At 35.8% G+C, this 72,089-nt stretch overlaps 2 protein-coding genes across 2 annotated transcripts; both read left to right on the forward strand.

Moving 5' to 3' along the window:
• The first annotated feature begins 13,567 nt into the window (after nucleotides 1-13,567).
• Nucleotides 13,568-18,700, forward strand: Lsm8 (LSM8 homolog, U6 small nuclear RNA associated). Its single transcript, XM_042696019.1, has 4 exons — nucleotides 13,568-13,750; nucleotides 14,823-14,863; nucleotides 17,138-17,265; nucleotides 18,383-18,700. Exons 1-4 carry the CDS (start codon nucleotides 13,720-13,722, stop codon nucleotides 18,471-18,473), a joined length of 291 nt encoding a protein of 96 aa, XP_042551953.1. The 5' UTR covers nucleotides 13,568-13,719; the 3' UTR covers nucleotides 18,474-18,700.
• A 7,235-nt stretch (nucleotides 18,701-25,935) lies between these two features.
• On the forward strand, nucleotides 25,936-31,565 carry Ankrd7 (ankyrin repeat domain 7). The gene is made up of 6 exons (XM_042695896.1): nucleotides 25,936-26,171; nucleotides 27,060-27,174; nucleotides 27,326-27,499; nucleotides 29,113-29,219; nucleotides 30,137-30,274; nucleotides 31,478-31,565. The coding sequence occupies exons 1-6, from the start codon at nucleotides 25,936-25,938 to the stop codon at nucleotides 31,563-31,565; spliced, it is 858 nt and encodes a 285-aa protein (XP_042551830.1).
• The last annotated feature ends 40,524 nt before the right edge of the window (nucleotides 31,566-72,089 follow it).

Here is a 72,089-nt window from a genome sequence, read left to right on the forward strand (position 1 = left end):
TTTTGGTGTATGCTATTTGTTCAAAGAGGTTTCCCCATGGTAGGTAGTTCACCCATGAATATACAGTATTTTAGTCATATCAACCCCAACCTCACTGACCCATGTTAGTCAACAGCATTTAGTTTTATTTTGATATCTTCATTCTCAGATGCAATGTATTTCAGTATTGTTCATCCTCTAACATTCTTTTCCTCTCATCTTCTCAAACAGTCCCACAGTTAACAAATATATGCATACACACATATGTGTAATTTATCCATCACAATTTACTACAATATTAATTTTAAAATTCTTATTTCTGCTTTCACAACCAGTATCCATTCTACTGACCAAGGTCATGCAATACTCTTTACTATACCTCCAGAACTTACAAAAATCCTAGCACACAGTGCTCATGTTGTACTTCTACATTGTCAGAAGGAATTGCATGTTGTCTTCTTAATTATCTCTGCCCTCAGAATACTTACTTGTGTCTGTGCTTTTTTCATATCAAAGCTCTGCCATCTAGTGGCAGACCACAGACCAATTACTCAAACCATATCTACTATCTATATTGTATATATAAGCAGTATAAAATTACATTTGTTATCACTATATTTGTGCACACAAATACATTTTTTTTTGGGGGGGGGGTCCGGTTGTGAGGCCTGAACTCGGCCTGGGCGCTGTCCCTCAGCTCTTCAGCTCAAGGCTAGCGCTCTACCACTTGAGCCACAGAGCCACTTCCGGCTTTTTTCTTTTTGCTTATGTGATGCTGAGGAATCGATCCCAGCGCCTCATGCATGCAAGGCAATTGCTCTACCACGGAGCCAACTTCCCAGCCCGAAAATACAGGGTTTTTTGGGGGGGGAGGGGAGGATCTGGTCGTGAGGCCTGAACTCTGGGCCTGGGCGCTGTTCCTCAGCTCTTCAGCTCAAGGCTAGCGCTCTACCACTTGAGCCACAGTGCCACTTCCGGCTTTTTTCTTTTTTCTTATGTGGTGCTGAGGAATCGAACCCAGGGCCTCAGGCATGCAAGGCAAGTGCTCTACCACTGAGCCACCTTCCCAGCCCCCACAAATACATTTTTGAACTACAGAAATAACCAAAATTCTAACTTTCTGCCTAGGTAGTGAAATTAGTTAATTATGTACAGGGTTTTAGTTCTTTTTTAAGATTTTATTGTTAATATGATATACAGAGGGGTTACAGTTACATAAATAAGGTAGTAAGTAGATTCTTGTTGAACTTGTTACCTCCTCCCTCATTTTTCTCCCACTTTCCCTCCCCCCAGAACCCCTCTAAGTTGTACAGTGCATTTCCAACATATTGTCTTGTGAGTATCACTGTTGCATTGGTTCCCCCTTTTTCCTTTGTCTCACCATTTTGTTTTTCTCCATCCCTTCCCTAATTCAGATAAATGTATATAGAGTATCCAGAGTATCAAAATCAAATGCAATGACAACAGGGGATAACCATAGGGGAAAAATACCAAAGAAAAAAAAGACATCACAAACAACAAAGAAAAATCTATTGTGTCTATGTCTTGGAGTTCATTTCACTTAGCATCATCTTATATAGTCATATATACATAGCTATTGAGCTACTGTGATCCACTGTTAGGACTATCCTAGACATATAGTAATTATTACAAATGAGGGAAAACACGTGACCTATATTTCTTTGGGTCTGGCTTACTTCACTTAACCACTTTTTTCCATTTCCTTGCAAAGGCCTCAAGGTAAAAGCAGACACCCTGAAAACATTACAGGAATAGGAGAAACTCTGGGGCTTCTTGGCACAGGCTGAAATGTTCTTAATAAAGACCCAGAAACACAACAAATCCAAGAGAGGTTGGACAAATGGGATTGAGTGAAACTGCAGAGCTTCTGTGTAGCAAAGGACATAGCTAGCAAGATCAATAGAAAGCCCACGGATTGGGAGAAGATCTTCACTAGCTATACAACAGACAAGGGACTCATATCTAAAATATACTTAGAACTAAAAAGTTAAATCCCCTCCAAAACAAATCCTCAAAGAAACAACCACCCACATTAATAAGTGGGCTAACGACCTAAAGAGACTTCTCTAAAGTGGAAATAAGAATGGCCAATAGACACATGAAGAAATGCTCAACTTCTCTAGCCATAAAAGAAATGCAAATCCAAACAACATTGAGATTCCACCTCACCCCAGTTAGAATGGCTATAATCAAGAAACCTAATTACAACAGATGATGGAGAAGATGTGGCCAAAAGGGAACCCTACTGCACTGTTGTTGGGAGTGTAAACTTGCTCAACTCCTGGAAAGCAGTATGGAAGTTCCTCAAAAGACTCCACATAGAGCTCTCCTATGACCCAACAATCCCACTTTTGGGCATTTACCCAAATGACCACAAACAAAGCCATACTAAAGCTACCAGCACAACTATGTTTATCACAGCATTATTCACCATAGCTAAGATTTGGAACCAACTCAGATATTCCTCAGTAGATGAATGGATCAAGAAAATATGGTACACACACACACACACACACACAGGAATTCTATGCTCATCAGAAAGAATGATACTACCCCATTTGTTAGTTCCTATTTTATACAGCATTTTTATTTGAAAACAAGTGAATATGTACTGAATATGTAATATCCACATTACTCCTATCCCTTGATATTACATAATAGGTTAGTTTGTTGTATTCTCCTCAGAGAACTCTAAGCCATCAACAAAGCATCTGCCAGGATACTGAACACAGAGAAATATGAAGATAGCAAACAAGATCAGTTAGAAGGTCTCACTATCCTATTAGATCAGTTATTTCACTATTTGGAATAAGCAGTTTTAAGAGGCGAAGATTATAGCTCACAGGTTCCATGTTTGCCTATGCTGGTATGAGACGATCTAGGTTCAAATCTCAAGCACCACCCCAAAACAAACAAAATTCCAAACTGAAATAAACAGTTTTTATTAGTAGGCTATTAATGTGCCTGTAGCACTGGATGAATTAATCCATCAACAAATGGTAAATTATCAATTGAATGAACCTCACTAAATGCCTCACCAATTAAAATTATGTAATTTCAAGTAAGTCATTTATTAATAATTCTACTCCATAATAACAACGTAATTAATAATACAGAGTATGTAAAGGGCAAAAGAATGTCAGGAGGGTGAGAAATAAAGTTGTAATTCAATTTCATCCTTATTATTTGGCATTTGAGACTATAAATCTATAACTAATACATAGTTATTGGCTACAAAATGTGTTTTTTTTTATCAGGAATGCATAACCAAATGTCTCTAAAATGTGCTGAATTGTTCTGTGATATTTCAGTTTTGTGCAGATCATTAACATTCTTTGAAGCCAAATGTAGCAGATGTATAAATTCTCAGATATTTCACATTTTTCCTTATATTTCCAATATTTTTTGTTCTCAGATATTAAAAATACATGAAGGCATTAAGATATTATTTAGACCAATTCCTCATTGTGCAGTCAGAGAGAGTGAGGTTTAAAGATACTTAACAGTTTATCCAAGGAAGAGATGCTCATTGTTGAAAGTGATTCCATAACTCTCAGGTGCTGAAAGAGTAGCTATCAGCCTAGCCACACTATAATTTACTGTCACCAAGAAGGTGGTATTGACCATAAGAGTCTCAGATCCAGGTCTGAGACTTGGTGCTTTTTATTGCTGAATTATCTCCCTTATCTTCAGGATTCCAATCTAAGGTCTTAACTCTTAACCTTAACCTTCAAGCTATTGTCCTGACCACTTCCCTCCCTTCTCAATCAAACTCTTTTTTGGTTGTCCTGTAACTCCAGGCAGTGATCAACACTCTTCTTTCCTTCAAATTCTTCTCAGACATTCTTGCCTTAAGGAAACTTATCTGGATCCTGAGCAATAAGCAAGTCCAGGAATTAAGGTGGGTCTGTCCTGTTTCTTCCTATTGTTATTGCCAAATTATCCCCCTTTCTCTCCTGCAAGTCACTAGTGTGTGTGTGTGTGTGTGTGTGTGTGTGTGTGTGTGAGAGAGAGAGAGAGAGAGAGAGAGAGAGAGAGACAGACAGACAGACAGACAGACAGACAGAGAGGAGAGAGGAGAGAGGAAAGGGGAAAGAGGAGAGAGGAGGGGGGGCGAAGGGAGACAGAGAGATTTGATTCTTGGCTTATTTTCCTATTTCAGCTGTCTACTCTATGCTATCTCCTAGACAATTTCAACTCTTAAAAAAGTTGAAACCCTTTCAATATGTCCAAACAAACTGGTGCCAGAATTTTCATATAAGTGAACAGCACTTCATTGGTATAAGAATATCCCAGAGTCCTTTCATTTCCCCATTTTTCTTCTTTATCTATCTGCCTCCTCTTGCCCCTACTTTCCAAGTTGGTCAGTACAGATTCCACCACCATCAATCTAGTCTTCCTTTCAATTACCACTTCCTTCCAACTACCACTTCCTTCCTGTCTCAGTTAAATTCATTGTACAGAATCCCAATGTATGGATGAACTCAAACAAGAAATTGTAAGAAAAATCAAGTGACTAATGTTTTCTTAAAACCATAATGTTTACAAAAAGTTTGAATCTTGGTATGACCCCTAAGTCTTGCTACATTTTTTTCAAGTGAAATGTGTTTTATTCTTAAATCAGAACATCTAAAGAAGTGCTGCTTAATATACAAGAGAGATATTTTAATATCCATGTTTATAGCATCACTGCTTGTCATAGATAAGACTAGAATCAACCTCGATGCTTAACAGCTAATGAGTAGAGAAAATGCAACAATATACACAATGGAATAAGTAATTCATAAATAAAAATGAAATTATGTTGTACTCAGGAAAATGGATGGAATTGTATCATCATATTAAAGGATATAAGGCAAGTAAAGAACTACAAATAGCACATGCTTTCACTTACATGAAGATTCTAGACCTAAAAAAACAAAAATAATATGACACGATGTAAAAGGAGGATTATGCTTGGTAGGGGAACCAGTATAGGCGAGGGGGGGGTGACGATGCTGAGGGGGTAGACAGTATAGAACTATATTAAATATATGTATGAACATAGCATAATGAAACCCAGCAAAATTTATTAAAATGGATTAACGAAGAGGAAGATGAATTAGTATAGAGAAATACATAGATGGGATGAATTTTATTATAATCACACACATACACATGCACACACACATATACAACGTGCTTTCTCCTCAATATCAGAGTACAATATTCTTAAAGCTAGAATGACCTCTTCCTATTATCTGACTACCCTATTTTCTCCAATGAGTGTCTTGCATATAGAATAAGGTACGTTATATGCAGATTGTAGATATCACAAAGTACCCCTTTACTTAATGTATTTACACTAATAAATTTTTTTCTAAAAAAGAAGCGTTGCTTAAATCAGACTATGCCCCTTCCATTTCTTATTGTTCTTCAGTGGCATTACTTAGAAAAATGGCTCTCTCCCTTTGGGTCCTTTTCTTTATTTAATTTCCCAATCAATTATAATTCTCCTTTAAATCTTTACTGAGATTTGAATTCCACCTTTCCTTTGTCTTCCTACATTTCTCTAAGTGCTTTCCTGCTCACTAGCATAACACACTGATCATAGGTTCCTTTCTCTGTCTTCTACTCCTACCTATCTTTCAGCCTGTGTCTTTGTTGCATACAGTATGGAGAGTATGAGCTTATCGAATGGAAACTCTCCCCTCCTCCCATGAAAAAGTCACCAAGTCTACCTCCTGCTTTGATGGGTTAAAGCCTTCCTCCAGGAAAGGCAACTCCTCCATACTTGTCTCGAACCTCTTATCTTGACAGCTTCTCAAGGAGATTTGGTCCTTCTATCTTTTCTCATTCTTTAGCAAATTACCCCTAATATTTACATAATAAAAATAACTATTGCCTTGGTCTTGTATCTTCTCTTTAGTAGCAAAACTAATTTTTTTATTTGCTTATTGACTCTCTCTCCTGTTATTATTCTACAGTCTTACAGTAAACTTATTTCTAAGGCATGCATAAAGATAGCTATTTCAATATCTGGTACATTCTTGGTAGTGTTCAAACTTTTCTAATAAAAGGAATAAAAATGTTTGTATGGGGCTGGGAAGTTGGCTCAGTGGTAGAGCGCTTGCCTCACATGCATGAGGCCCTGGGTTTGATTCCTCAGCACCACATAAACAGAAAAAAGCCAAAATGGCACTGAGGCTCAAATGTGGCTCAAGACTAGCCTTGAGCTGAAGAGCTGAGGGATAGAGGCCAGGCCCAGAGTTCAGCTCCCACGACTGACAAAAAAAGTCTGTATGATATTATAGCATTAAATAGATATCAGGTCTATTTGCCTTTTAATGATTCATTAACAAATGAAACGTCCTCAAAGCCTAAAATATTTACTATTTATCCCTTTACAGATATTTGCCAACATATGTTTTAGGAAGAGAACTTGGGTAGAAAACATGAAGGATAAATATATGGACATATTAGACACACAGAAATATTTGAAAGGAGACTGTTAGGATTGGGTAAGAATGATAAAGACCAAGTCGAGGTAATGGTAGTATGTTTGGAAAAGAGAAAAATTTAAGAACCATTGTATATATAGAAACAAAAAATTCAGTAATTAAATATGATAAAAATTGGTTTTTAAATGACTAAATTTTTATTTTTAGTGGTTTTACAAATCATAATTTCTCAAATTTAAGCTATGGAAAGAGAAGGAAAAATGTTTCCAGGAGCAATGAACTCCATATTGGGTAAATTCAATATCTCCAAGGCATATGTGTGAAAGTTGTCTAGTTTATCCCTTAATTGGCCTGGAAAGTCTATTGGTGTCACTGGATTTCTTGGTGAATAAAAATCAATATGGAAATATCAGTAGCTGGTAAATGAGAAATACAAAGAACTCCTCTAAACCTATATGCTGTCATTACTTCATGAAACATCTGGTTAGAGATGTTAAAATAAATTAACTCAGGCTACATAGTCTAAATAAAGATGCTAAAATGTTTTTAACTACATCTACATAGTCTAAATAGATGAAAATAGATAACTTTTTTTTGTTGTTTTTGGTCATGGGGCTTGAACTCTGGGCTTGGGCGCTGTCCCTGCACTCTTCAGCTCAAGGTGAGCGCTCTACCGCTAGAGCCACAGCGCCACTTCTGGTTTTCAAATGGTTTATTGGAGATAAGAGTCTCACGGACTTTCCTGGCCAGGCTGGCTTTGAACCGCGATCCTCAGATCTCAGCCTCCTGAGTAGTTAGGATTACAGGCATGAGCCATGGGCGTCCGGCTCAAAATAGATAACTTTTGAATTCATAATGACAAGTTCTTAAAATTCAAACTGCTACAATGTGATACTTCATATATTAAAAAGAAATGACATGTAGAAACATGTTACTAAAAAAAAAAAAAAAAACTAATGTAGAAATGAGAGTGCAACCTCAGAGGAGTAGGAAGAGAAATTAGCTTGATTTATCATATTGCATTTCTTTTTGTAAAAACTTCAAGTAAATGACACCAAAGGAAAGAGAGGCATAAATTGTCAGGAAGAAAACTAAGACATGGGATTGAATGTTATATAAGAGAAAATAGTTTCAAATGCAGAGCATCACATACACCACTCAACTTTGCCGACAAGTCAGAATTATGATTAAGAAGCTGTGCTTATTATCTGTCAGAAAAAAAAAAATGTTTCAGCAGGATAATGAGGGTGGGAGCCAGATGGTGGAGGGTGGAGAAAAGAGGGTTGGCACTAAAGAAGTGGAGGCAATGACAGCACACATATCATCCCAAAAGGTTGACAGGGAAGAAGGAAAGTGAAGAGGAAGCCCTATGGCTAAGATCTTAAATGTTCTCTAAGAACCATGTATTGACGGGTGTGTCCACCACCTATGGAAAGATTGGGAAATAGAACCATTTTGTGAAAAAAAGTTTTTATATTAACAGAACTAAATAGTAGACAAATGTCCACCGTCTTTAAGCAATATCTCCAATAGGTGAATATGATATTTAGAGCTTGGTTTAAATCACAAATAAAACGGTCATTGCATAAGTGTGACCCATCAGATATAAAGGTTTTCCAGGGGTGCTCTTTAGATCCCCACAAAGTGGTTTGCATTTTCAGGCAGTCACCCAATCCAGTGTCTGTCAACCAGTCAGACTCAGAAACTTAATGCCATCAGTGAGAACATAATTAAAAGCACTCAGAAAGCCAATTAATTATCTTAACAAAATTCATCAGGCTAATGTTTAAGCCATTTTACCCATTTAAAATAGCTTGATTGCTGTGCTGTCTAAACTCATCAGCCTGACCAGTGAGTCAAATTGTCTTTAGGGTATTTGAGACTCCTATAAACAGAACCAAGAGTTATATTATTGAAATTTTTAATGACATATGGCTTGGAAATTGTCACAAATCTCTGAAATAGTGATACTCTTGTTTAGTAGCTTCTTGAATCAGCTCAGTAGTGCATTACTTCTACAGGTGAAGATATACTATTAGAAATTTCCTTTCTGATATTTTTTCCTGCCCTGGGGCTTGAACTCAAGCCCTGGTGGTAGTCTCTGAGCATTTTTTGCTCAAGGCTAGCACACTTGATTCTCACCTCCACTTAGAGATAGGAATCTCAAGACTTTTTGACTTTTGTGCTCAGCTAGCTTTGAACTTCCATCCTCAGATCTTACGCCTCCTGACTATGTAGGATTATAAGCATAAGATACTAGTGCACAGCAGCATCTTTCTTTTTATACATCCTTTTGAAATTCATTTTCATTTCTTACAAATGTTAATGCCTTTCTACCAAGCAGCAGACTTTTTTCTCTGCACTGAATGCTTTATGCAGGCTACTGTGTAACTTTCAAAATTTCAGTGAAATGCTCCTTTATGAACTTGCTTTTGCTACAGCTGGCATGACTGTTAAAGTAGGTTGTCTATAGGTCCAGTTGTTTTACAATACCCATATTACAAGTCAAAGCCTGAGGTCTTAATCTACGACTCACTGCAAGAAGCTTGGGGAAAAATGTGACTGATATATTGAGCTGCCACTATCAACAAAATTAGAATTCTCAAGATATAAAAGGAGTGTTCAATGATTAATGCTCTCTACAAACAGCTGTCTTTAATTGAAATTATCTTTTTGTTTAAGAAACAAAAAACTCTTCTGAACATTTGCTTCAATCCAAATGTGAATTATGACACATTTGTGACTTTTAATTTGGTTTTCTGGTACATAAGTTAAAATGCAGACCACTCTTTTCTATCATGCTCATGTATGAAAACTTCCATTATATTATTCTATGAATTATCACATGAGGCAATGATTAAGACCCTGCATGGTCTTAATCCCCAACAATAGGAAGATAATAAATTGAACCATTACTTTTCTATTTCTCTTAGAATAAATATAACTTTGTATCTTATAGGGCTAAAGGTCACAAGTCTAGTGTACATCTGAGTGTACTAAGCTCAATCTTGTAGAATGTATACCTTTTGAGAGACTGTAGGGGAGAAAACATTTTTGCCTCTCTTATACTGTCTGTAGAATTCAATTCCTTTCCTTTGTTAGACTACTGCTTGTAAAGTAAAATCATCAATCAGCTTCTAAATCTGTCTACAGGACTCATAGCTCCTTCCTCAAACTTTAAAATCACTAACAGGGAAATCACTTTCTATGTGTCAAACCCATACTCCTTCCTTCTCCAATTTTAGGACTCTTATGGTTTTCCTGGGTCCACTCTTATAATCTAGGAGCTTCCTTTCCCTAATGGTCCTTAACTTTAATTACACCTAAAATTTCCATTTTGTGTGTAAGCTAACATGATCACAGGTGACAAGGATTGAAAGATAGATGCTTTTGGGGAAGGCATTATTTGTTTTTTTCTTTTCTTTTCTTTTCTTTTTTGGTGCCAGTCCTGCGGCTTGAACTCAGGACCTGGGCACTGTCCCTAAGCTCTGGCTCAAAGCTAGCACTCTACCACTTGAACCAGAGCGCGTCTCCCAGCCTTTTTTGAGTAATTTATTGGAGATAAGAGTCTCACAGTCTTTCTTGCCTGGGCTGGCTTCAAACAATCCTTAGGACTCAGCCTCCTGAGTAGCTAGGATTACAGGTGTGAGCCAGCAGCGCCTAGCTTTCTATTCTTATTATTACTGATAGCTGAAAAGTGCCAATGTGTCTTGCAGTAATTAGATAACAATTCCTTCTCATGTGTGAAAAATCTACCCACAAAAGCAGAAAACGAGATAATAATGAATGCTGATTATCTATAAGACGCAAAAATTAGTATCTTGCGAAATAATGTTGTGGCGGGGGCGAGGGGAGGGAATACTGGGGTTTGTACTCTGCACCTGTGCTGATATTTTTTTTTTTGGTTGAAGGCTGGTGCTCTACCACTTGAGCTACACCCTCACTTCTGGCTTTTTATTATCAATCATTGTTAAAAAAAAAAAAAAAAACCCGCTAAAAACAAAAACTAGAAACCCATAGGTCATTACAGATTCATACCATGAATGAATGTCACCAGCGAATGTCTTCAACAAGCCCAACTCAATCTACACTCGATTTCATGTTGCTATAAGAAAGTATCTGATACTTCACTATGAAAAAAGATTACTTAGTTCACAGTTTTTGGAGTTCAAATCCAAATAAGGTGGCTTCCAATGAAGGGGTTGGATAGCAACTACAGGAGCACAGAGTTGGCAGGAAGAGTGGCACTGAGAGACAGGAAGTAGAGAGAGGAGACTGCAGTACTAGTCTCCTTTCAGGGCATGGCCTTAGTGTGGGGTGGGGAATATACAGACTCTGGGTCATATAAAACCTATAAAATCATTTGATACATGATGGGACAGACATATGCTTCTTGTCATGTGTCTACAGCAGTCTGTCTGTATTGAGAATTTTGTATGGCTTGAGAATGTTATAATTACCCAAATGGTGCTTGGCAGAAAGAAAATTCTCCATCCCTGTTAGGTTCTACCACCTTCCAATAACACCATGCTAGGAAGCAAGCGTTTAATACATAGACTTCTGGCGGCACATTACCCATATTCAAACTATAGCACTATCTATTTCTCGAAAATTGGTTGAAGACTCGAGATCTAAGTTAATTTCTACCATCAATATTCTTTTGGATGAGATATTGTGGTAAACATATTCAATCCAAGATTGAAGATGCTGACGCAGAAGAATAATGAGTTCTAGGCCAGTCTAGGCTATATAATGAGTTCAAGACCAGACCAGTACAGGTAAAGAGTGAGGTGTGTAGGTGTGTGTGTGTGTGTGTGTGTGCCATATATGTGCACTAAATTCTCATATATATTATTTTGGCATGTATGCCAAAATCACAGTGGAAAAAGTAATGTAATTTCCCTGTGTTGTTGTAAAGGAAAACAAAAAAACACAAGTAAATATACAAGTACATGCCTTCAACTGAAAATAATGTTCCTTAATCTGCTTTGTTATCATGGTAACACACACTTGGTAAGATTTCAAAAGACTAAAAATGTTCAGCTCTGGTACTTCATTTGGATGAATCATACTCTTTATGTGCTATTTTAAAAAACCTGCCCCAAGTCATGAAACCAAGTTTCTTCTAAGGAAAAGTCAGATATGTATGAAATGCCCACCCCCAAAATTACCTTGTGCTGAGAGGATGAATTAAAGATAAATACAGTAGGGCAAGTTACATGTATTTAAAGCTCAGATTTTCAGTAGAGTATTAATAGTCTGTTGTGCCGGAGCAGATTTTATAATATATATTAACTCACAAGTTAGTATTAACTAGGGGAATAACAGTAGATGGGGGGGGGGTTCATACTTAAGTTTTTTTGTAGCATTTTAATGTTTTGTGCTAGGAAGACATAAAAGCTGAAAGGGAGAGGAATTTAGTTGGTTGTATGATTTTACTAGGCCTCAAATAATGTCATTTCACTGTATGGTCTTCACTCTTCCAATAGTTTTGAAGTTTTCTTAGATCTTTGTTTTAAAAGCAACATAATGAATCAAAGCATACAACTCTAGTAACTTAGTATTTTCTGCAAAGTCTGTAATTGCTCCTCTACTTGTATCTTCTGATGTTCTCTTGCCCCTGTTTTCATCATCTTCAAGTCTACTCTTGAATGCTGCTATTCTTTGTGTGTTTGTGCCAGTCCAGGGGCTTGAACTTGGGGCCTGGGAGCTGTCCCTGAGCTATCCTGGCTCAAGGCTAGCACTCTACCACTTGAACTTGATTTTGCTGATTAGTTTATTCGAGAAGAAAGTTTCACAGACTTTTTTTAAACTCTGATGCTCAGATCTCAGCCTCTTGAGTAGCTAGAATTATAGGCATGAGCCATCAGCACCCAGTTATACTATCATTCTTTAAGTTCTTTGTGAGGAATTTTACATACATGTTCTTTAAATAGAGCTTATATATTTTTTATTTGGATCAGTTTCTATCAATGCTATAGTTCACTGACTACTGAATGTTGCTATAGTCATTTAGAGAGGTTTTAGAGGCTAGTCTCTCACCACATACTCTGTAACTAAGAGTATTTGTGTATAAAAGCCAACCACTAGCAGTTTTTAACCATTTCTAGGTGAGCAGGAGTAGGAGGGGTGTGTTAAGAGAACAGAAAGAAGCATATAGTAGAAAGGGTAACTTGTTCAAAGTGCACTGCCTGCATCTATGTAATTATTCCAATTAATCCCCCCATCGTACTCTTAATATATGCAAAACAAGATGCCAGGTGATACCAAAGTTTGGCAATCTTCACTCAGTTTACTTTTTAAACCATCATTCCCATAACACTTAAGCTCTGTTATTCAATTAAGACCTACTTTTCTGCATGTAATGATTTTCAGGAATGTAATATACATTTTAAATGAAATACTTAATGTGTTTGATTTGTTGTAGTCCGAAGGCGGTGTGTTCCTAAAACTCCTTATTTTACACTCTTCCTGAATCAGTCCTTTCACAGTGACACAGTGGCTTTCATTAACTAATTTTACCTCGAGGAAAGGTAGACTCAGTGGGATAGTAACGGCTGTAAATCTACTTCCTATGGGAGTTTTACACATTTTACCTGCCTGGGCCTGTGGTTTCTTAAAGAAAAGCCCAAGGCCTCCATTTTGGAGCAGTTTTAGGATCAAGTGTGGAATATACAAACGTAATATTCCCGGGTGGGTTCTCCAGAGATGTGTGTGCATTGAATGGTTATAACATGTACAACACTATCCTGAGCCATTTGGCTTTATTAAGATTTCATCCTGTGCTGAGGAAAACTAGGGATTCCTTTCCCTCCGTCTGTGTATCCTTCAGAAAGAACATCTCCCGTCGCCTTCCTCCTCCTCCCTCCTCCTCGCCTTCCTCGTCTTTTTTTTTTTTAATATGTGGTCCCGATAGCTACCAGCTCCTACTTGCCGCTGCTGGAAAACTTACTCTGCCATCTCCGCCCTCCTTCCGCACCTTTAAAAAGCCACAACCTCGCTTCCGCCACCTCCCGGGCAAGCCTTTGTCCGTCTCGGCTTCCGTAGCACCATCCGGAAGTGGATGATGCGCACGCGCACCAAAGGTCTTCCGGGTGCTCGGGCTTGGTGAGCGAGCCCGTTTCAACTTCTGACTCCAGGCTGGGACGCTGAGCTCTGTCAAGTCTCGCGGTACTTGCTGCCGTCAGCGGGCGCGAATCCCGTTGGTTTCTGGCGGGCGCTTTTAGGTCTCCTAGTCGCCGGTACCGCTCGGGGGCCCGGAGGGTCCGGGCGGAGCACCATGACGTCCGCGCTGGAGAACTACATCAACAGTATCCTCGAAATGGTGTCCTGAGGGCCGGGGCCGGGTGCCCTCACCGGCTCGCGGAGCTGCGGGCGCCCGGGGGCGGGTGTGGGGGAGGGAGCGGGGGACCGCGGGGCCGAGGCCGAGCCGCGCGCCCCGGGCCGGGGCCCTGCCGCCCCCCGAGGCCTCCGGGGCACCCGAGGCATCCCTTCGTGTTAATCCTAAAAAGAACAAATGCGAGGGCAGCTAGTGAGAACCAGGACGTCGCCTCGGGTAAGGATCCTCTCCGCCCCTTGACTGTGTTTCCTCGCTCTTAAATGTACAAGTTTGGGATGGACAGCTTCCCCCCCCCCCCCCCCCCCCCCCCCCCGGCGATGATGGTTTTGTGAATTCTGTTTGGTTCATTCACGTACTGTTACGTGCTTGATTTGGTGATTGTTTCAGGATTGTAAAAAAAAAAAAAAGTGTACAGGTGGTCTACAAATTGAATTTTTGCTCTCTGGTCACTTGAAGTGTATCAGTTGGTTGGTAGAGTAAAGATGATTGGTTGCGATTGTAATGGGTCATAGTGATGATGGCCAAGTTATGCTCCTCGGGTTTTAGTAGCCCATACAAAGCGTGCTGTTTAAAATTTCGGGGCCAAAACGTCACTCATACAACTAAGGACACGTTAACGTAGTGAACACTTAAGATGCAAGCTTTATTGGTGTCTTCTGGCAGTAATGACCTGCTTTTCTTTTGAATTTCAAAAGCAAAGACCTGTAAGCCCATTTGTCTGAACATCCCTAAAGTCGTTCAACGGTGATTTATTTAGCACTTATCCAACTTTACTTTGGAAATGAAGAAACAGGCTTAAGAAAGGTAGGAAGTGCCTTGCCCAAAGTCATGGATTGGCCACCATCTTAGGATGTACTGATCCCCAAAGCAGAATGTAAAGAAGTTAAAATTTTTGCAAGTTTCTCCAAAGTGTACATAAAAGCTGTATTGAATAGTTGAGGTCTGAAATCTTATTTTTTAAATTGAAGTAGTTAAAACCATTATCAGAATCTTGTTGTCACTTTGTATTCTCCAAGAAATGCTTTCCTTAATGCAAATATCAGGAACTGTTGCTGTTATTACTTCTGATGGGAGAATGATTGTGGTAAGTCCTTGGCCTTTTTATTCTTTCTTGTAGGTATACTGGTAGAGATTTAGATGTCTAATACCTACATGCCACTATACACTTTTAGTTTTATTCCACTCATTTGATTCCACTCATTTCTACTGGTCCTTCATTCAAAAACCTTGAGTGTATGATACATACAAGGCTTCTGGATGATAGAATAATAGATTGCCTTGTTGGAGAGCTCCTGGTCTAGTCTGAAAAAATCTGTATGTTTGTTTTCCTCTTCCATTTTTATTCTTGCCCCCTAAAATGCTCTGACATTTGCCACATGAGTCACAAGTTTTGAAACTTTTTGTATGTATATACAGTCATATATTGGTGAAGAAATTCAGTTTGAGCAGGAAGTCATCATGTGATTTCACTTGTGCAAGCATGGATGTGTATAGAGAAACTTAGGAAAGCTGTGACATCTCTCCAGAATTGAATCCTGTGGGGACTATTGTATTCATGGTCTATCCTGACCAAGACATTTGTTACATGACTAATTAAATCTCATATTTTTTTCATTCTGAAGTTTGGCTTTTGTTTCTTTGTTTTCCTTTTAGTCCTCAGTGAGTACTGACTAATATAAGTGCTGTACTCTGTTATTTACTAAATGTGTATCATAAGCCAGACATGTTGTATTATTTAGGCTTGTGTTACATTATTTAATCTTCAGTAAAACTTTGTGAAAGTTTATGTCTGTATTCTAGGTTAGTGAATATTAGTGCAGAACAAAATCATGATTTAAACTAGGTTTTATTCCAAAACCAAAGTTGTCTTCTTCTGTAACTAAGTAAGTTAAGTATGTCTTTTAGGTACCTTCTATTCATCTTAGCAGCTATAGGCAGTTAGAAATATTTTTAATATGTATTTTTTATTGTAAAGTTACTGTACAGAGGGGTTGCAGTTACATGAGCAAGGTAATGAGTCCATTTCCTATTGAGCATTGTTACCCTTCCTTTGCTTTGGTTTTCCCCTACTGTCCTTTTCCTCCATCTCAAATTTTGAAGATGTCCATCGCTGTTGGCATTTATTTGCAAACATTTTTATTTTGAAAAGATACGTAAAAAGTATGTCAGTACTAGAATTCAATAGTTCTGTATTTATTTGACTTAATAGAATAGCTGTATGTAAAATGAGACAGATTATATATGAGTATTGCAACCATTTGCTAATTTGTATAGTAAATACTGTATATTTTGTCTCATTTCCCAAATCTGGGTAGCAGTTTCTTTTTATGTTATTCTGATTCTGTGTATTTTGATTTTCAGAATATGAAACAGTTTAAAAATGAGCTGGCTAGATTAACCAACCAAATCCAATATACTATACTTGGATATTTCTCCCGCAACTTGAATATCATTTAAGCTGCTGTGTTTTATTAGATACATGTTTTCTTTATTACAACTAAATTACTTTCATACAAGTTTCTTTGATTATTTTCCTCAAGTTCTAGTTTTAATTAGTGATTACATCTACATTATGGGATTAAAGGAATAAATTAATAATAATGAGAGACAGCATACTGGCAATAAGAAATTTTGCATTGCTGACACTACCTTTTGAAGCTTATATTTAGTTATGCTTATGGGATAAATTTGTGTCTCTGAAAAAGGTCACCTATTTTTTTCCTTTTTGTAGTTTTTTTAAAATTTTATTTTCAAGGTGATGTACAGAGGGGTTACAGTTACATAGGTAAGGTAGTGAGTTTAAGTCTTGTTGAACGTTGTTACCCGCCTCTATTTTCCAATAGTATAATGTAGTTATTTAGTGATATGGCTCTAAGAGATAGTTTTCTTTTGAGATATTAGGATCCAGGATCTGATGCCTACTATTTATTTATTTATTAATAAATATTCAGTTCTCTGGGCCACAAAATGGAAATAATTACAGTTTTACCTCAGTGAGTAGAGATTAATAATTTTTGAGAATCTCTTATTTTAGTTTGTGTTCTTAGAATGATAGGTCCTGGGTGACATGAGCTTTATATTACTTGGAAATATTGTGGTATGTAGGTGTCCTTTGCAACTCCTCAACAGTTCTGCATACTAGTGAGGTGTATAGTACAGAAATTTTTTTCCTATCTTAAGCAACCAAGATATAAATTTTGTCCTGAAATATGACTGGTTATTTTAAAAAGTCATTTTATTTGACAGTGAAGTTACATTTAAGGTAGGTAGTTAACTAATAGCTAAAATGGTTATGAGTGAATTTACATCTATAAGTAAATAAGAATATTTGCCTTTCTCCTGAATACTTTCTTTTCAGGGAACATTAAAGGGCTTTGACCAGACCATTAATCTGATTTTGGATGAAAGCCATGAACGCGTATTCAGCTCTTCACAGGGAGTAGAACAGGTGGTTTTAGGATTATACATCGTCAGAGGTGACAATGTGTAAGTGAAAGTGAGGTTACAGTGTACTTTCTTGCTTTATGGAAATGAAGAGATTTTTCTCACAAATATCATACCATATTATCCATACATAGATAATAGAATGAATACATTCCTTTGTTTTATAATCTAACTATTGGCTCGAAGTAATGCAAATCAGTATATTTGTGTGTGTGTATATATATGTATGTGTATGATGTTCATGTTCACTTGTGTGCTGATGCTGGGGCTTGAACTCTGGGCCTCTAGTTCATATAGCTTATTCAGTCAAGGCTGAGGCTCTGCAACTTGAGCCATACCTCCACTTCCAGGATTTTGCTGGTTAATTGAAGACAAGATTTACCATCCTGGGCTGCCTGTGAACCTCAGTCCACAAATCTTACTCTCTTGAGTAGCTAGGATTATAAGTGTGACCACTGGTTCTCAGCTATAAATACATACATTTTACAATGAGATTTTTCAGGAGTTAACCTAAGGGATTGCTATAGATGAAACTTTTGCCTAATAAGATTTGTTCCTATTTGTGGTAGAAACAGCCTGGATAAAGTCTTAAGTAGAACACTGGTGAGCACCATGTACTTCATTAGAGTGATTATGACAATATTCTTTGAGACTGCCTCCATTTCAGTGGAACATCTAAGGTTCAGTGCTAGAGTTTGCAATATCTCTTTGGAATTTCCTGCTTGAGCAATTTTAAATAGCTCATTCACAATTTGTTAATAAATAACGCTTAAGATAATGTGTGATTGATGTACTTAAGATTAGGCTCAGATCCCCTGAATAATGTAAACCATCCAGTTTATATTGGGATTGTGTGAGAGTTTCTCTATTTAAACAATTTAAAACTTTGCCCTTGACCTAATGGTATGCTAGAGCTCCTGATTATTGTATTTCTGAGAATTTTCATTGAAGTCTTGTTAGCCTAAGGATGATATTAGTAAATGTAAAACAAAATTAGTGTAAATATAAATTGTTTTATTCTATATTTCTTTTCTGTGCTCTCTCAGTTCTACATGTTTAAGAAGTATGAATAATTTCTATAATTTAATAAGATTTGAAGTATGCATGTACATTTATTTAAAATTTTTGTTTTAATTGGACTTTTTTTCATAAATTACAGGGCAGTCATTGGAGAAATTGATGAAGAGACAGATTCTGCACTTGACTTGGGGAATATTCGAGCAGAACCTCTAAACTCTGTAGCACACTGAGGAAAAACTACATGTTAGACATCTGTAAATCTTGTACAGAAACTAGTTACTCTAAAGATGATTTTCAGAATTTTTATGTATGTGTAATTGTGGACTCTGACTTCATATTGATTCACTATCAGGTGTAAATTAAAATATTTCTACATTTTTATTGGAAAATCTTTGTTGGCCTAAATTAAGTGTAGTGGCTTGGTTTTATTTTTCTATTAAATAATGTGAAAATCTAATTGTCATTGTGCAAACTTAAAACTAACATTTTGTGATACTATATCCTAAAGAGGACTTTCTGTGTAAGTGATACCAGTACTGCAAAATATTCTCAAATATCTCTGATATTTGAGAAAGTCACCAGAAAACACCCTGCCTTCTGCAAGTATCTGAGTCACAGGTATTTGTTCCACTACACTAATGGTAGCTTGTCAGCATTTAAAAGTAGTTCCTGGCACCTAGAAGTGTAGACAAAAGTGTGTTGGTGGAATAAAGGGAAAAGATACTAAACTAAGTTTTAATAAATTGGGCCTAAAGTTTGTACTTGAATATTAAGCATATAGAAAAGATAGGTTTGGTCAAATCTTTATACCTAGTAAGCTAGATAGAAAAATATAATGAATACATTAATACTGAATTCTGTAAAATTCAGTGTATGAAATGCTTCCGTGTAATCTTAAAACCTTTGTGGCTTTCACTTTTAAAAATTGGGAATGTGCTCGGTGCCTGTGGCTCACGCCTGTAATCCTAGCTACTCGAGGCTGAGATCTTAGCATAGCAGTTCAAAGCCAGCCCGGGCAGGAAAGTCCGTGAAACTCATCTCCAATAAACCACCAGAAAACTGGAAGTGGCGGTTGTAGCTCAAGTGGTAGAGTTCTAGCAAGTGTGGGTAAGTAAACCTTTACTTTGGAGCAGTGCTTGCTGTTGCAAATAAACACCTGTGACTCACTGGTTCTGTAAATCTGATTTCGAAACATACTCTGTTTTTTAGAAATATATGGAAATAATATTGTAAATAGTATTTTTTGTAATTAGTCCCTAAAAGTTCTTAATTCATTTTATATGTAGTCAGAAATGTGTATCTTTGTGATAAAGGAATAGAAAAACATTTACATCCCTTTAGTTACTTTTTTTTAATTGCATGCTTAAAAAAAAGAGGGATTGACAAACTTTCGATGAAGCTTTCTACAGTAAAAATTTGAGGCTTTCAGGGCCATATAGCCTCCATCATGGTTAACTGTGCTGTAGTAACACAGTAGCAGCCATAGATAATATGAATTGTGGATGTCTTCAAATAAAACTCATGTACAAAAGCAGACAGCCTGGATTTGGTCTGAAGGTCACAGTTCTTTACTCTTGCCTAAGCAATAAAAGTTCAAAAAGAAGAGATGATGACCAGTTTCTATTCTAAAGAGCTTCTGGAGTGCATTTCTTTCAGAATATTTACAAGTGAGATTTTTTTTCACAGTTTTTTAAAATAAAATTCTTAGTTGTTATAGTTGAGGCTAAAAATAAAATGGAAGCAAGCCTAGTATAGAGAGATGTTGGTGATTTTCTTTATTGACCACTAAGCACCATTATCCTAGAGTAACTTGATTTATCAGTCTCTGGGAGGATTAGAGAGAGATTAATATTGCTATTAGTATTTCATATGGACTTCACTTTTCTAATGCAAAGTTTTAGAATGAATAACAACATCAAAATGACTAGGTAAAGCACTCAAGTTTAAAGAGTTAAATACTCAAACTAATAAGAATAGTAAAACATTTTCTTGTTAAGAATTTTTTTTTGTTGGTCGTGGGGCTTGAACTCTGGGCCTAAGCGCTGTCCCTCAGCTCTTCAGCTCAAGGCTAGCACTCTACCACTTGAGCTACAGTGCCATTTCCTTGTTAAGAAAATCTTAATTGTACAAGTAGTAAAGTCCAGATTAGATCTTTTCTCAAATTTCTTGACATGCAAACACAAATTACACCTAGGTAAACAAAACATACTCTTCGCGTGTCCTCTTTAAAAATCCTTTAGAAAATGTTTTGTGATACATGATGGGAAAAAAAAACCCCCTCAATCCATGTGTTTTTATGATTTATGGGAGAAGTAAATGAAAATATACCAGAAAGTATAGCTAAGTTTTTATTCCTGGCAAGTGTTTTATGCTCACAATTCAAGTTGAATTTCCTTTTGAATGAGAATTGTAAGGAAACCATGCCATCAGTGGAAATGCAATTACAATATCAATTTTTAAAAATATTCTTAAGTTAAACTAATTAAAGAGGCTCAAATCAGTCTTATTACTATTGTTGTTTGTGACTCAGATACAAAGTACATCCTAAAACCAGCTTCATAAATAAATTGAAAATAGTTTTTGGTAAGATACTTTCATTAAACTTAATTAAAAAGGACATTAACTTTAAAAAAGAGTTAGCTTTTTAACTGAAAAGATTCTATTTAAAATAATGGGTTAAAATTATATTGTTTTTAGGTTAAAGTATTTGATAATTTAAATGGCCTCATGCTTGATGTCAACAATAAAATGTTTAATATTTACTTAAACATCCTGTATAATATAAAATCATCTTGAACTTTTAAGCTAATTAAGATAGTGTAAATATAGAATAATGCCCAAAAAGATTCACCATAATCGGTCAGAAAGTAAGCAGTTCCATGTAATAGTGTGGCAAATCTGCTAGTAACCTATTCGAAAGCAAATGTTAACTGGCACTATCATAAATACTCAACTTCAAAATAATTAGCATCTTGTATTTATTGGGTACATATCATTTGCCAGTCATGATGGCGAGAATCATATAACATTGGTCATTTTGTATGGTGGGGAAATTGAAATCTAGCAGAGTGACTTATAAGGAGTCATCAGTAGGGTATTTATTCAATCACATTATACTTGTCACTAGAAAGTACATTTTAGGTATAACTCATATTAATCATTTTTTTCTGTTATCTAAAGTTACTAAGTTGTAGGTTTTATACGGTTAAGGATGAATGTCAAATATAGCTAGTGGAATTTTACATCATTAGTGGTGTTCCATTTGTTGCCCATGTGTATCATTTGTGAGATGGAGAAACAACTGGATTTAAGATACATGTCAAAGATTAGAAGATTTAGCATGAAAGACATTTGTAAGTTTTGTCTTTTTTCCATTTTTCTTGTTTTTTATGTATTAATTATTTTACAGAGTATTACTTGCCAAAAGTAATACTGAACAAGTATTGCTGTAACTAGCTCCAAAGTCCCATTCTATTACTTCTATGTTATGTCAGCTTTATAACATGGCTTCCCTGTTCTCATTAGGGCAGTACTCAGTTATACTGTAAACAGTTTGATTTTAGTTATCTCTGCACTGGCTTTATAAATGCTATGTAATGAAAAGTTACCAATTGTTGCTTTGTTTAAAATATATTAAAAGACTAATCCAGGAGTGGGATTTGGAATGTGGGAGATATGGTTTCATGTGTCAGTTAAAAACTTGTGTGGGTGTGAGTGTGTAGGAACAGGCAAGGAAATAACGTTTCTGTTTTATATCTGGAAATATGCACAGGATACATGTTTAACTTAATTGCCTCATATCAGGGAAATGTAAATTTTCATTCGTTTTAAAAGTTACTTTATATCAAAAAAATAGATCTCTCAACCTGATGAGCATACTTAATATTATTATGTAGGACAGGACCAGAGTCTTGAATTCAAACATAGGAACAATTTTTTTTTTAAGTTGTTAATTTTAGGCAACTGGAAGGTACAGGCTTTGTAATGTGATGTGGCTTCTAGTGCTAGCATGTTACTTGCCATGTCTTGATTGCTCCTTTGAAGTAGCTTGCTTAATGTGTTGTGAAGTTTAAGGAGCACTTAGACTATAGGAGCATACTAATTTGTTAAACATTGATCTTATGCTCCAATGTATTTAATGTGATCTATAAAATACTTAAAAGAGCATTCCCAGGTTAATTTCCTTGATTGGGGGGAAGAGGGTGGGAGCTAACAGAATTCTGAAAGATTTGCAAGTTTATTGGAAATGAAAATGTCCTTCCTTTGTGGCAAAGTAATGTGACAGCTTGATCATATTTCAGATAAACCTGTCAGCAATTTTTTGTACTTTCACACTTTCAGTATAAATATGGTTTCTACCTGAACTGTTAGTGTTCCATCTTTGTAGTCAAGAAACTCTGCCTTAGGATAAGGCTACTTCCCAAAAATGAACACTGATAAAATATCCATTAGATGATCGATGCCCTTAAGGGAGACACCCAGAAGACAAGATCAACACTGCTGGACTAACTGGTAAATAGGTTTGTGTAGCAATTTTAATTATAATAATACCCACATTACTGTCAGTGTAGACATATCTGTGGTACAGGGAAAATGATGAGATTAATGCTTAACAAAAGATGTTATTTCAGTTTGACATCAGCCTCCAAATTATAGATTGGAGAACTAATGATCTGCCATATACAAAGCAATGATCTGTAAATGCCAACAGATAGGTAATGAGAGCTTAATCAATAGCTTATATGAGCCTATCCATATTAATGCTTTCAAGGTACACATCTTTCTGGCTGCTAAAATAATCTAAACATGTTGAGTCATTGTAAACAAAGAAGTACAATAGCCACAGAGGTGGTTCTGAGTACTCAGGAGCACTATATTCACTTTATGTAGTTATTGGGTAATAACTGAATCAGTAGTGTAGAGTAAATCGGGCTTCTCACTAGCTCTCAAGAGGCAGAATTTCCTCAAGTGAAGAACCAATCAAGCCTCCATTGCATCTTTGAAGTGGCTTTGATTTTGAATATATTCGTATTGAAACCAGTGTTTTAGACCCTCAAGCCCAAAGTCCAGGAGTTTCATTTTTCAACATTTGCCCTTACATACTGGGTGGAAAATGGAAAGATGCTTGTTACATGGCATGCAAGGGAATACAGCACTTAAATATATCTTAGCTATCTTTGGCTTCAGGTTAAAAAAGAATTGGAGACAGGCCTTAGTAATAAAAATAGCAACATAGAATAATTCCACCTTATTTGCCATGCATCTATTCCAAAGATTCCAGTGTATTCCTAAAGTTAGATGTTACTAAACTCTATACGTACTATGTTTTACTCATCTTTGAGATTCATCTTAAATTTTATTTTTATTGTAACAATGCTGTACAGAGAGGTTACATGAGTATTGAGTACACTTCCTATCCAACATTGTTACCCCCCCTCCTTTGTTTTTCTCCTACCATCCCTTCCTTCCCCAATCCTCCAACTCCCCCCCCCCACCGAAGTTTTAAAGTTCTATATCATTACTGCAATATGGGTCATCCTGTATCTGTGTTTCAACATTTTGTTATTCTTCCCATCCCCAAATTAGATAAATGTATAAACTAGATGCAGGGTACCAAAATCAAATACAGTGAAAACGAGATATACCATAGGAGGAAGAACATACAAAAGAGAAAAAAAAATCACATAGTACATTAAAAACAAAAAAGAAAAACCTCCTGTGGGATTCATTTCACTTAGCATCATCTTTTTTTAAAATAAGTTTTTGTGAAAATACTGTACAGAGGGATTATAGTTACATGAACAAGATTATCCTAATCTGATAAGATTATCCTAGATATATACTAATTACTGCAAATAAGGGAAATCATGGGACCTATATTTCTTTGAGTCTGGCTTACTTAATTTTATTAAAAAAATTATTAAATAGTTGTTCAAAGGCATTTCAATACAACATGTCAGTTTAGGTTTATAATGCATCTTGATCAGTGTCATTCTTCCATTATTTTCCCCTTCTCCCATCTATTTCAACCTGTGTGTCCCCTTCTAGTTTCTTAGTATGTATGTATATTGAGTTTTATGACCATATTCACCCCCATTCATCGCGTCTATGTTAAATGCTACTTTATTAGTCAGAAAAACTAAAAAAACTCAATCATGTGAAGCAAGATATGTATAGTCTTGCTTGAAAGTTGAACTAAATGAGAGGGTAGCAAACTCATTATAGGAATTATTTGAGAGCAGAAAAGTTTGTATAAAAGGGGAAATTGAGTTAAGGTTGCAGGGTGATATTTGTTCCATTTTGTTTTTCTTTGTGTGTGAAATGAGAGGTATTCTAGCATGTATTTATGCAGATAAAAATTATTCAGCAGGGTAGGTGCCAAAGAGAAGGGAGGAAGGCTGGTGGGGAAGGTGAAAGTGGAACATGCAACTTGTTCCGGTGGTTTTGAGAGCCAAGAGTGGGATAGGGAAGAGCGATGGAGGGGTTGAGGTTGGCTGTGATGCATTATATTCATGTAGGGAAAGATCACAGTGAAACCCTTCTTGTACAATGAACAGTTAAAAAATCAAGTCATAGAGAGGGAAACTTTTAAGATAAAACAGAGAAAAGGAGAACATTGTGCTGAAGCAATATTTTGGGGCTGGCTATAAAGAATAGGGAATACACAGTGTATAAGTCCATATGTACATACATGTATGTACATACATGTGCACATGTGTACATATATATGAAAATAGGGTTTCCCACACATGTACATATGTAATATATACATATAGTTTATATACATGTGTATATGTGTATATATTCATGTACATACCAGTATGTGTGTAAATGTTTCTGAGGTCCAGAATTTCTCACTTATTTTTAAAGAATCAGCAAGTTCATTAGTCTTAGGGAGCAGAAATGAAATAGGAAATGGAAATGGATCAAGGAAATACTTAAATTGCCAAATTCCGTTGATATAATTACAAAAATTGTGGCTATATCTTTTCCTGTTTGATCAGCATTTCAGGGAAGATAAAATATTTTAGATATTACTAACACTGTGGAATAGACAAAAGAGATGGGAGCATGCTTACTATGACAGATGGACAGAGGTGATTTAAAAAAATTGGGATTTAAGGAAGTGATAGAATTAATGGATCATCAAACATTGGGTTTGATTTTTTTAAGGCCTTTTGGAATTTTGTGATTAGATAGACCTGGAATTTGAGCGTTAGTGTTCAACAGGTATGTTTGAAATTGATATAACCCAGGGATTGTAGTTTTGGTTAAGGACCAAGGGTAGCTTGTGACCAAAGAAGTGAGAGGCTGGGAGTAGGTGGGCAACAAGATCATTGGGAGATCCATCTTTACCTGGAAGAAGATAAATCTGTTTTATTCAAGACTTGCATTTTACCTTTGAAGCAGAACCTGCTGTTTGTAGGGTAGCAGATTTCTCTTCAATGGCTTCTGAAATAATAGGCTGATGATGCAGTAAGGCCAACCGGATCCAGGTCTCTGAGCTCGTTGGGCCGGTCACAACCACAACAATGGAGGTTCTGGGAGTTACTAGGCAACAAGCCGAGCAGCCCTGGCTGGGGCCTCCAAAGCTTGGTGTCTTCCAGCTTCTCCACTTTTGGTGGGGGCTGGAGGAGGCTGTGAGCCAGGTGAAGCAGGGCAGAAGCCCCTGGGAAATCCTGCTTGACCATAATGAAGAAGCTTCTTAGCCTATGGAGAATGAAGGATGAATCCCTGAGCCGCTCCTCAGACCTGTCCTTATCCTTGGGCAGCACCTACTCAGATCTGTCCACTGATGAGAGTTACAACTTCCAACATAAGCATTCAAAGAAACTTCACAAGGCTGCTTCAGTCGGGGACTTGGAGAAGTTGAAGGAATACCTCAAGTACAAGAAACATGATGTGGACAAGCGGGACAAAGGACATAGGTGAGCAAACCTAAGACACCAGTCGGGGAAAGGAATTGTAGAGCTGGGACGACTGGCACACTAAACAGAAGCAAGACATGCCTGGGCTGTTTAACACTAGTGCCACTCTGAGTATCTTCACAAGAGACATGTCATTTAGCAGAGGGTCCCATTGCCGACCTTTATCTTAGATTTTTGTGAATGCCTCCCTGTGTGTGTGAAGGTGTTTTTGTCCTCCCCATTTCCACCCCAAATACCAACTGCTTTAATCTCCATTGGGCAATCAGCCCTTTCACCATTTTACTGTTCCGCTTCTTGGTATACATTGTCTCCAGACACCTAACATTTACTATTTTACTAGTGGAAAAATAGAAAGAGAATAGAAACAACCACTTACGACAGAAATCATTAAGATTTGGAAACACCAAAACTGTTAACATCCGTCTAAAAAAAGGAAGGGAACTTGTTAACTTATCTAATGTGACAAATTTACTGGGGAGAAGATGGTTTCCCCTCTTCTGTGTTGTCCAGTTCTTAATATAAGTTGCTTACTCAACAAATACACACTCTAAATACATTTAACAACCATAGGGAGAACAATTCTGAGTTTATTTTGATATTTCATTACTACATCCAAAGTCCATACACCATTTTGGTGTTTGAAGAAAAAGTCAACTATGCTTAAATTTATTATAGCTTTAATTTTTTTTAATTGAGATAAGTTAAATATTTGATCTTTTAGACATTTGCATAGTCTTTTAAATTCATCCAAAAGCAATGCTACTTATATAATATTTTAGTACATATAAATAAGCATGTGAAGCAAATGACAATTTTGCTTGTTTTGGAGTGTCAGCAACTTCTCCAGTGTGACTATCTCTAAGTTTATATTCCATTAAATTGATATAGAACACCTTTGCATCTGGCCTGTGCTAATGGATATGAAAGTATCGTATCTCTCTTAATTGAGAAACAATGCAAAATAAATGTCCTGGATGGTGAAAAAAGAACCCCATTGATTAAGGTATGTTTTCTTTTTTCTTTTCAATTGGAGTATGTTTGAGCTCTTCTAGTTAACTTTCATTGACTTTCATGCTTTAGAACATAGTATTAAAGTTAATGTAACATATCATTAATTATGAAATGTAACTCATCTATTCTTGTTGCATTGACAGGCAATACAGTATCAAAAGGAAAAGTGTGTTACTATTCTTCTAGACCATGGTGCAGACCCAAATCTGGTAGATTTTCATTACAATACTGCTCTTCATTATGCTGTTTGTGGACAAAGTGTTTCAATAGTCAGAAAACTGCTTGAACACAAAGCTAATCTTGAAGCTAAAAATAAGGTAATTTTATATTAAAGAAAAGCATTTTCAAAGCAACTAAAGATGATAATTCTTGAAGACAGTTCATATAACAGAAATGCATGTTTTGCTGAGAAAGAATTTTCTAAATTGAGATTGAGGAGAACAGATTATCAAAAACTGATTTAAAAATTTCTTTCATTTACAGCCTCTCTCCTTTTTCATTGCACATTGTAATCTTGACCTCTAAAATAATGTAATTAACTGAGAATTGCTCAAAGCACTATATTGAATGAGAAACAATTGAAGTCCTTATTATGTTGATAAAAATTGTCTAAACTGAGTGATATTGACTTACACCTGTAACCTAGAAACTCAGGAAGCAAATCTGAGGATCTTTGGTTCATATCCAGCATTAGCAGACAAATCAGAGATGTGTGTGTGTATGTGTGTGTGTGTGTGTGTGTGTGTGTGAGTGAGTGCACAACAAGCGCATGTTTGTGCTGAAAAATTTAGGGCCTCAGGACTTAGCTTTTAACCTCAAGGCTTTGGTCCACAGCTTACTTGAGCCACAGCCTACTTGAGACACAGCTCCACTTCTGGCATTTTAGCAGTATTTTGGAGATGAGTTTCATGGACTCTCCTGCCTTGCATGACTCTGAACCAGGTGATTCTCAAGTCTTGGGCTATTGATTAGCTAGAATTAGAGGCTTGTACCATCAGCACTTTGCCTGAGTGACTATTATCTCCAATTAAACAACAATAAAGCTGAGCTAAAGGTTTATGTCAAGTGATAGAGTACCTATCTTTAGTTAAAAAGCGAAACAAGGGCTGGGAAGGTGGCTCAGTGGTAGAGCGCTTGCCTTGCATGCCTGAGGCCCTGGGTTCGATTCCTCAGCACCACATAAGCAAAAAGAAAAAAGCCGGAAGTGGCGCTGTGGCTCATGTGGTAGAGCGCTAGCCTTGAGCTGAGCTGAAGAGCTGAGGGACAGCGCCCAGGCCCAGAGTTCAGACCCCACGACCGGACCAAAAAAAAAAAAAAAATAAGCGAAACAAAAGTAAGAGGTCCCTGAGTTCAAGCTGCAGCTCTAGCACACATAAGAAGTCTTAGGTATTGACCGTTTCTATTTAAATAGTTATGAGTAACTAATATGATTGAATTTGGAAGTTACTGAAAGGAATTCTAATTCTCTTTGAGATATTATGGATAGTTGAGGACTTTTAAATAAAAGTATCTTATTTTTATTTACATAATATTTAAGGTACAAGGTAGCTCCAGACATGTGTCTGTCTTGAAGTTTTAAAGAGAATTTAATAGAAAGCCATTTATAACATTGTGAAAGGCTGGGATGTAGCTCAGTGGCAAGGTGCTTCCCTAGCATGTGCAGTGTCCTAGGTTCAATCCCCAGAACCAAAAAAGCAAAAAAAAGTAACTGTGAAATTGTGACTTGGTAGTGTGCAATGCTCATTCACTTAATTCCAAGTTACTCTTGCCTACAATTTGAATTAAGGCTAAAATGGAAATTTTGAGGTGTAACTGGCCCATCACTAATGTGTTTTCTTGGTTTTTGAAGTTTTGTTTTGTACCAAAACTTTAAAAAGCATGTAACTTTCAAACAATGTTTTAAATAATCATTTTGAAATAATATTTACAGGATGGATATACTCCACTTCTACTTGCCGTTGTTAAAAATAATGCAAAAATGGTAAAATTTCTTTTGAAGAAAGGGGCAGATGTGAATGCTTCTGATAATAATCAAAGGTATAATTAGTAAAACTAAATAAGATGACATATAAGTACAATTACACACATATATATGTATCTCTCTCCATCTGTCTCATCCAGCTGTCATCTATCATCTCTATATCTCTATATCTATTTGACAGATATCTATATCTATGTCTCTCTCTGAACAATATAATATGATAATTTCAGTAAATCTAGACTCTCAGAATTTATTTTTCTATTAGCAAAACCAAACATTTGGACAATATTGTTCAATGTAGTTTTTATTATTGTTAATATTAACACTAGAATTAGATAAGTAAAATCAAATACTCTAGTTAATTTGTGTAGGGAACCTAGAGTTCCAGATATTCCTTGAAACAATAGCCACCTGAGAGTGGAAACTTAAACCATTGAGCTATCTGCTGCCCAGTTACTCTCTTTAGTCTCTGTTACATGATTTGTGATTGGTGTATGTTTGTTTTCTCTCTCTTTTTTTTTTTTTTTGAACTCTGCCTGAGCATGGTCCCTCAGCTCTTCATCTCAAGGGTGGCGCTCTACCACTTGAGCTACAGCGTCAATTCTGGTTTTCTGGTGGTTTATTGGAGATGAGTTTCACAGACTTTCCTGCCTGGGTTGGCTTTAACCGCAATCCTCAGATCTCAGCCTCCTGAGTAGCTAGGATTACAGGCTTGAGCCACTGGTGCCCGGCTGGTATATGTTTTTATTAGCACACATTAGCTACACAAGCGGAGATGTGACATATTCATGCATAATTACAATGTATTTTAATCCACTCCTCTTCCATATCATTCTTCCTTACTCCATTTGCATATAATTTTTTAACAAATTGGACTCACTGTTTTTACTTTCATGCATTGACTCTTTCTAATTGCAATCCTATAGTTCAATGGTATATTGAGAAGACTAAATTTGTTTATCTCTTGCTACAGAACAGCCCTTATGATTGCTCTCAGTTTTGAACCAACAAATTTAGTAAGTCTTCTTCTTCAGCAAGGTGTGGATCTATCTTGCAAAGATATTTATGGTTTCACGGCTGCAGAATATGCTTCTTGTAATGGTTTTACTGTGTAAGTGCTACTGTCTGTCTTTTAACAACCATGTGAGATTTAATATTAAGGAACAAAGAGTGATCTCTAATGAACAAAGTATACTCAGCAATAGGGATTAACATCTAAATCCTGGACTCAGAGATCCAGAAATTCTCTTTTCCTCTATTTGTGTTGTTCAATGTATATAGGAGCTGTGGACAGCTTTAACTCCCAGTGGCATGGGAATTGAAAGTGTGCCATCTTTTGAGATGGAAAAAGATGTCTAATCCACACAAGTCCTTTTGTTACTTTTAGACCTTAATGATGTAAAGATTTTATCCATGTTTTGAATATTTATTGCTAACATTTCATTACCTAAATTTAGAATTTCTTAATTATTATCCTCAAAAGCACAAGATCTTTTCATATATAAACATATATTTCTGATTCTGTGTGTGTGAGAGAGAAAGAGAGAGAGGAAGAAAGAAAGAAAGGAAAGAAAGAGAAAAAGAGAAATAAGAGTTGAAATAAGAGCTTCATGGTCCTGCCTGGCTTTTATGGATGGTCCTCTAACATTTGAACCCCTCTTCTAGTTCCTATGTTTCTGATTTTTTTTTTGTCAGTCATGAGGCCTGAATTCTGGGCCTGAGCGCTGTCCCTCAGGTCTTCCACTCAAGCTAGCACCCTCCCACTTGAGCCACAGTGCCATTTATGCATTTTTCTGCCATGTGGTACTGAGGAATCGAACCTAGGGCCTCATGCATGCAAGGCAAGCACTCTACTACTGAGCCATCTTGCTTCTGATTTTTATTTATTTATTTATTTGTCAGTTGTGGGGCTTGAACTCAGGGCCTGGGCTTTGTTCCTATTTTGCTTATGGCTAGTGCTCTACCATTGTGAGCAACAGTGGCATGTCCAGTTTTCTGGTGGTTAATTGGGGATAAGCGTCCCATGGACTTTCCTCCTTGGTTGGCTTTGAACCACAATCCTCAGATGTCAGCCTCCTGATTAGGATACAGGCGTGAAACACCAGTGCTGGGCTTTGTTTCTGAATTTTAATAGCCAACGATAAAACATATTGAAATTAAAGTAGTGTCCTTAATAGAGCAGACTTGGGAGAACCTTGAGGAAGGAGTGTGTCATAGTGGGAAGTTTTGAAATATTTAAGATACACTAGGAATTGAATTGAACTATATTCTCATTAATTCTGGAATTCATACACATTTTCTTTTCCTGAGTTAGATATTATGAGTTAATTGACAATTTTGGAAAATTGGATAAAGTTGATCAAACATCCTACTTTGAAAATACAATGCTGGGCAACATTTGAGTAGAGTGGACAGAAGGTAAGAGGATAATAACTGGACCAATAGTTTCATTTTTTTCTTAGGAAAATAAATAGTTTTATTAAGTAATATTTAAATTTAAAAGAGCACTGTGGTTAGGGAAGATGGCATTAGTCAGTATTCAGTGTCATGCTAAAATTCTGAGCAGAATAAAGTGAAGAAGGCAGCATTTATTGTGGGTCCTTGTTCTGAAGGTTTCAGTCCATTTAGCTCTTCACCACAGACACTGTGTCTGGGGTGAGGCAGGAGGATGGTTAGGGACAAAGATATATCCTTTAAAGATATACCCACGTGACTTACTTCCTTCAACCTGGTCTCATTTCTTAATACTCCAGTCATCTTGGAACTCCTCAGTGGATTGATCCATTGATGAGTTTAGTATCTCTATCATCTATCTCAGCCTTTAACGCTTATGCCATTTGGGGGAGAAATTTCATATCCAAATCATAACAGAGACCATTCAAATGTCAAAAGTATTCAAATCCTTCCAGTTCCTCCCAATTCTTTCAAATCTTTAGTGTTGAACAGTACTCGGCCATAATGATTCAAGGTGCCTCAGTTTATTGTCGAATTTCTTCCACTTCCTCTTAGTGTACAATGCAAAATTTTCCTTCCTAGGCTTCCTTTATTTTCTACAAAAGAAAAAACAAACAAACACACATTAATAAGAAGTAAAGAAGTTCTGGGGTTTATAATTTATAACTTTATGTGACAAAAGTAGAAACTACAGAATATCTCTTGAGAGTAAACGTTTAAAACTATTCCCATTTTGTCTTTGTAATGTTTCCAGTTTCTAGGGGACTGTTGGTCTTTATATGTTTTAAAGCTTAATAGAAATATTAGGTCAAGAAAATTATCAAGGACATTATAAAAGATAATCTTACAAAGCTGTATTTCCATCAGATTCTAAGTAGATAACTATTTTTTCAAATATCTGTAAGATATAGAAGTAGCAATACTAAATTATATGTATTGAAGCTGTGACAGAAAATTTAAGAAATCTTCATAGAAGTGAAAGACATTGTAAGTGTCGTTTGTTTTCAAGATATGTAACTTTATTTGTGCACTTCCTTGAATTAGAAAAGTACAACTTGAAAGGGCAGTTAAATTATACAGCCTTTTCATTAACTACATTTATTTATTTATTTATTTGTGGTGGGTCTTGAACTCCAGGCCTGGGTGCTGTCCTTGAGCTTTTTTGCTCAAAGCTACCATTCTACCACTTTGAACCACAATGCCACTTCCAGCTTTTGAGTAGTTAATTGGAGATTAAAAAAAAAAAAAGCTTCACAAGGACTTTTCTGCCTGGGCTGGCTTCCAACCGCCACTCGCAGATCTCAGCTCCTGATTAGCTAGCATTACAGGCTTGAGTCACTGGCACCTGAATACAACACACAACACACACACACACACACACACACACACACACACACACATACACACATATAAAATCTTAAAAGATGTGAAGAAATGTCAAATGTCAAGTATCTGTATAATGAACCGACAGTTAAAAAGATATAAATTGTATTCAGAGCATATACATTGAAAAATCTGTAATAGAGATATTTAATGGGTAAGAGTAAGTTTTGCTAGGAATATGTCAGAAGTTTTAAATATAAAATTAATACTTTAGCTATAAAATGGAGGAAATTACCATATAATCCTGTGTAAGTGACATTTGAAAAATTTACAAGTACTTTTTTATTTTAAAGGCCCCATTTTTGGGAGGAGGGGTTCTAGAATTGAACCCATGGCCTCCTACTTTCAAGATGGTGCTCTACCACTTGAGCTAATCTTCAGAACTTCTTTATGTTAGTTGTTTTGGAGATAGAATTTAGTGAACTTTTCTGCTTAGTCTGGGCTCAAACTGTGATCCTTTAGATATTAGCCTTGTTTACTATCTGAACAAATATTTTAAAAGTTTATATGGTTGTTGGGGCTGGGAAGGTGGCTCAGTGGTAGAGTGCTTGCCTTGCATGCATGAGGCCCTGGGTTCAATTCCTCAGCACCACATAAGCAGAAAAAGCTGGAAGTGGTGCTATGGCTCAAGTGGTAGAACACTAGACTTGAGCTGAAGAACTGAGGGACAGTGCCCAGGCCTAGAGTTCAGGCACCATGAGTAGCAAAAAAAAAAAAAAAAGTTTATATGGTCGTAAACTATATTATAATATGCAATATGTGATTAATTTTAATATAGTATAACAACTAAGTGTAATATACATAATTATATATTCATTCGATTTTATATCAGTCTTATAAACTGTATTTTAATGTCTCAGAAGGAAGAATTTAGTATTGTAAGTAATTTAGTCTTAGTACCTAAATATTACTTGCAATTTAATTAAACCACATATTTATTTAAATAGAATTGTTGAAATTTTTCTATTGCTAGGTGATATTGAAGAATTAAAGTGGAGCGGATCATCTGACAGATCCTGACACCAAGGCAATAAACTTTTAGTTTCTACCATGATGTCTATACATCTGTGGTTCTTAACTGAAATCAGTGCCCTCACCCCCACCCCCACAAACATTCCTTAACGGGAAGAGATTTTTGGTTGTGAGAACTCTGACCTAGATTCTATATTATATGCTGCCAGAAAAGATGAAAATTGTACTTTGTGTTCTCTGCATTTTCTCATCTTTCTTAACCAGAGAAGAAGGATGGGAGAACTAGAGTAGGTTAGGAAGAAACCGGGATGCCTTCAAACCAAAAGGAACTATTTAACTGGGCTTCAGGGAAAAGGAGGCTTTTCTTGGGTCTTTCAGTACAACCTTTCTCAACTCTAATAAAAGTTGACTCATAACAGAGGCACCAGCCATACATCAAAGAATCAGAGGCAGGAGAACTTATGAATATATTTGTCAAGTTAATGTGGGTGGGGAAAAATGAGATTTGAGTTAGATCCTGAAGACTGGGTAGAATTATGACATGGGTGATCTAATAAGATGTAGCTAATTAGAAAAAGAATCATTGAATTTGCACATTTGAGGAAATGATGTATACTCTAAACTGTGTGCTGTATAGTAGGGGTAGTAAACAGATACTTGACCTAAGTTTACTTGCAAGGTTGGGTCTCTTCTCCTTTACTTTAACATCTATATGCACATCATTGTGCTTCCATACCTGTTCTTAAATTCTTAGAACATTGACATATTAAAATTAATTTGTGGTCAGTTAGTATGACTAACAACAACTAAAATAGAGCATAATGACTTTTCATTTAAGTTTTATAATAGAAGTCAGCTATTTAATACATATTCAACCCATGAGATAACAAGGTGAATAAGTCACATAACATCTTCGTATGCTTATGAAAATAGTTTGGGCATGCCTTATAAATGCCATTTATGTTGTTTTATTGGTAGAATATGTATTTCCAAAGATTTAAGTTTTCCCTCTCTCCTCCTCTACTTATCTCCTTTCCTATTGCTATGTTCTGAGTCATAACTAATTATAAGGTAAAAAGAATTTGGAAGAATTTACTGGATACAGATTTAAGGTACTTTATTTTATTTGTTATTTGCTTTGTTTGTGCAATATATTTTCTTTACAATAAAAATTATAATTCTAGAAAATATTTTTTCTATTGTCAACTTCCCTAGTAGACAATCTAAATGTCTTTATATTTCAGAATTGAGGGCTCTGGGCAAGATGGAGATAAGGATTGAAATTAATCAGAGATATTCTGTGGCAATATATTTTCTATTAGTGTGCACCAGATCAGATTATATACGTATACCTAACCTCTCTTTTGTTTAGTATGGATAGGATAATGTTAAAGATAGGCAACTTTGTCATAGGTAAGCCATGTTGTTCTTAGCTACGTATAAATGCAATATGTAGGAACTAAGGTGGTTCAGATGTTCTTGGGCTTAAAATAAGGTCATTTCCTAATAAATCCATCATAAAGTATCAGGAGTTGAAATGCATGTATAACCTAATCTATCAAATAGCACAATTTAGTGTTGCAGTTGTTTACCCTTGTGATCCTATGGCTGCCTGGTAGCTGTGGTTACTGCCACTGTCTGTCATCCCCAAAGAGTATTTAATATATGGCTTATGGCTAATGTTTTTGCCTTTGTACTGGAGAAGAGAATAAAGATATAGCTCAGTGTGAGAGCATGTGTCTGAGATAGGTAAAGCCCTGGGTTTGAACTCAGTATTGAATAAAAAGAAAGCTTTGAATGTTTTATAGTTTATTTTCAAAGTTTTGAATTTGATTCCTTTATTACAATGTCCCAAAGGGAGAAAATCCTTCATACAAGTTTTAGATTTCAAGGTAATTGAATACATAAGGATCCAGGAAATCAATTTAGTTATATGAAAGAAGAACATACATGAATTTGTAATTCTTTGGTATTCACAACATTGCCTAGCAAATTCTAGCCACCATAGTTATGAAATGGATATATGCTGAATGAATGAAATATTCAGTGGACTATAAGAATCTTTCAGTGATTGAAACAGGTTTTTCTACTTCATTTGTAAGTAAGGAGAGTAGAATTAGCCTGGAAGGGAAAGGATCTGTTCTATTATTACTGAAGAAGTAAATGGCTGGTTGATACACCTTCATTACATATGCATAGGTTTTGGCTGATTTGTTCCTTTTGCAATTTTCATATTCATGGTTTTTATAGTTCAGAAAAAGAATGGAGTTGTTTGGATTCACTAGAAACTTCACTTGGGATTGGATGAGGATATTCAACTGTCAAGGACCTACATGCAAAATCTATCACTTAACCACTTTGAACAATGAAGACAATTGAGAGTGTTAGAATTGCATTATAAGAATTTCCTTGTGGCTCATATGCTGTAGTCAGAAGATTGATAAGAAATTATATTTTGGCTTACATATATTCCCATAAGTGAGAATCATGTTTTAATCGTGTGTGTCAAGCCTGTGAATATGGTATTACTTTTGTGACTATGTTGCCTTAAATGACAAAAAGGAAATTATCTTACTTAGGCCTGCGTAATCTCATGAGCCCTATAAATTAGAGGTAGAGGTCAGAAACGGAAGAAATATGAAAGAGATCAGAGGTGAGGAAATCCTGGTTTTGAAGATGATGTCAGTCTTGTGGCAAAACCTGTAGTCAGCAGCCTGCAAGGTAAAGGGATCTGTGTCTTGGAGATATTGTCACTGAATTCTATACATGCTATGTGCTATGAATTCTATAGAGTTCACAGCCTGTGAAACTGTGGCAGAGGGAAAAGATGAATGTATTTTGTTTTAAATAGTTAACAGTGGTTCCGGTAGGACATCTGCTCTCAGAGTTTTCCCTGTCTCTCCATCCCCCATGGATTTTTAGAACCATTTACTCTGAAGGAACATGAAAGCAAAGAATATACTTATCTAATTTGGACAGGAGGAAGGAGAACTAAAGGGAAAAGAAAAAAATAGAACTGAAGTTCTTCAGGAGATAAAATGTGTATCACTGAGGTGTGATGCACATTTGCTTTAATATTGGATTGAAAAGATGCAATTACTGCCTTTACTCTTCCCCATTGTTTTTGTTGCTTGAATACATGGAATTCCTCTAATATATTTATGGAGATCTGTGATGTCTTCGATAATTAATACATGCTTGTGAAATTTCATGTGGGATGATGTACTTGACAGCTATTCTCATTGTTCATTTCCTATACTTTATGAAAAGTATTCAATTGGAGTTTTAAAATCTGTGCCTTTTTGGTAAGAGGATCAAAAAGGAGATGGCTATTTTCAGGGGATGACAGTTAAAGAAGCAGTTTTGAGCAACATTTTTCCTTGTATAAATTGTTCCCACTAAGATATATTGAATTATGTTTCAAAAATATTTTGCTACTTCAATATGTGGCTTGGTATTTTCTGGCTTGGATATTAGTATATGGGAGGAGTAGAGCATGAAGCCAAACAACAATGGACATGTAGCATGGATATTAGTAGATCTTTGTTTCATATCACTGAGAAGGAAAAAAAAACAACTATATTATAATATGTATATGATGATCAATCTATTTATCATCTATCTTAGTTCCAGGTTTATATGTGTAATATTAAGAGTATATGAACATAACACTAAAGTTCTCACTTATCATAAGTATATCTAATTAATGAGAAAATAAAATTTATTACCATCAAAGGAACTAGTTTCACCATTTTCACATAATCAATGCAATTGATATTTGAAGAAATACTTCAAAAATTGACAGAAGCAGTGTGTGTTAGTGCACACTTGAAAGGCTGAGGCAGGATCATAAATTGAAGGGTATGATAGAAGAGGTGATACCAATCAAGATGTATGTACCCATAAATTAACATATTGAAATATTTTTTAATTACAAAAGAAAAGGTCAAGTCTAACCGAAGCTACATAGCAAATTTTAAGCCAGACTAAGCTGTACAGCAGATCTCGTCTCAAAACAACAATGAAAAGTAAGGCTTTTTTTAATACAAGGAAAAGTCATAGTCTTTTTACACAAAGTAAATGCAGTATACATTCCACTATATACCAACAGTAACATTTCAGTAGACATAAAGGGTCTGAAGAGGAGCTGTGGCTCAAGTTGTAGAGCACTAGTCTTGAGCAAAAATCTCCAGGGAAAGTACCCCAAGCCCTGAATTCCAAGGACTTACACACACACACACACACACACACACACACACATGTAGTTATTCCAAAACAAGACTGGAAAAGAGAGGAAAGTCCAGGGAAGTGGAATAACATACTGGAAGAAAAAGGCCACCACTCCTGGGCCAGTATCCAAAAGCTGAAAGAATCAAAGCCAGCCTACACAAGAGACATCTGCACTCTCATGATCATTGTGGTATTATTCACAATAGACAAATTATGGAGTCATCTTGGGTGCCTGCTAACAGAAAAATGGCCAAAAATCATATACATACACAATAAGTTATTATTCATCCTTAGTTATTTGTAGAAAATGAAGAGAATGAGACAATCATGTTACTCAAAATAAGACCAATGGACAAATACTGCCTATTCTTTCTAATCCACAATTTAAATCTAAAGACAAAAAGACATGAACATAAAAAATGATACTACTTGGAGAAGGGACCACCGGGAAAGACAAGGAAGTTAAGAAAGTGTACTGGGAGCAATTGGGATGAAAGCCCATTGTATGCTTGTTTGAAATGTCATAATGAAAACCATTATTTGGTGCAGTTAAAGAAACAAAATTATATTTTACCTGAGGTTTCCAAGAAATAACAGCCTATTTTAAAGTCAATGCATTTTAATATATTTCTTAATATATTTCTATATATTTCTTAATACATTATCTAATACACACACACACACACACACACACACACACACACACACACACACACACACACACACACGAAAACGATGAGCAGATGTTAACAAAATAGCAGAAAAGTGAAACATCAGTGAAACCAAGATTGTGAAACCTATAGTTAGAATAAAGAAAACCTAGATGATGTGGTGGTGACTTGAGCCTACAATCCTAGTTACTTGATGTTAAGGGGACATAATTCAAAGTTCGTCCTGGCAAAAACTTTGAGGCCCTGTAGGAAAAATAAAGGTAGACGGTACAAATGATATCAAGGCTGAGTTCAGCCTCCTTCCAGCATGCCTATCCTGAAATAAAAATAGACTTTCAGAAATGAGAAGCTGTTATTAAAGAGCATAACATTTTAAGGAAAAAATACCACCAACAAATTTGATTGCATGAGTAAAATGTAAAATTTCATTGAAAATGTAAATTATTAAAGCTCATTCAACAAGAATAGACTTCTACCTATTAAAGATATGTGGCTAAATACATATCTTTTTTCCCCACAAAGGAAATTCCAGATTTAGATGTTATCCATTATTCAACACAGTACTAAATGTTTTAACCAGTGTGATAAAGGCAAGCAAAGAAAAGAGGCTTATAAATTAGAAAGAAAACGTCTTTTATTTCAAGTGATGTAATTTTCCCTATATAAATTCTACATTTTGGGGGGAAGGGGTCATACTTGTTACAGTTGATTACTTCCTCCAAGCCTTTTTGCTTTATTTTCAAATAGCATCTTATTTTTTTACTAGTCTCATATTTTTTCTTGGTCTCATATTTTGCTAGCCTCATATCTCATATGGCCTATGTAACTAGAATGCCAGGTACATACCACCATGCCTAACTTATTGGTTGAGATGGTCTTGTCTTCATGCCTTTCTTCATGCAGATGATCCTGAAGACTGCATCTCTAGTAGACATACCTATATTCCATTTGCATCCCTCCTGCAATTCCCTTGCACCTTTCTTCCATCTGTCTTCTTCCCCCTTCCCTCCCTACTTCCTTCTGGCTCCCTATTTTAATGCTGCTCTATTCCTCCTGCATCCTTCCTCTATCTCCTCTGTCTCTTGCTACCTTTTCCCCAAATCCTTGATTCCTTGCAATCACTAGCCCATTCTCCAGTTCTAATTTTGTTTTGATATGGTATGTGCTTGCATATATGTTTATTTGATAGGTGTAGCATCTTCATATAAAAGAAAACATCTGACCTTAGTCCTTAAAAACCTGGCTGGTGGGCTGGGAAGGTGGCTCAGTGGTAGAGCGCTTGCCTTGCATGCATGAGGCCCTGGGTTCGATTCCTCAGCACCACATAAGCAAAAAGAAAAAAAGCTGGAAGTGGCGCTGTGGCTCAAGTGGTGGAGCGCCAGCCTTGAGCTGAAGAGCTGAGGGACAGTGCCCAGGCCTAGAGTTCAGACCCCACAACCGGACCCAAAAAAAAACCACCTGGCTGGCTTTGAATAACAGGATGTAGTGTCTCTGTTAATGTTTCAACGTTATTTTATCTAATCTGATTCCTTAGCCTTTTTATGTAAATTAAGAGATAATGCTCTATGTGTACAAAATAATCCTCTTGTGACACTGTTAAGAAGATGCTAAATCTATATATGTACTTAAGTAGAATTGCCATTTTTTTTTTTTTACCATGTTCAATCTTTCTATTTACAAACATTATTTCTCCATTTGTTGAGATTGGTTTTTTGTTCCCATCAGCATTTTTTACATTTTTGCATAAAAATCCCATTTGCATTTTCATTTGCCAGCATTTCAGTGAAATTTTTGATTACATGTTATTTTTAATTTTGATATTTACATTTCATTGCTATTATATAGAACTATACTACTTTTATGTTTATTTTATTATTCTGAGAAATGCATGCAATCATTCCAGTAGATCTTTTTTTTTAATCATACAGTTTAGTCCAGGTATAGTGACTCACATCTAAATTCCCAAATACTCAGGAGGCAGAGATTTTGAGGATGGAATTTTACCACACAAAATAGTAGGGTTTCTTGAGTTTTTCCAGCTGCATTTTAATTGACAGTGATCTTAAAAGCGTTTAATTAAAAGCTCTCTGTATTTTTTCAAAAGTTACTAAAGCATTTCTCTAGAGCAAAGCACTACTCTGAAGGTATAAGTACTAAAGTATAGTTTATCTCCTTAAGATCCAATATCCATTTCAGAGAGCTGTACTTAATAGTTTTGTCATTGAAATCTTTATTCTATGTAGTTGGAAAGTCAATCTGGTTTCTCCAAATTTAATATTCATGTCTCTGGACACATGCAAGTTGTTAGCAAACACAGGATTCTAAAAAACATGATGTATTAATTTTTCTAAACAATAGGTGGCATCTTAGTTTCACAAATAAAATAGATAGTTCATGATCACATATTACAAACTAAAATGTTTCATATTAACTTTTATTTGTAGTATTCATCATGTGAGAATTAATAAAAATGCAGTTTTTCTAAAATTGACACTATAGGCTTTCTTTTATAAAAATACACTACAAATTTGTCTTTAAATGTATTATGATTTACACAATGTTTCAATACTCTTGCCTCTCAAAATCTATTTAAAATCTAGTAAATTCTAACTCATGTCGTGTTAACTTTTCCAATATTGAGATGTGCAGATGCATATACACTAAACATGTAAATGCTACAACTGGTATACATTGGACCTCAGTGTGTTTGTGTTATTATGTAATTCTTCTATTATCAGCATACAACCATGCAAAAAAAGACAATGAAGAAACCCATCTGCCAGTTCTTTCATAGCTTCCTGAGTTCTGGCCTTTACTTAACCACTCGGTTAATGAGTAGTGAGAACAATGCTTTTCTATTTAGCAGGTGGATTTGATTTAATGTCCAACCATTTGTTGAGCTCTAAAACTATGTTTAAGTTTTCAAACCTAAGACTAAACTACTTTCATCCACAGAATTGTCTCTTGTAAGAATTGATTTGTTAAATCATATATGTAAGTTTTGCTTCCTAGGGGTACTATTTTTGCTGTTTACTAGAAAAGTATTTTTTTCAGTGAAGTTCAACATATAAATTCAGGCTACCATTGAAATAGCACTAAATATAAAATTCCAGCAATATCTGGCTAGTAGGAAATGTTTTTAAAAAGAAATAAAAATAAAAACCCAAAAGAAGATATCTCTTTGATTTGAAAGTTCGGGTTGAGTGGACAAACATTTTCCATTATCTCAGTCTAACCCATTTGGTTAAAATACTAATGTAAGTCCATTGAGCTGAGAGTCTGGAAAAACAGGAGTAGTCATGAGGAAGATTTATTTTCACTAATGAAGAGGAAGACATTTTTAGGAGATGTGAGCAATGCTATGGAAGGGCTTTGGCACTCTGGGAAGGGTGGGCTTGTGTTGAATTATGGATATAAATGCATGGTTTAAAACCCTAACCAAGACAACATCACCTCACAGCAATCTTTTATTTCATACTCATATTTATGATTCTTGGTCATGTATTTCATGAAAATATATCTTTCCTTTGCAAAGATAGTGTTTGAGTGGTAATAGTTCATGGTTTTGTGACTTTTAGTGCTTCTAGCATTGTAATATAATCTGACTATATAACATTTAATAGTGACTTAATTTACCTTTCCACTAGTAAAAGGACATTTTTGAAGTATAAACATTTTGAAGCATTTATCCATATATATTTTTTATCTCATGTTTTGCTTTCTTCCTTTCAAGGATTTTTTAAGTAGGTGAATCTCTTTAGTTAATAGCTTTTGTAAAAAGAAATCATTACAGTGCTTTGTGGTAAAAAGATAGGAAAGGTCTCGTTATATTTTCTCCTTAACATGGTTGGCATTTTAACATTATTTGCACACATCAAGATCAGATAATGAGGAAAGTGTTTTACCTGACACACTGCATTTATAATCAGTGTATGAGGAAGAGATATTCTTAGAAGTATTGGGAATAACTTAATCATTTAAGTAATCTCTCAGAATTTGGCTTAGGTAGAGTAAATTTTAAATGTCTTTATTGCAGGTCAACAATTCTTTTTACTTCTAGGTTTATGGCATCTATAAATGATCCAAACTTTTAACATGATTGGATGATATATCCAGACAACTATGTTTATTGCAGCATTATTTACCATAGCTAAGATATGGAACCAACCCAAATGCCCCTCAGTAGATGAATGGATTGAAAAAGTGTGGTATATATACGCAATGAAATTCTATGCCTCCACCAGAAAGAATGACATTGCCACATTTGTTAGGAAATGGAAAGACTTGGAAAAAATTATATTAAGTGAAGTAAGCCAGGCCCAAAGAAACTCAGGTCCCATGGTTTCCCTTGTTTGCAATAACTACTATATGTCTGAGAAAAGCAGAAAAGGTTAGATAAGATAATGTTAGGCAAAATGAACCCCAAGATAAAGACATAAGTGGTTTTTACTTTCTTGCTATTATTTCTAACATATTTATAACATATTTATAACATATTTATATTGTTGTTTTGTATGTCCTTCTCCCATGGTATAACCCTTGTTTTCACTGTATTTGATATCGGCACAATTTGGGGAAGGGAAGGGAAAAAAAAACAAATTGTCTAAATAGGGATACAGGTGGACCCATTGCAACAATGAGATGTACAAAATACTATGTTGAAAAAGTTTACAACATTTTCAGGGGCAGGAGGAATGAATATAGTCATGGAGATGGGAGGGCAGGGAGGTAGGGGAAAAACAGGAGGAGGCAAAAATGCTTGATAAGAAATGTACTCATTACCTTGCTCATGTAATTGTAACCCATCTCTACGGTATTTTCACAATAAAAAACTTATTTAAAATAAAGAAGATACATCAGATTATTTTAAACTTGGATTTCAATCCAAAGGATTTGTTTCCCACTTGGAGTGCATTGACTATAAGTTACTGGGGACAACATGACATGGTTGAGATGCATATAATACATATGCTCTGGTAAATACACTTTTCTTCTTAATTGACATCCTTTAACAATACCTACATTTATAACTGAGGAGACAAATCAAATTAAATCCATTAGATTCAGAGGGCATGTTGTCTTTGATTCTGTGCTGCAACATTTCTTTTTTAAAACTGTCAGCACATTCTATTAATATTCAATTCCGCTGCCCAGTGTACGGCAGACGTATGCTACCACACATAACACTCATGGGGAAAGGAGTTAACCAGGAAGGCAAAGACATGGTCTGGTGCTTTTTATTTATGAAAACACGGTTTTCATTTTGTCTGAACTAGATAGGTATGAAGTAACACATTTCAAACTCTGTTACTGTTCACTTATCTGTGGAAAATGTCTTCATGAGAAATTTGAATAAGAGGGAAATGTGCTTAGTAGTTTTTTTTGCAAATAACCAGTGCTGTACTTATATACTATTTCTTCTTGCTTGGCAAATGGCTGAGTTTTAGCATAACTTGTCTTTGTTATAAACTGTCTAACAGATACATCTCTAGTCCTACTACGTATTGAGAACCATACCATGATAGTGCAGATACACCATTTGTAGGAACGTGCAATATAATGTGGTGCAATGTTAGATAATTTTATTGGCATTATTGAATATTCCATATTTCAGGAAGTTTTTGGTAATATGAAAATGAAATTCTTTAACTACTAATTTACAGCTGCTGTAATGGTTATATTGAGTCATCTCCATTGGTGGTCATTTTCTGATAGGTGCTATTATGCAGAATTTTATCCACTATTGTAGTTTGAGAAATTAAATTACTATATGAATGTAGTGACTAAAATATATAGTATGTGCAACATGTAGAATATATTTATAACAGTTTCAGAAAGAAACACAATCACATTAGACTAGCAAAATCTAGATGTCATTATTAACACAATGACAGATGGAGTTTTCAGATGAGGTTGCAGGTCAGAAATTGTAGCAGTGGAGGGCTGGGAACACATTTGGGAATGTAATGTCTCTTAGAAGTTTCTACAAAATCTTTCTCTTCTCACTCTTTGACACACTGATGTCTCCAGTTGGATCAACACAAATAGGAACCATTTGGCAAGATGAATTGTAGGCTTCAGAATTGTGGAAATAGTGAAAACGGGGGGGTTATACTGTATTTGATTCCAGTGCCTTGCATCTTATATATACATTTTTCTAATTTGGGGAGGGGAAGGGAAATAACAAAATGCTGAGATAGGGATACAGGATGACCCATACAAAACACTATGTTGAAAATGAACTTTATAACTTTCGGGGGAGAGAGGAAAGGGGAGGTAGGGAGGGAAGAGATGTTAGGGGAAAAACAATGGAGGGGGTAACAATGCTCGATAGGAAATATACTCATTACCTTACTCATGTAACTGTAACACCTCTACACAGTATCTTTACAAACCTTCCTGAAAATAAATTTAAATCTAGTCACCTTCTGTAATGGACATTTCTTATATGTTTTCTTACTTAGGTTATCAATTAGAACCTCATTGTAAGGCATTGTAAAGCAATATTGGGATAGGTTCTTTAAATTAGAACTTGGTGGGCAGCTTTTGGTGCACAAATTTATAGTGGAGACTAGATGCTTCTAGTAAGTAGACTGGCATAGATCTTCAATTTCAAATATCTACTTTATCAGGTATGATACATAGATATTATAAATTCCAGAAAGGAAGAATAAAAAAATCCCTGACCTGGGCTGGGAAGGTGGCTCAGTGGTAGAGCGCTTGCCTTGCATGCAAGCCTGAGGCCCTGGGTTCGATTCCTCAGCACCACATAAACAAAAAAAAAAAAGCTGGAAGTGGCACTGTGGCTCAAGTGGTAGAGTGCTAGCCTTGAGCTGAAGAGCTGAGGGACAGCGCCCAGGCCCCGAGTTCAGGCACCACGAACAGACCCCCCCAAAAAAATCCCTGACCTGTGAAAATCAGGAGAGTTGGGGCAATTTGATGGTTTAGGGTATTACTGCTCCAGAAATGGTAGTTGGTAAAAAGGAGAAAATAGCCTGTCAACGTAGCGATAGAGGCAGAGAGAGCAGGCAAGTTTAGGGTACAATTCTATTGGTAATTCTAAGCAATTGTACTATGTGCCACCTCATTATGTGGGAACCATTTATAGAATTAGTGTTGGAGTAACATTGGTGATTCTGGAATCAGAGTCAACGGTTCGCTCTTCATAGGCTCTTTCTAAGCTGGACTTTGAAATCCCAGCTCAGTTTTCTGGGGTGACCCGTAAGGGACCTGTCTTATTAACCACCACTTTATATAATAAGCAAAAACATTCCCTTTCCTATCTCTCTTGAGTTTTTCATGAGAGACTCTGTATACTTGCTTTTAAAGTGTACATTTCCTACATATTATCTCCAGCTTTACTCTTAACAAAAAGTAGTGCCAGTTTTATCTATTTTGAGATAATTTTTTTTGCTTCATTTGGGAACAAATTTTTTTTTATGAGATTGCCTTCTGGATTTTGAGTAGCCCTCTGGAATATTGCCACTCTTCTTGGACAGTGAAATGGACATGATTTGGGGTTCGAAACAAAGACTGCATCTCCATAGCTTACTTATCATGAGTGTAATTGGAACATTGAGATGTATCAGTGTGACTATATCTGCATTTACCACCTGGTGGAGCTCACATACTAAAGTTACAGGTTACATACTAAACATAGTTCAGGATGTTTATAGATAATAATACATGAAAGGGTAATACTATTGCACATGTATTTACTGTGTATTTTTCTTTGTTTCCAGCTCAAGTAAGCAGCTAGTGTTAGGATGTCTTGCCTCACGAATTAGGGAACACAGAAAGGAGAAAGACCTGAACCTAAAGATTGCTCCTTTATTTGAGAAAAGCCTGAAGAGGAAATATTAGAAGCTAACAACTATTGAGTGCAGTGAGATAAGAAACCTTCCACTGAAATTGACTAGGGAGCAGATAGCCTTTGAGTGTTTAGGAATGATTCTTAAAAAAAAAAAAAATCAGTTTTCTACAGACAGGCCAAACACTCTTTAAACTGGTGTTCTTATCTTCTTGAAAGTTTCCATGTCCCAAGTGCAACATGAACAGCAGCTAGAAGAGTAAAAGAATATACTGAAAGAAGAACTGTCAGCATGGATTAATTGCTAAGTTACCAAGGGGCTCACTTGAATGTGCAACCTTGTAAAGTCAGGGTGAAGGAGCCCCAAGAGTGATCATTGAATTTCCTAATAGCATTGTCAACAAGGATCCAAAATTGTAATTATATTACTTTATATAAAATGGTGAAATGAATTTGGACTGTTGAAGGTGTAGATCGACTCTCCTTCACTGTGAAGTTTTGTTACCACTTTCCTACAAATATTTTTAATTAGTGTGGTTAAAAGTGTTAGCTAGTATGGACAAGGGAATAATCTTTGTTTTAATCCAAGTAAGAAGTTTCATTTTTTTTCCATTTCAAGTCACAGGAATCTTTTGGCTGTTGCTTAAGATGTTTATTATTATTTTCTGTACAAGCACTAGCTGAACTATCCAACTAAGCAAAGTATGTAGTGACTCCTGGAATCTTACTTGTTTAGAATGCTATAGAAGCATTCTGGGCATTTGCCCAGTCTATTCTCTAAAGTCTTCAAATAAGAGTTTTTGAGGCTGCAAGAAACATAAAATGGCACTTATGACTTCTTTTTTTGCTCGGGGACCTTCTTCCCTCTGTGTCCTCCATACTTTTTTGTAACCCATGTTCTTGCATCCGCACCCCTAGGTCTTAACTAAATTTGCTTTGCATATGGTTTCTGTCTTCTTGTTTCTTATTATTTGCATTTAGCAATCAAAGCCATTAAGATCGAACAGGAATTGTCCTAGATTTTGTAACAAAGTTGTTGATCCAACACATCACCCATCACAGATCCTTTTAATACCATTTTTATCTGGCTCCTTTCCCACAGACACCCTTTTAAATTTTTTCAGACTTTTATTTAAACCAGAGAAGGGGTACAGAGCAGGGAAAGCTTTTTATTTATTTATTTTTGAATGAATGAATCACAATGATGACTGGGTCTTTATGGAACATGTCTGGAGGTTCTTGTATGCAAGGGCAGCGCTCTATTGGCCTTTGCTGTCTCTCCATATAATTGTAAGTGGAACTTGTGATGAATTTCAGGCTTTACTTCCTTTCTCGGTCAAGAGCCTTTGAGCACAAACTCTTTAAGATCTATATAAGAAGCCCATTCCTTACTTTATTTAGTGAAAATATTAATACCTAATTTGGTCCTAGACAGTATCATCTTTTACTTTCTTATGGCATACTGTTTTCATAAGATGATTTTTTTTGTCTTCCTCACAAAGAAAGTATACCAAGGTTTTGTGTGTACATTATAACTTGTTGTTGTATCAGTTTGGGAAGAGAAGCTAGGAAGATTTATTGAAGCTTCTTTAATGGCTCTTTTAATATATAGGTTATATTATAACCTATATATATATATATATACATATATATATATATAGGTTATTATGTATATATTATCCTTGTTTAATTGCCTATGTTCCATGGATTAAAGGGGCTTTGGAATTTGACTAATTTCTAGAGTAGGGTTTCTTAACACTGCTGATGTTTCTAAATGGATAATTCTTTATTTTGCAAGACTGTCTTGTATGGTCTCTGGTGGCTGGAATCATTCTTGGCTGTATATTCCAGTAAATATCCAACCTATTTAATCATGACAACTAAAAAACTTCTCTAGATATGTCCAAAGGTCAAGTGGAGACACACAATCACCCTAGCTGAGAAATTCCTGATTTAGAAGAAGCTGGTATAACTCATAGTAAGTTGTGCAAAAAAAGATACATTGTTAATCTGATCATATAAATATATATTGAAAAATTATTTTGCCTTATTTCTTTCATATATGTGTATGAAGTCTCATTTAGCATTGGAAAAATATACTAGTACTCTGTATTATAGCCATTTTCTTAATTTGATTGGATGATCATTTAACAGAGCAACATTTGGATTAAACAAAAAAATGTTTACAGATGGGTCTTTACTCATATATTTTCTGTATGAGTATGTTCACATGCAAATTAACTATTCTACTATATATGGGAACAGGATTTCAAATAAATTAGCAAGAGTAAAGCGAACAAGAACAGAGGTAATTTGTTTTAATTTTTCATCATCAAAAAGTTTAAAATGTATTAAAATATCAATGTTTTGATGTTGTTCATTTAGATATAGGGAAATCAGACTTTCTCCAAAGCTAATATTTTAAAAGACATACCATCCAGATTTTTCCTATGTTTAAAGACAATAAACTATATGTTCAACACATTTAATTAGCTAATGAAAACTATTCATTTTAAAAGAAATTCCTAAAAGGCGTACTATAAAAAGTAATTATTTCCCAAAAGACTTCAACCCAAAAGATAAGCATACTCATTTAAAGCTTCTTTATGACTGTGTTAAGTACATCAATTACAATACTTATTGCTATAAAACCTCTTTAAGAGAAAGCAGTCAAAATGAAATCTGTGTACTACATGGCAAATCTTCACAATGTTTCCCAGCTGTGTTGGTGGTCCACACTGGGCTCTTTCTCTTTAGAGTCAGTGTAATGAGCAGTAATTGATGGCAGTAATGATGATGACAGGGCATGGAATATTTCTCATGTAAGCATATTTGAAGGTTTGGAGCAATCAAAATTTTTTCTAAAAACTCAACAAAATTATACAAAAAAAGTTTTGGCTTTCAACCTTGGTAATTAATTTTTTTTCCTGGAAAGTAAATCACAGTTTTGACTTGTTGCTGTTGTTGTTGTGTTGGAAGTTTTAAATGGGTTAATTTTACAGAACTTTGCTTTCTCCATTCTATAATGGTTTTTAGGGAACTTAGCTTAACCAGGCGTGAGAGAAACCTTTGTAAATTAAGTACAAAATTAGTAAATATACTTCCTTTAATTCTTGAGGAGGCTTCTGTGTTTTTGCTGTGTATTTTCTTTTTATTTATTTATTTATTTATTTAATTAATTATTTTTGGGTCGTGGGGCCTGGACTTGGCCCGGGCACTGTCCCTCAGCACCATCAGCTCAAGGCTAGTGCTCTACCACTTGAGCCACAGCTCCACTTCAGGCTTTTTCTGCTTATGTGGTGCTGAGGAATCGAACCCAGGGCCTCATGCATGCAAGGCAAGCACTCTACCACTGAGCCACCTTCCCATCCCCTTGCTGTGTATTTTCAATGTAGTATAAGATATTTTATATTATTAACAAATTCACTAGTTGTATAACACTAAATTCTTTAATGGCCTGATAAATTCTTCTCATATGCACAAATACTTAAACATGCTTGTTGTTAACTACAGCTTAACATTCATATTTCATGCAACATTTACACACAATATGTTGCCAAAATTTACAATGATGAAAAACACATAAAGGCCTTATATAAGAAGCATACAGCCGGGCGCCGGTGGCTCACGCCTGTAATCCTAGCTACTCAGGAGGCTGAGATCTGAGGATCGCGGTTCAAAGCCAGCCCGGGCAGGAGAGACCGTGAGACTCCTATCTCCAATAAACCACCAGAAAACCGGAAGTGGCGCTGTAGCTCAAGTGGTAGAGCTCTCGCCTTGAGCTGAAGAGCTGAGGGACAGCGCCCAGGCCCAGAGTTCAAGCCCCACGACCGACCAAAAAAAAAAAAAAAAAAATTTCTGCACCTACTATAAAACTTGTAACTTAAAATTTGAAAGCTAGCCAGGCGCTGGTGGCTCATGCCTGTAATCCTAGCTACTCAGGAGGCTGAGATCTGAGGATCGCAGTTCAAAGCCAGCCCAGACAGGAAAGTCCGTGAGACTCTTTCTCTCCAATAAACCACCAGAAAAACCAGAAGTGGCGCTGTGACTCAAGCAGTAGAGCGCTTGTCTTGAGCTAAAGAGCTGAGGGACAGCGCCCAGGTCCAGAGTTCAAGCCCCACGACCGACAAAAAAAAAAAAATTTTTTTTTTTGCAGTTTTGTTACACAACAGTTTGTCTCTTCATTTGTAGTTTCTACAAGTTGTCTATACTGCCAGGAAGAAAGTATAAGTATTATTTTGCTTATAGTTTTCTATTGTTTAGATTCTATTTTTGTTAATTTACAATGTGTTCATAACTCGTAGAAAAATATTGGAAAGTATTTCCATGTAAGCAAATAGCTGAAGGTATTTCTTTGTGACCTAATTGGTAAAATAGGGCTCTTGCCTAACTCTTTCTGAACTTAAAAGTGCCGCAAGTAACTGTCATAGCATAATAAGAATTGTTCAGATAAATTACATGTTTTCTTCCCCATAACATTATCACCTCAAGCCATGACTCTCATTCTTAAGTATGGAAGAGTATGTAAGAGCAAATATGCAGTAGTCCAGATTAGGGTGTTAGATTTATGTTGCTAAATAAGGGCATCTAAATGTCATCATTTTAGCCGGGCGCCGGTGGCTCACGCCTGTAATCCTAGCTACTCAGGAGGCTGAGATCTGAGGATCGCGGTTCAAAGCCAGCCCAGGCAGGAGAGACTGTGAGACTCCTATCTCCAATAAACCACCAGAAAACCGGAAGTGGCGCTGTAGCTCAAGTGGTAGAGCGCTCGCCTTGAGCTGAAGAGCTGAGGGACAGCGCCCAGGCCCAGAGTTCAAGCCCCACGACCGACCAAAAAAAAAAATGTTATCATTTTAAGAAATAAAAGGTTTGGCCATTACCTTTACTTCCTGGCTCAAAGAGGAGTAAATATCCAAAGCCCTTATTTTGAACTGCGGTATAAAGATTTTCAAGGAAGAATCTGTTTAGTTGTGAAAAGCTCACCCTGGTTGGTGTCACTGTCATGTCACCATCCTCATACTTGTCCACCTCCTGTTTTCATAGAGCCAGATCACCTAACTGTGTGCAGATCACTGAAGATCAAAATATCAGGAAGGGCTTCTCGCTCTCTTATGCATGTAATAGTCTCTTTAAGATAAAAGAAAATCCCATTACTTGTTACTTTCAAGTTTATAGTAAGAACTATTTGGAAAAGAACAGTGAATAAAATTTCACATTTGACTCAAGAAGCAGTGTTAAGAAGGTGAATAGTTGGTGAGTTAAGCATTGATTGTATGAAACAGTATTTGGACTTGACCATTAGCAAAATCTACAGTAGGACAAAACAGCAAGATCTGGCCTTAGTCTTTATGACAGCTTCCAAAGAACTTGGTATTTAAAGTTTATTCATGAGCCAAATATCAGTTCCAAAAATTACTTCCATTTGAAAGACTAAACCAGAAAACTATCTATTCCAAATTTTTTCCATGCAATGGTTCGTAGAACCTAAAATGTCTAGACCATGAGTTCAAGAGATAGTGTGCAAAAGTCAAAGACACTTACAGTATCCTAAAGTTATTATGGAAATTTCATATAAAAAAAGTAAATAGGCCCTAAACCCAACTACTGCCATATTGAGGATTTTGGTTCAATACTTTTTACATTCTACTTTATATTCTCTGTGTATTACTTTTTAAATTTAAAATCAATGGAGTAAGCTATAGCCATACCAACTATTTTAAGAAGCCAAATACAGGTGTTCCTTTTTTCTGAAATGTTAAATCACTTAATTGGCTTATAATTATTAGATCATGAGCTCCTTTTGGGAACAATTAGTTGTACATTGTCCAGTGATTAAACTTATCTTATTATATGATCAATGATATTTCTTGAGTGGATTAATGGTTTTTTAACTGCAGGAATTCTTAATTATACTAGACATTAAAAATCATGAGTGAAATAATGTGATATAATTTTGTGTAATCAACTATTATGATACTAAATTCAATATTGAATGAATATATCTTCTGCAAAGTTTCCTTTTTTACATCTACATGTTAGTCCTAATAATTTACAGCTGGGAAATGATGAAGACAGAACAAACTGAGAATCCTAGCTCTATACAACTTATTTGGATAATAAAGAAATTATAGATGACACAAGAATTGGGGAATTTGGGGCAAAAATGTTTTATTCAAAGTGAATATGACATTTTCACTTCTGTAATCATTCATTTATTTCTCTTTGAATGTTTTCTTCTACTCTCCAAGATTTTAAAAAGTGACAGTATAATATTGTGGAAAACACAGATTTCCACTTTCTTTATCCTTTAAAAATTTTGCTTTGACTTGTATCTAGTTTCCATTGTAACTTGCTGGAATGATTTAGGATCATTCATTTGATTTGCAAGTTTTTACATGCTACTTAGATATATTAATGAGGTATTTTAAATATCATTCGTGACCATTTTTCTTTGTTGGTGTTATTTTTAATGTACTATGAGATTTTTAAATTTTTCTTTTGCATGTTTTTCCCCTGATGGTATAACCCCTGTTGTCACTGTATTTGATTCCAGGGGTCCTGCATCTTGTAGATACATTTTTCTAATTTGGGGAGGGGAAGGGAAATAACAAAATGCTTAAATAAGGATATAGGTTTACCCATTTGTAACAATGAGATGTATAGACACTATGTTGAAAATGGACTTTACAACTTTCAGGGTGGGGAGGGAGAAGTTGGGAAGGTAGGGAGGGAAGGGATGGTAGGGGAAAAACGAAGGAGAGAGTAACAGTGCTCTATAGGAAATGTACTCATTATCTTACTCATGTAACTGTAAGCCCTCTGTACAGTATCTTTACAGGAAAAAAATCATTTGTGAGCCTCTAGGAAGGCTAAGTCTGTGACAGAAGTTTTAAAATGTAAACGTATAGCACAAGCCTTGCTTTCAAGGTATTTATACTCTAAAAAAAGAAAGGAAGATATGTTACGTATAGTTGTTTGAAATGGGACCAAATAACTTCACTAACACAGAGACACTTAGGGAAGAAAGAGATTGTTTCCACTTTGGAACAAGAAAAGCTTTATGAACACTTAAAATAGTAATAAAAATTAAAGCAATATTAATATTGTTAGTCACGGAATTTTCAACACTATACTCAGTGTTTTACATATAACATCTCATGCAATCTTCACAATAATACCCTGAGGTATACTTTATGGGATTATTGTCCTTAATTATTATTATTATTTTACAGATAAAGAGACTGTAGGAAATAGGATGCTTAGAATATAGCCATGGGTCACTTTAGGGAGAAAGAATAGTTTATATTTTTTAAAGTACAGGGCATAAAGTAGTGGGAAACAAATTGGAGTTACATTTGGACTAAGGGCCAAAGCCCTTGAATATGCCACATATACAACTATTTTTTCCTGCAGATTCATTATTTGCTTTATTTATGTTCTTGCATACTAGACTTTGAATGATTTTATTTGAAATGGGAGAAAATTAATTTGAAACAAGCAGATTACTATGTTTTAGATGGGTGAGAACATTTGTGATAAGAATTCAGACAGTGGTGTAGCCTGAGCAGACCTCCATAATTGAAGGACAACAGGTCTTTTTCTTTCATGTAAGATTATTTAGCAGTGTGTATTATGTAAATCTTAAAACTCTTCCATTATTTTATCATTTGTTTGTTCATTCTTCACTACTTAAGTGAGTCTATACAGAACTTCCTGAATGTTTAGTAGAATTTATTTTCAGAGCATTCCTGTTATTTATGTTCAGCATAAAGTTTTTGATCTTTTTAATGACTGTGGCATATTTGTACCACAGCATAACCTTAGAAATTTTGGAGAGCTAAATGTTTATATACAGTATAACTATATGTTTGTAAAAGTTCTTATTCAAACAGTGATACGGAAAAGAAAGAATACTATTCATGCTTTATGAAGCTCAGCGCTATCTAAGATTTGAAATACCTCATTAGAATTACTGACTTCCAATACCTGTGAATAACTCTAGAAATTTGTAAAAGTTCATTAGCATATTCTATTGTGATTTGAAATCCTACAAAATAAATTAAGAAGTAATCTAAAAGAAACAAGACAAATGCATAGTGCATATTTGATTATTTTTGATGATGTTGTATAATATATCCCACAAATTACGAACATAAGTTTTCAAAACTGAAAAATTGGGTAACAAGTAACCTATGGGATATACCTTTGTGAAATTCTACTATTTGAGAAAAGATATACAGTTATAGAGAATTGTTAGCATCATCTTTTAGACTTTAAATCATACCATTCCTTGTTGAAAAGTTTGTAATGTCAACATTCTACACTCATTTTCAAAATTATATTCTAGACTATGGCTATAATTACCATTCTTGACAGGAAAATTGGAAGTTTGTCAAGGACTAAATTTTGAAAAAAAATCACCTATCTTTTGAGAACTCTACAGCTTCCTGTATCTGCACAGCATTTCTTTATCTTTTTCATTAACGTGATATTCCCAATCATGGCAGCTGCCTTGACATTTATCATATTCTAATACTCTACAGTAAGGCCTCATTATTTTGAGTTGTGGCTGGAGAGGCTGGAGAGAAGCTGAACATGAAAATGAAGGAGTTACACAAAACAGGAATATTGTATGTTTCGTGGACTTGTGCAATCTTTACTATTTCTAGATAGAAATCTTGTGAGATTTGTTTTGATAAATAGACGATATACTATGTTAGTAAATGGTTTCATCTACTTTGGGTTAAGTATTAACTTTTCTAGAAGTTCGTAAAATTAATTTTTCTTCAAAGGTTAAACTGTATTTAGCACTGAAAATACTTTTTTGTCTTGGAGAAATCAGGTTTTTTTCTTTTACATTTATTTATATTTTCTCTTTTACTAAAATTTGAATTTGGGGCTCCCATATGTTTTTGAGCCATGTCTCCAGTCCCTTTTTAAAGCTTGTTTTTGGGGTAGTCTGATGTTTTCTGCCTCATGACATTCTTTTGCATAGCTGGGATGAAAGGAATGTGCCATCAAGTCCAGCTATTGGTTGAGATGGAGTCTTGCTGATGTTTAGCAAGGCAAACTTGAATTGCAATTCTCCTGATTTTGACTTTCTGAGTAGTTAATATTATAACGATGGGTGACTATGCTGGATTATATATCCAGTTTTATAGAGAGTTAAAATGTATAGTCCAAACACATTTGAATTATCAAAAACCTGAGTGTGATGCAATATTCAAGATTTAAGTATAGAAAATGTCTGATTCTTTTCTAGGGCTTATGTCTACATGTTTATATGCACATACATATATATAAATTCATATACATTTCTACTTTGATTTCTGACATAGAAAAACATTGCTGTATGCAAGAAGGAGTTAAAGATAGTACAAAATAACAAATTATTATTTGTAACCAAAATTTAAAAAAGTAAGAATCCTCTTGAGAATTTGTGTCTTTTTTACATAGAAAGGATTTTTATTTTATTTTTAGTACTACTGGAAGTTTGAAATCAGAAAAAAGACTTAGCTAAAATTTCAGTAAAATATTTTAAACATCTTGGAAACATCTGTGTTTTTGATAGTTTCCTTGAAAATATTGTACTCAACACAGGAGGTACTCAACACAGGATAAAAACAAGTGCAAAATTCAACTATAATTTTTATGCATCTAAGCAAATTTTAGGAATTTTCTTAACAGAATTCTAAATGTTGGTAATTTATAAATTAAGTTATAGATTTAGATAAAGGCATGGCCTCATTTAAACTTGCTCAGGCTCATTATCTATCTAGTAGCTCTCCAATAGAATTTTTGCAATGGTGGAACTCTTATTTTTACTTTTCAATATGGTAGCCACTAGGCACATGTACTCTTTCAGCAACTGGTATGTGGCTACAGCAAATGAATAACTGAATTTTAAAATTGTTTAAATTTCATTAATTTGAATCTAAATATCCATCTATTTACTATATCAAGTCATACACATTCTACACTAATATGTTCCTAGCTAGAAACTCTACTTTTTTCTTTTCTTTTTTTTTTTTTTGGGTCCGGTTGTGGGGCCTGAACTCTGGGCCTGGGCGCTGTCCCTCAGCTCTTCAGCTCAAGGCTAGCACTCTACCACTTGAGCCACAGCACCACTTCCGGCATTTTTCTTTTTGTTTATGTGGTGCTGAGGAATCGAACCCAGGGTCTCAGGCATGCAAGGCAAGCGCTCTACCACTGAGCCACCTTCCCAGCCCGTGAGTCAGTGATTTTTTTTTTTTTTTTGCTTATGTGGTGCTGGGGAATCGAACCCAGGGCCTCATGCATGCAAGGCAAGCGCTCTACCACTGAGCCACCTTCCCAGCCCACTCTACTTTTTTCTATGTTATTACAAACATTAGTTCAGCTACAAGTTACCTATAGATTTACTTTTTTACTTTTTAAGAAAATTTTATTTGAGTAGTGATAAAATATTATATGTATGTAGTAAGTAGTGCATATTTTTACAGTTTTTATTTATTTTAGGTTTTATTTATTTCTATTGTTAAGATGTGGTACAGAGGAGTTGAGACAATGAGTATATTACTTGTCAATCATTCCCTTCTTTTGTTGTCCCAGTATCCCTTCCCTCCCCATCCCACTCCCCCCCAGGAGATTGTAAAGTTCGTTTCCAATATACTGTCCTGTGGGTATTATTGTTGCAATGGGTCATCCTGGGTCTTTGTTTCAGCGTTTTGTTATTCCCCTTCTCCCCAGATTAGACATATGAATATACAAGATTCAGGATATCAAAACCAAGTACAGTGACAACAGGGGATATGCCATAGGGGAAAGAACATACAAAGGAAACAACAAATAAATAAAATCACATGGTAAACACACATGGTAAAATCACATTTCAAACAATAAAGACAGACCTCTGTGTCCATATCATGGGGTTCATTTCACTTGGCATCATCTTATATGGTCATTTGTACATGGTTTTTGAGCTTTTCAATTCATCTGATAAGATTATCCTATATGTGTACTAATTATTGCAATAAGGGAAACCATAGGACCTAAATTTCTTTGAAACTGGGTAACTTTACTTAATATGACTTTTTCCAAGTCTTCCCAACAAATGGGATGGTGTCATTCTTTCTGACAGGAGCATAGAATTCCATTATATATATATATATATATATATATACACATACATAATTCCATTATATATAATTCCATATGTATATCATATATATATGTATATGATCACTCATCTACTGAGGGGCATCTAGGTTGGTTCCATATATTAGCTATGGTGAATAATTCTGCGGTAAACACAGTTGTGCTGGTAGCTTTAGTATGACCTTGTTTGGGGTCATTTGGGCAAATGTCCAAAAGTGGGATTGCTAGGTCATAGGGGAGCTCTATGTGTAATCTTTGGAGAAACCTCTATACTGCTTTCCAGAGTGGCTGAACAAGTTTCCACTCCCTCCAACAATGCAGTAGGGTTCCCTTTTGGCCACATTGCCTCTGGCATCTGTCATTATTAGATTTTTTGATTATAGCCATTCTAATTGGGATGAAGTGATATCTCGTTTTTTTGATTTGCATTTCTTTTTTTTTTTGTCAGTTGTGGAGCTTCAACTCTGGGCTCTTCAGCTCAAGTCTAGGGCTCTACCACTTGAGCTACAGTACCACTTCTGGTTTTCTGAGTGGTTTATTGGAGATAAGAGTCTCAGGGACTTTACAGCCCAAGTTGGCTTTGAACTATTATCCTCAAATATCAGCCTCCTGAGTAGCTAAGATTACAGGCATGAGCCACCATGCCCGCCTTCTGATTTGCATTTCTTTTATGGCCAGAGAAATTGAGCATTTCTTCATGTGTCTATTGCATTCTTATTTCCTCTTCAGAGAAGTGTCTCTTTAAGTCTTTAGCCCACTTATTAATCTGGCAGTTGTTTCTTTGAGAATTTGTTTCTGGGGGCTTTAATTTTTTGAGTTCTAAGTATATTTTAGATATGAGATCCTTGTCCATGGTATGGCTAGTGAAGATCTTCTCCGAATCTGTGGGCTTTCAATTAATCTTGCTAACTATGTTCTTTGTCATGCAGAAGCTCTCCAGTTTCATGGAATCCCATTTGTTCAACCTTCCTTTGATTTGTTGTGTTTCTGGGTCTTTTTTAAAGAAAATTTCTGCCTGTGCTAAGGAGCCCTAGAATTTCTCCTATTCATCTTCCTGTAATGTCTTCAGGATGTCTGCTTTTTCTTCAAGGCGTTTGATCCATTTGGAATTGGCTCTGGTGCAGGGTGATATATAAGGATCTAACTTTAGTTTTCTACAAGTGTTTAACCAATTTTGCCAGCACCATTTACTGAGGAGGCTGTCTTTCTTCCATTCTATTTTTTTTTTAGCTCCCTTATCAAAGATTAGGTGGCTGTAGGTCTGTAGGTTCATTTTTGGGTCTTCAGTTCTATTCCATTGGTCCTCAGCTATTTCATGTGCAAGAAACCAAGCTGTTTAAAGCACGATGGCTTTGGAGTAGAGTTTCAAATCTGGTATTGATATTCTTCCAGCAATATTCTTTTTTTTGGGGGGGAGGCGTCCAGTCGTAGAGCCTGATCTCTGGGCCTGGGCGCTGTCCCTCAGCTCTTCAGCTCAAGGCTAGCACTCTACCACATGAGCCACAGCGCCACTTCCGGCTTTTTTCTTTTTGCTTATGTGTTGCTGAAGAATCGAACCCAGGGCCTCAGGCATGCAAGGCAAGCGCTCTACCACTGAGCTACCTTCGCAGCCCTCTTCCAGTACTATTCTTTCTGTCAAGAACTGTTTTTACTATTAGGGTTCTTTTATTGTTCCATATGAATTTTGGGGTTGCTTCTTCTATTTCACTAGAGAATAAGGTTGGGATATTGATGGGTATTGCATTGAATTTGTAGATATCCTTTAGCAGTATTGCCATTTTCATGATGTTAATCCTCCCAATCCAGGAGCATGGGAGATTTTTCCACTTCCTAAGTTCTGCTTTGATTTCCTTTTTCAAGTTTTCATCATAAAGGTCCTTCGCTTCTTTAGTTAACTCCTAAGTATTTATTTTTTGGGGCTATTACAAAAGGAGTTGCTTTCCTGATTTTGGCAGCACTCTTCTCAGTATTGGCATCCAGGAAAGTCATTGATTTCTGAGGGTTAATTTTATACCCTGCTACTTTGCCAAAGTTTCAGATCAGCTTGAGTAACTTCAGAGTGGAGTTCATGGGGTTCTTTAAATACAAGATCATTTCATCTGCAAAGAGGGAGAGTTTTCTTCATCTTTCCCTATTTGGATCCACTTTATGTTTATATCTTGTTTTATTGCTCTAGCTAAGCATTCTAATACTAAATTGAACAGAAGTGGACATTCTTGTATCCTTCTTGAATTTAGAGGAAATGGCTTAACTTTTCATCATTAAGTATAATGCTGGCTGAAGGTTTGTCATATTCTGCCTTTATGTTGAGAAATGTTGCATGGATTCCCAGTTTTTCCAGAGCTTTCATCATAAAGTGGTATGATCTTGTCAAATGTTTTTTCTGCATCTGTTGAGATAATCATGTGGTTCTCCTTGCTGTTGTTGATGTGATTAATTATATTAATTAATTTGCATATATTGAACTAGATTTGCATATCTGAAATGAATCCTGTTTGGCCACGGTTTATGATTTTTTTTATGAGTTGTTGAACTCAATTGGCCAAAATTTTGTTGAGAAGTTTTGCCTCGCTATTCATCAAAGAAATGGGTGTATTGTTCTTTTTATTTGATTAGTCCTTGCCTGCTTTTGGGCTGAGGGTTATGATGGCTTCATAGAAAGAGTTTGGTAGTGAACTTTCACTTTCAATTCCATTGAAGAGTTGAAGTATTGGTGTGAGTTCTAATTTGAAGGCCTTAGAGTTCATCTGTGAACCCATCTGGTCCTTCGCTTTTCTTGGATAGGCGGTCTCTTATTGCTGTTTCTATTTTGATGCTTTATAGGGCTCTGTAAAGTTGGATTAAATGATCTTGGTTTAGTTTTGGCATGACGGTATTTGCTAGAAATTCGTTCATTTCTTCCAGATTCTCAAACTTATTAGCATAAAGTTTTGAGAAGTATTACCATGTAATGTTTTCAATCTTGGTTGTTTTTCTAGTGATGATTCCATTCTCATCTCTGAGTTTATTTACATGTGTTCTCTCCTTTTTCTGATAAGATTTGCTAAGGGTCTGTCAATTTTGTTAATTTTTTCAAAGAACCAACTCATTGTTTTGTTGATTCTTTCTGTTTCTTTTGGACTCTAATTCACTTAATCCTGATTTAATTTTAATTATTTGTTTCCATCTACTGGATTAGGATTTAGCTTGTTGCTGTTTTTCATGAAGTTTCAGGTGCCTCGTTAAATTGCTTGTTTCAGATCTCTCCAATTTGTTGATGTAGGAACTCAGCTATAAACCTACCTTTGAGTACTGCCTTTTCTGTGTCCTAGAGGAACTGATAATATGTGTATTCATTTTCTTAAACATCACAAACATTTAAATTTCCTTTCTAATCTCTTCCATGAGCCACTGGTGGTTCAACAGCCTCCAAGTGTTACAGGATTTTCTTGGGTAGTTTTTGGTGATCAATTGTGATTTTATTCTGTTGTGGTCAGAGAATGCAGGGCATAATTTCAATGTTTTTGAATTTGGACAAGTTTGCTTTGTGACCTAAAATGTGGTCTATTTTGGAGAATGTTCCATGTGCTGCTGAGAAGAATGTGTATTCTGGCGCTGCTGGATGAAATATTCTGTAGGTATCTATTTAGTTATCTATGCAGTTGTTTAGATCCAAGGTTTCTTTGTTGAGTTTTTGCTGGGTTGATCTATCCAGTGGGGATAGTGGTGAGTTAAAGTTCCCAGCAGTTAATGTCTTTGGATCTATGTGACATTTGAGGGAAAGTAGTGTTTTTTGGATAAATCTGGGTGCTCTGTTATTTGGTGTATAGATATTTAGAAATGTAATATCCTCCTGAAGGTGAGATCCCTTACTTAATATGTAATGACCCTCTTTATCATTTCTCACTAACTTTAATTTGAAGTCTATTTTATCTGATATTAGAATTGAAACTCCCGGTTGTTTATAGGGGCCATTTGCTTGTTAGATTTTATTCCAGTCTTTTACTTTCAAAATATGTTTGTTTTTGTGGGAAGGTGAGTCTCTTAAAGGCAGAAGATAGAAGGATCTTGCTTTTTGATCCAACTAGACAGTCTATGTCACTTAATTGGAGAGTTAAGTCCATTAATATTGAGAGTTAGGACTGAGAGGCTTTTGGTAGTTCCTGCCATGTTTTCCACCTTCTTGGGGCCTGCCAACTGGGTCCTTCCTATGATTCTTGAATTCTCTGTTTGGGGGCCGTTTCTTGGCCTTTATTGTGCTCTTGTTGGTATTCTATATGTAGGACATATTTAAGTGTCTTTTGTAGGGCTGGTGTGGTGCAGATTTATTGCTTCAATTTTTCTTTTCTGTGGAGGATTTTTTTAATTTTCCTTCCATTATGAAGGAGAGTTTTGCTGGGTATAGTATTCTTAGTTGATAGTTGTTTATCTTTGGGACGTGGCATACATCATTCCAAGCTCTTCTTGCTTTCGTTGTCTCTGCTGAGAAACCTGAAGTTATTCTGATTGGTTTCATTTTATAGGTGATTGATCTTTTCTCTATGACAGCTTTAAGGATCCTTTCCTTGGTCTCAATTGATCCTGTGCGGATTCCAATGCGAAGGTGGGATGTGCTGTCCTGGTCTGGTCTAGTCGGGGTTCTAAAGGCTTCTTGTATCTGAATGGGCTTTTCTTTTTGCATATTTGGGAAGTTCTGTGCTAGGATCCTGTTAAATAAATTTTCTAGACCTTTAACTTCTGTCTCTAGGCTCTCTCCTCTACACCCATTAACTGTAAATTAGGCCTTCTGATGATGTCTTCTAAATGTTGAATAGATCTATCATATTTCTTGGAATTGTCTTGAATCCTTGTCTGTTCTTCACTATAATGTCTAGGCTGTCTTCAATCCCATAGATTCAATATTCTGCATGGTCTAACCTACTATCAAGACTTTCTATTTTGTTTTTTTATTTTCTTTCCTTCTAATTGGTCAGATTTGATGGCTTCAAATTCTTTGTTGGAGCTTTGCTTTAGATCTTGTACGGATTTCTTTACCTCCTTAATTTGGTTTACAGTGTTCATTCTCAAATCCCTTAGTTGATTAGTTATAGTTTCATTGGGCTCCTTTCCTTCTGTTGGGCTTCATTAGCATTCTTTTTGTGGCCTCCATGTATTCCTCCAGCTTTCTGTTAGAAGATACCATGAATGCCTCCATTAATTTTAGTGTATTCTTATCCCACTCATGCAATTCCTCTATTAATCTTTAATTGGACTCCTCATGCGTGTGACATTCCTGTATTAATCTTTGGCTAGCCTCATCACACTCATGCATGTCCCTATTCTGCTCACACAGAGTCCCATGCAGGCTTTCAGTCTTTTTATTGAACATGTTTACCAGTTGTGTTTGTAGAGCATTTTCTAACTCTCCTTTGGATTATTTATTAAATGCTCTGCTTACTGATAATCATGAGTGGGAGTTGAGATACCTCAACTTGCCATTTTTCTTGAGTTTCTCCCACTTGTTCTGCTCATTTGAGTATGAAAGCAAAATCAATTCCATGCTGGAACAATATTTTAAGGCAAGCATCAACCAGAGCTTTGTAGGTGCACAGATTGTTCGATGAGTACGGATAAAATCTAGCTCAACAGATACAATGTAATTCAACAACAAACAACTAGGGATCAATGGACTTAGAAAATCTAAGATGGAGTCAGCAGTTCATAAATTAATAGGTTTAGGGAGAATTGTGAGGAGAAAATAAGATTAGAGGAATGTGGGGAGGTAAAGGGAGAGAGGAAATATAATCAAGGCCTAAATGCAGAGAGAGAAAAAGGCTGGAATGAAAGGAGAAGAGAGATGCAGAAAATGAAAAAATGAAAAATAAAAAATTAAAATGAAACACTTAAATAGTATGTAAGTATACAAAAATAATACTACAATTAAAGGAATTAAGGCTGAGGGTTTGTGAACTGAATAATCCATATCTGAATAAAGAATAAAGGATAAGTTCTAATAATTGAAGGTGAATTTATATCTGAGGATGAACAGAACAGCAATTTAGAAAAGTGTAAAAAAGGGGGTGGAGGGAGACCAAAAGAGAAAAGAGTAAAAAGAGAATTAACAACAACAAAAAAAAACCCCTAAAATAAAAATGATGAAAAGAAAAAGAAAATAATTTAAAAAATTTTTAAAAATATACAGAAAAAAGGGTTCTACGATTTGTGTATGTGTGTGTGTGGGGGGAATCTTGTGTCTCCCCTGTGCCCCTAACCAGTCCCTTGGTGGAGTCTCCGGTTTCTTGTGGTGTTTGGTCTTCCTGATGCTTGGCTGGTTTCTTAAATGAGCAAGCAGATCAAAGCTCTCCCTTACCAGCAACTTTATAACCCTCCTCCCCAGCTAGATCAGTGGGAGGGAGATCTGCTTTGAATATCACAAAAGAGGGAGATGGCTGTTTCCTTTAGGTTGGAGTTTCTGTGATAGGCCTAGTTTGTGGTCTGTTAGCAATCAATAGCTTTTCCCTCGGGCTAGTTCCCAAGACACACAGCCCAGACTAGAGACATTCTCAGGATTTATATGTATATAGTTTCCAATTTTCTTTTACCCTCGTGCAGTTAGGTCTGTTGCCTGTGCTGCAGTGGGATGGGGCAGCGTCTGGCTCTGTTTACCCAGTGAAGAAATCACTCCTCTCTGGGTGGAGCTTTCTCTGCCTGGGAAGGACAACTTTTCCCTGCGTGGAGCTGAGCCCAGCAGGCCAGGTTCCTTTCATCTGTTGAATGGATCCTAATGTCTTCTTCCAAGGCCTGAGTTATGTGCTAGCTGCTCTGGCCTGGTCTTTGTCAGTACTAAAGATGGAGTTCTCCAGTGGTGGGAGTGGCTACCATCCCACCGCTGCTCCTTGAGAAGGAATAAGGATGCCTTGTGGGCTACTCACACCTTTCCCTTGGTTTCCAGACTGTCTATGGTCTGAGAATTAGTCTGTGATCATCAGGATAAAGATTCTCTCCTTGTCAGTTCTTGCTGGTGGTGAGTAGAATCTGCTCACAAACCACCTCTGGCACCTTTGTTCTCAGCTCTCTATGTTGATATGGCAACTGCAGTAGTAGCTGCTGCAGCCGCCACTGCCCCGGACACCAGTGAGTGCTCAAATCTGTCTCCTTAACCGAGCTGCCTGGATTTTTCCTCTCTGGCCAAACTCTCAGAACTATGATGGCACGCTTGGTATGACTCTCTAGCCTTGGACTTTTCACTGGAACACTAAAACTAGTTTCCATGAAAGAGCTTGTTTAGCCCCCAGCTTCTCCTCTGCCATCTTCCTGAGAACCTCTTCCCATTTTACTTCTATTTATCTTTGAAGTACATGTGAATTACTTGTAGTTTTAAGTTATTAGTGTTCATGCAAACATTCATGTGGATGTAGAACTTAAAAAATTGATCTGTAAAGAACTAAAGGGTAAAACCACAGACTAGGAGCAAATATTTGCAAATTACGTGATATCTAGAATATAGAGAGTAGAGCCTTATATTAAATTGGCTCAAAGTAAGAAATATGAAGGGGATCAAATGATACTTTTGTCAAGCCAGCCAGGATTATATCTTGTTCTGAAGTGAACCCAGAATGAAAACTTATAAAAATAAGGCCACAACAGTAATATGAAATAATATAGAAACTGGACAGATGCCCAAATGTGACAAGCTAGTTTATGGTAGATACATGTATAAAAATGAACATAAAATATTTAATGCAAAAATTTAAGAGAAGAAATAGGTCATTGAATTTCTAAGGCTGCTGCCCAGATTTAAAATGAGTGTCTGAGCATTGGCCTTGGTATTTGGAAAACTTTAAATGTGGAGATTCAGGTCACAGCACTCATCAACTGAAATGCCATTATTTATAAAATATGTGGCAAAGAGGACCATGGGTTTTTCTGGATGTTTTAAGACTGAACAGATATAAATGAGGATCAGAGAAAGGAATGGAAATTTTAACAGAATTAAATCATAAATCACCTGAAGCTTAAACAAGTAGTGATGTTAAAGGCTTTGGGAAACAAACATTAACAAATCTGTAGGGAGGGCATGGAATGAGAAAGCGTTTATGAAGGAGGTAAAAGGCACTACCAGGTGTTGCAAAGACAAGCATACAAATGGCAGATTGTGGCTGTGGGTGTTTCAAGAGATGGCAGTACCATCACTGAATGCTATCCTCAAGACAAAGTATACACACAGATAGTGGCAGCTGCTGAACATGCAGAGATAAAAAAATGTTAATTTCTCCTGGAAAGAATTATCATTAAGGAATTTAATGCTGGTTATCACATTCCTCTTCTAGATACTTTCTGAAATTTAACTGTGCTCAATCTTTGCTCTTTTTTAAATTTGATACACTTTGTTAGGCAAAGACTTTTTTTTCAAACACTTTTTTTAACATGAGATCTTTCTTTCTTTCTTTCTTTCTTTCTTTCTTTCTTTCTTTCTTTCTTTCTTTCTTTCTTTCTTTCTTTCCTTCTTCCTTCCTCTCCTTCCTTCCTCTCCTTCCTTCCTTCCTTCCTTCCTTCCTTCCTTCCTTCCTTTCTTTCTTTCTTTTTTTCTTTCTTTCTTTCTTTCTTTTTTTCTTTCTTTCTTTTTCTTTCCTTCTTCCTTTCTTCCTCTCTTTCTTCCTTTCTTTCTTTCTGTCTCTCTCTCTCTCTCTTTCTTTCTTTCTTACCGTGATTTCTTTTCCCTTCTTTCCTCCCTTCTTTCATTCTTCCTTCCTTCCCCTCCTCTTTATTTCTCTTCCATTCTTTTCTTTTTCTCTCTTTCTTTCTCCCGTTCGTTCCCTCCCTTCCCTTCCTTTCCCTTCCCCTCTCTCCTTCTCTATTGTTCCTTCCCTCCCTCCCTCCCTTCCTTCCTCCCCTTCCTTCCTTCCTTCCTCCCTTCCTTCCTTTTTTACTGAGGAGGGCTTGAAATTCCTGTACAATTCAGGCAGGAATTAATATGTGATCTTTCCATCTGAGACCTCTAAGTGCTAAGATTACAGGCCTCACAACCAAGCCCAGCTACTGGCATCTTTTAACATATAGTTCATTTAATACTAGTTCAACACAGTCTGTTATAGTCTGAACACACATATACTGTTAATTTGTGCAGCTTTGTCTAGTTGAAGGTTGCATAGATTCTATCTGGTCCCTGTCTCTCATCAAGGGAACCTAATGCATATCTCCAAACAGGAAAGCAATAGTGATTATTTAATTATATGTCCAGGGAGCTGAAAAAAAAGTAGAGAGATTATTTATTCGACAGCAAGGAGAAAGTACCCGGGCAGTTTCAGCTGCCAAAATGGCATGAACCAAAGCATCCCAGACTTATCAGCCTAGCTTTATCTTGTCTTGCCAACTTTCTTACTCGCTAATTGAACCATTCCATTCACCAATGTGTTGTCGTTCTGAAGTATATTCTCTCCCCCTCTCTGCTGTTGCTACATGATTGTTTTTCTATAACATATCCCTGGAGTGTTACAATATACCTCTAGCCAATCCTGCTTTCATTTCAGCCTGTTGTCCATTCTAAAAATATCAGAGAAATCTTTCACAAAGTATGACTTTTCTGCTTTGAAACTCACCATGAGGCAAAGCCAACACCTTTTACTAACTAAGTCTAGGACTTTTGAAAAAAAATCAAGGACTAGATTTTCAAATTTCTGTCCATTCTGTGGTATCATATACTGGTAGATAAATATAAAAATGGCTTAGAAAAATAGGAAAATCCAAGAAAAAAAAGAACAATAGACATATTGAATTCCTCCATAACTATTGTTTTATGAAATAGTTGCAAAAATGTTCTCCCATTTTATAAATTTCTTCTTCACTCTGGTAATTGTCACTATGAAATACCTTAGTGTAATTAATACATGTAGATAGAAATTTAAATATAACTTAATAGTATAATAAAAGTTGAACTGAATAAAAATTGAATTGGAGAGCAAATGCTAGTTTACTCACTCATTGGTACAGTTTATGTTGTGCCAAATAAGAAAATGATTAGCAGTAATAGCATTCCAATAATTTATTCAAAGCAAAATATGAAAAACAATGTTGTTTTGTTAATTTGTGATGGAAATTAGTCCCATTACTGAAGATATTATTTATCCCTGCCTAAAGCATTTGTCTGGCCTGGTTGAGTAATTAGAAGCTGAATCCTACATTTGCTTCACTAGAAAACACTGATAGGTGATTTATGCCCATTATGCTAATTTAATGTTTGAAAAATATGATTTTTAAAATCTGTGTAATTTAAAAATAATATTCCCCACTCAGTTTTATGTGTGAGGTGTTTCTGCTGAATAAAAACTTCCCTTTCTATAACAAGACCTTGGCTTAATCTTAATATTCTCCAATTCATATAAAATATAATGGAGAAAATTTGTAATAATATAGTTCAATTTATCTGTTTTCTATCATTTTATAACACTTTTTCCTTTATCCCAATTCATTATAAACTCCACAATAAAATTTATGGTCTTTTTTTAAAAACAATCATTTATGTTTCAAGTAAATGCAGAGCAAATATTCTTTTATGTCTACTCAAAGTGGTAGTTGTCATATTCAAGCTATGTGATGATGTTTGAAAGGAAGTTACCTTGTTGCATGTTTACCTTAATTTGATATCTACTCAATATTCTTCATGAAGTCCACACAATGACATAGAGCCAGACCCAGGTACGTAATACACACAGCATAAGTTTGTGCCTCAGATGAGGGCACTGAGCTCAGAAAATGCTTCCTGTACCATCCTAGCCTCGTTCAGCTTTGTACATATAATGCCATCAGCTTAGGGATTTGGGACTATCAGGATGATGACACAACTAATTCTCTATTGAACACATATCTGATAGCTATCTTTTCTAGATTTCCTTAAGAGTTTAGTCTCTTGGTTCATCTTGGTAATATCAAAAGATATTTACATTTGGAAAAGTCAACTGGTGTTTTTCTAATCTGAACCCAAGTAAACATTCAACTCACTGTGTAGCTATTCAAAATTCTCAAAATTTTTTGACTATTTTTGGGTCAGTCCTGGGGCTTAAACTGAGGGCCTGGATGCTGTCCCTGAACTTTTTTGCTCAAGGCTAGAGCTTTATCATTTTGAACCATAGCTCCACTTCTAGTTTTTGGATGATTAATTGGAGACTAGAGTCTCATGGGACTTTTTTATTTGAGCTGGTTTCAAACTGTCACCTCAGATCTCAACTACTTGACTAGATAGGATTACAGAGTGAGCCTCCAGCTTTCCTTAAAATCTTATTTCTCAGGAGAAAAGCAGATTGTATTAATAATGAGAATCTTTCCCCACTGCCAATGTATTCATATTATAAGCACATGAGTTTTGTAAAAGATTTCTAGATTCTGCCCTTATTTAACTTTTTCTCAGGAAAGTCCTTTGTGTCCTCTTAGCCTCATTAAGCAGACTGTTCTTTAGAGCCATGGTGTCTCTGAAGATTGATAGGATGGGATGTGGGAATTGTTCTACCTTGATTTTTCAATGGAAAATAAGGTTTGTCTTTACAATGATACAGAGATGCTGAAATAAACAATTATAAGTATATGTAATAACAGCATATATGTAACCATGTAATATGTAATATACCTATATATGTACTATTATATTCATTGTAAAAATAACTACCAGCTGGTTGAAATAGGATATTTGTTAACTTGGTTAATAAATTAACCACCTAAATCTTACTCCATCAGTTCTCCTTAGTGACTGACATATATGCACTAAACCATATGTCCTTTAAAAATGTGTACATTTATTGATAGTAAAATCATCATATATCTCCACTAAATAGATTTAGCCAGTTCATTATCAAAAGCTTTATATGATCCAAGTCATCATCTATCTACCAAGAACTAATAAGTCGTAATGAGATCTGATGGGGCATGAGGAAAAGAAAAAGAGCTGAGAAATAACTAAATTTCAGTTCCTCATGACTTACAGATATAACTGAAATTGTATTTATTAGGGATTTTGGATCTTTATTGCTTACTGAGGGAATGTACAGTTCTGAAAATAAATTATCTTGGCTTTATTTGATAAAAGTCCAAGATGAAATAATATTTCTTTGATATTTTCTAATAGCATTTTCAATATGTAAACTGCTGTGAATAACATGTACTTAATATGCACTGTAGGGATTTTACCACTTAGTTACCTTAATAATCTTGCTTACCTCACTAATATGGATTTTTTTCATTTGTAAACATCTATACTGTAGCTGAAACTACAATAGCTTTAACCAGGAAAATTATATATTAACTAGAATCTTTGCATATATTAGATACACTTTTATGTTTACATGGTTTGTAAAATTTTGTTATCACAATAACTAAAGTATGTGATGTAAGTAAATTCTTTTGTACATCAAGGTGAGGAAAGCCAGATATAGGCTAGACAGATGAAAGAAACATTAGCCAACTAGTGGCAGAGATTGGAGTCAAGGTCATATATTCTGATTTGAAGTCCAATACTCTTCTCATAATTTTAAAGGGTTTCACAGCAAATTAAATGATATGAATAAAATGAACATGATCTTAGGACAAACATGATAGAACAGAAAAGTATTTTGTTTGGAGAATAAATTAGTTTAAGGTATTATAGCTCTCTTTGCTTAGTTGTAGGAGACTTATGCATAGGTAGCATGGTTTGGATTCCTTTTGGTTGCAAACTACCAGACTTTAAAGGAAAGTTAATTAAATCCTTTAGAGAGAAGAGACCCCTCTCTTCATTGGTTTTGAAAGAATAAACTCACAAGGGAAGTTTTCTCCCATAACTTAATGAAAATTTTATAGGAGAGACCTTTTTCAGGCTGTAGAGTGCTACTTAAGGCACAGAGCCAAAGGAGACTCCCGAGGGTAGAAAACAAGAGATTTCTGTAAAAGATGACAAGGTGAAATGGCAGACTGCTAAATGACTTTAGAAGGTTTTACCATGAGGAAAGGCGACAGGCTGAAGCATTTTATTTTATTTCAAAAATTAAGATTTAGCAGGGTGCAGGTGGCTCATGCTTGAAATCTATATATTAGTTTGCTAGAATTCCTATAACAAAAACAAATAAGCAAACAAAAACAAACATATACTGGGAGGCTTAATCAGCAGAAATTTATGTAGCCTCTTCCAGTTCTGAACATTCTATGTCAAAAAACTATCAGGGGCTGGAAAGGTGGCTCAGTGGTAGAGTGCTTGCCTTGCATGCCTGAGGCCCTGGGTTCGATTCCCCAGTACCACATAAGCAAAAAGAAAAAAAGCCAGAAGTGGTGCTGTGGCTCAAGTGGTAGAGCGCTAGCCTTGAGCTGAAGAGCTGAGGAACAGCGCCCAAGCCCAGAGTTCAGGCCCCACGACCCGACCAAAAAAAAAAAAATATTTATATATATCGGAAATCAAGGTGACAGCCAGTAGTTCCTTCTGAAGGTTTTTGCTTTGCTCCTTGTGTTTTCCAGCTATAAGTAACATTTCTAATCTTTCAGATGTATCATTCTTATCTTGTATCTTCATTTGATATTTTCCAATTTCTTTGTCTAAATTATCTTCTCTTCTGATTTTATTAGGATACTGATCTTGGGTTAGATCCTATCCTAATTCATTTTAACTAAAGATATCTGTGATGCCTCTTTGTCCAAGGAAAATCATATGCTAGATGAAGTGAAATCTTAAAATACCATTCAATCCAGCAGAATCAAGCATATGAAACTATCTCCTAGATCATCACCTTTGTGATTCTATTCTTGTTTTGGACATGTTTAGATTATTTATTAGCCCAAAATAAAATATACACAATAAATAAGTTTAGGTTGAAGCAATTGGCTATTGATTGAAATTCATGATATTAATTTTGCCAATCTTGCTGAAACCAAGGTGTGGGGTGAGGAGAGGGGTGACACAGTTAAACACAGCAAAGGGAACAGGTTGTGACAAGTTGATGCTAACTCTGTTGTTTATCCTTCGATAAAATATCAACAGTAACTATGAGCCCAATCTCCTTCTGTATGATAACTGTTTCAAAGCATCTCCTAGTTTCAGTAGAGTTGGAGACATGCTCTTCTCATGGTTTTAATGCAAACATACCTAAAACAGGAGAACTTATGGGAAATATTTTAAATACTTTCCAGTATTTAGTACGGGCAAAATACTATTGAATTTTCCCTTTTCATTTTTTTGAGACTTCTACACATTTAATGTCCACTCTCTCCACTTCTCTTCAATCTAGTATTAGAATGCCTAGCTACAGCAATAAGACAAGATGCAGACATAAAGGGGATCCAAATAGGGAAAGAAGAAA

Source organism: Dipodomys spectabilis, unplaced genomic scaffold, assembly GCF_019054845.1.
Source record: "Dipodomys spectabilis isolate Male_0828 unplaced genomic scaffold, ASM1905484v1 ptg000197l, whole genome shotgun sequence".
Taxonomy (NCBI): domain Eukaryota; kingdom Metazoa; phylum Chordata; class Mammalia; order Rodentia; family Heteromyidae; genus Dipodomys; species Dipodomys spectabilis.

What these genes read in the sequence shown, in the direction of transcription:
- Lsm8 (XM_042696019.1), top strand. Translation starts at nt 13,720, where the DNA reads ATGACGTCCGCGCTGGAGAACTACATCAACA. An exon ending in GCTGGAGAACTACATCAACA is followed by an intron (nt 13,751 to 14,822) that starts GTATCCTCGAAA and finishes TGCAAATATCAG; the next exon opens with GAACTGTTGCTGTTATTACT. An exon ending in CTGATGGGAGAATGATTGTG is followed by an intron (nt 14,864 to 17,137) that starts GTAAGTCCTTGG and finishes CTTTCTTTTCAG; the next exon opens with GGAACATTAAAGGGCTTTGA.
- Ankrd7 (XM_042695896.1), top strand. Translation starts at nt 25,936, where the DNA reads ATGAAGAAGCTTCTTAGCCTATGGAGAATGAAGGATGAATCCCTGAGC. An exon ending in AAGCGGGACAAAGGACATAG is followed by an intron (nt 26,172 to 27,059) that starts GTGAGCAAACCT and finishes AAATTGATATAG; the next exon opens with AACACCTTTGCATCTGGCCT. An exon ending in GCTTCTGATAATAATCAAAG is followed by an intron (nt 29,220 to 30,136) that starts GTATAATTAGTA and finishes CTCTTGCTACAG; the next exon opens with AACAGCCCTTATGATTGCTC.